Consider the following 69,995-nt stretch of genomic DNA (forward strand, 5'->3'; position numbering starts at 1 on the left):
GAAAAGTTTGCCTGAGCCAGTAACCCTGGGCGGGACTTCCGGTGTCGTCCGCGTGTAGGGTGTTTTGTTTCCTCTCAGGATCGTTTTACTGGGTCGCGTCTCCTGAGTGCGCCTCGCGGTGGAGATGCCCAGCGTTTGAAAGGCGCCAGAGTGGTCGTCGAAGCCACCGCACACACGCGGGTCTGAGGCTCGGCACGCCGCCCGGGGAACCCGAGGCAGGCCCGGGACAGGGGCCGCCGTGCCCGGGCCCCTTCTAGCCCCGCTCCCGTCCGCTGCGGCTGCAGAGCCCTTTGCGGCGTCCGCGCTGAGGCTCCCGGCTGAGGTGAGAGCGCGTCCCCCGGCCTCCCCGCCCCGAGCCCCGAGCCCTGCAGCCCGGGCCCGGCGGGCGGACCGAGAGCGCTCGTGGGTGACACACGCTGCGCCGGGGTTGGGAGAGGGGACGGGCTAAGGGGCTGCCGCATAAACACGCGTTGTGACGGCTGACGACCCGGGGACCTGGGGTCCTCCTGTCAACGGGGAACAGAGAGTGAGGCGGAGTGACACCTGGAGTAGCAGGTGTCCCTCATTGTGAGGACTCCTGGAGCCCGGGAGGAGGGCGGGGTTTGAACAAAAAGAGACGCAATCCCCGTTAGGGTTTTCAAATGTCCCTGAAGGCTGTTCCTTGGAGGCAGCTGCTGAGTTCATTGGGGCACTGGGACGTCGTTCTTCCGTTCTCGGTCACACTGCTGGTAAGAGGCGACACTGAGCACAGAGGGTCGGAAGTTTGACAGTCCCCCTCCCCGCCTCGACTGAGGTCATCTGGCTCCAGGGCCAGGGAAGGGTACAGGGAAGCATGAGCACAAGGAACCCCGCCAGGGACCCCTTCATTCCTCAGAGGCCGACCTCTTCCTGCAGGTTCCCTTGACCGCCCGACTGCTTATGGAACCCACACAGGTAAGTGAAGGGTGTCCCAGACCCTCACAAACCCAGTTCCCCTCCCGTGTTCCCTGGATTGTGCTTTCTTAATGCCATTCCTCAAGCCCTTTTGTTTGGGGACCCTGGAGAAACCCCAAGCCCAGGGTCCTGAGTCCATCTATATGGACTGTATATAGACGTGTTTCTATTACTGACAATTGATGTAAACAGGTGTGGAGAAGTAACCAGGTTGTGCATATGTTTCTATATAAAACTGATTAGAGGGATATTATCACCATCTTTTTTTTTTTTTTTTTAACAACCAGGGCTTTGGGTAGCAGCTGTAGTGATGGAAGCTGCATCAGCTGAGATGAGCGAGTTGGTAGTAGGTGTAATACTTACTGGGGATATCAGGAGCTTTATTTTTTACCATGTTAAGAGTTTGAGATGTTTCAGAGACCACTGAGTGGATTCCTCAAATGGCAGATGGACACACAAATTGAGAAATCTGGGGAAGGATTCAGATTGGATACATCCAAAATGTAGTAGCTACTGTGAAGACAAAGGTGAGTGAGCTGTTGGTTACCTTTAGGAGAGGCAAACTTCAGGTTGTGGTGGTAACTCTATTATCAGGTGTTGATCTTAAGCAAATGGCCATATATTTCTCCAACAAAATGGGTTTTATTTGGAAAATAACAAATAATTGTATTTCAAGATATGCAGGTTATGGAGGAACCATAGGCAAGCCCAGAGAAAAAAGTAGAAGAGTGTTCTATTTATTTTAGCCTCACCTGAGGACATTTTTCCATTTTTTGTGCAGATAGAGAGGGAGAGAGAGAGAGAAACATCGACGTGAAAGGGACACATCGAGTGGCTGCCACCGCACAACCCAACCAGGGCCAAGGACAAACTGCAACCGAGGTATGTGCCCTTAGCGGAAACCCAACCCGGGTCTCTCTGGACCACAGGCCGATGCTCTAACTGCTGAGCCAAACCTACCAGGGCAGAAGAGTGTTCTTTTATAGAGGAAGTGGGGAGTTCAGAGGGCTTTAGTAAACAAAGTGTGCATTGGAGGAAACTGGGAGTTCAATATTTAGTGGTTTTTCACTGGCTGAGTGGTTGCCCAGAAAGCTGATCTTCCTTCTTCTTGCTGGCGTAGTAGAGTACAAAATATCTTCCTATTGGAAGTTTTTTTTTTTTTTTTTGTAATCCTTACTCGAGGATATTTTGCCATTGATTTTTTTTTTTTTTTTGGATAGGGAGGGAGAGAGAGAGAGAAAAAGAAAGAAACATCGATGTGAGAGAGACACATCGATTGGTTGTCTCCTGCAGGACCCCAAATGGGGCCAGGGATCGAACCAAGGTATGTGCCCTTGACCATGAATCGAACCTGCGACTCTCTGGTCCGAGGGCTGATGCTCTAACCACTGAAACAAACTGTACAGAGTCTTTTGGCGGTTCTTATTGAAGGGTGGGGCATGGAGTTCCCCCTACCTGCCTTCTCAACTCTACTTTAAATGACGTTTCTGTTTATTAATTTTCAAAGTAGTAAGAGGAAGGGGTTGGGTGGGCCCAAGGACTGGATCTTTTGCCTGGGTATCCAGGTGATGTTTTTGGGCTTTGTAACCACAGATAAGGGAGATAAGTGAGGCTTACAAGGAAAGAATAGATATGAGATGGATGCAGAAGCATTGTCATTAATTCATGATGCACTCAGGCCAAAACTAGTGCTTATTCACCACTTTATGGACTCACTAAGATTTTGTGAGAACTTTTGTGAAGCCTGGGATGTTTTCATTCAGTCAGGTGGATAGGGTTGGGGCAAATTCAGTCACCTATAAGACTCACTAGACCTGGGGAGAAGGTGATCAGTAGGGCTGGGCTTTGAATGAGGGTTGAATGAACAGAGGAGGGTTGTAATTGCTGAGGGCACAGTAAGTGCTGCAGAAGTAATATAAGAACTTGGGTATCTGAGATCCACATGTGGGGAAGAGGAATAATTCCCCTTTACCTCTTCTGGTTCTTTTGGCTGGCCGAATAGTCAAATCAATAAGAGACTGACAGAAAATCAAATTTAGTTTTATACACACATACATGAGAGTTTTCAGAGACAGAAAGGAAAATGGGTATATAAGACCTCAGCTAGCAATGAGGTAAGGCACCTTGGGGCTTCAAAGGTCATTGCAGGGAGTGTCCATGTTCATTATTAGTAATTTACCTGCCATATACATAGGTCAAAAAGGTTATCTCTGATCATTTTTTTTTTTCTTTATTGATTTTAGAGAGAGAGGAAGGGAGAGGGAGAGAGAGATAGAAACATCAATGAGCAAGAACATTGTTTAGCCACCTCCTTCATACCCCCCACTGGGGATTGGGCCTACAACCTGGGCATGTGCCCTGACCAGGAATCAAACCGGTGACCGGAATCGAACCGGTGACCTCTTAGTGCATGTTTGATGCTCAACCACTGAGCCATACTGGCCAGGCTCATTTTTTTTTCCTTAAGCTTCATCCGAGGATATGTTTTTATTTATTTTAGAGAGAGAGAGAGAGAGAAACATCGATGTGAGAAAAACATTGATATGAGAGGTAAGTTTTGATTGGTTGCCTCATGTACATGCCCCGACGGGGTTGAACCTGCCTACCTAGGTACATGCCCTGACCAGAATCAAACCCACAACCTTTTGGTGTATGGAATGACTCTCCAACCAACTGAGCAACCCAGCCTGGGCTCTGATATTTTATGGGCAAGGGTCCTCACTCAGTTCATCTAGATGGTTAAGGGGTTGGGGTCAGGAGTTTCTCTTGAGCCCACAGAATCTCAGTTTCCTTTAGCTCAAAATAATTTGCATACAACTGAGGCACATCTTGGGGTGGCTTGTCCTGAACCCCATACATATGTGGCTCTGTGTGGCTAAGTCTGACGCAAGACATGTAGGAAGACCGTCTGTCATAGAATGATTTGGGCTGCCATTGTTGATGGGAACCATGGGGAGTCTGATAATATTGGATCCTGTTTGAATTTGTTAAGTATACTCTGGATACTCTTAACAAATCGTGTGGTTAAGTCCTAAAAGTAAGGCCAATAGATGTGCTGCGCCTTTACATCTGGTGAAACCAGGATGTTCTCAAATGGCCCTAGTGCAAGTTTCCCTCCACACTCTGCTCTCACAGATAGTCTTGTAGCCTTACAACCCTTTTAATGAAGCAGAACAGGCTCAGATTCTGCTTACCACTTGGTAATGGATTTTAGTTCCCTACCAACCTACAGAGCTATTTTAGCAAGTCAGTCACATCCTCCTGCAGGAATTGGGACATCATACCCTCTCATTCCTACAAATACAGCCCCTCAGGTGCACACTCTTCTGGAGTGCAACCTTCACATGGTCTTGCTTGTTGGGTGGTATCATCTTCTCCCAGACTACAAGTGTATGAGATGAGTAAAACGTCTGTTGATTGCATCTGTCCAGTGTCAGGGGTTGTAAGTGTGGCCACACAACTAGCATGGGGATCACACCTTGACTAGTGTGAAGATCTAACTGAGATACAAGTGTGTGGGGCATTGATTGTAGCAGCATGTGGATGTGGGACCTGGAGGTGTGAGAGATGTGCATTATGAAGAGCTATGTGTAGATGCACAGGGAGCATGTCTGGTGGTCTAGGGCACTGCATTGACAATGACATGACAATGGCCATACCAGGGGAATTGTTTATGGGTGGGTACACCCTTCTGTGCATCTTCACATAGTTTAGATATCTATTTGTCCATCTGCCTCTTGCTGCTGCTATCCTTACCCAGTTATCAGTAGGCCCATGAGGAGACAGCAGTACTAGTAATCCCATGGCCTGGTTTCTTCTGAGTTGGAGAGCTTAGGAGAAGGATGGGCGTACAGTAGATGTTGAGGTGGGAGGGATCTATTGTGGCTGTACAGTAAAGGGGCTGTTTGTGGTTTCATCTATCACCATCATACCAGGGCATTGTGACCTTTGATGATGTAGCCGTGTACTTCTCCTGGGAGGAATGGAGGCTACTTGATGAGGCTCAGAGACGCCTGTACCACATTGTGATGCTGGAAAACTTGGCACTTATATCCTCTCTGGGTAAGATTCTCAGACCTTTTCTTATCACCTCAGCGACTCTCTGCCATTTCCTTTACCCCAAAGACAGGTCTGTTTTTCTCACACCAGGACCATGGGCACTGCTTTCTTCCCCAGTTCCCTGGGTAGGCGCTATGGTTGGTAGGGCAGAGGTTTGTGCACTGCCCTCTCCTTCCTTGAGCAGCTGCAGCACCTTGCCTACAGTCTCATAGTGAAGGTATTTGGGGCTGAGACTTTGCAGTTACCCTAATATATCTCACTTTGCTTGCCCTCACCCTGGCATGCTAACTTTGTCTGGATCCAAGGCACCTGAGTACCCCAGATTCTACTCCCTTCCTCTAGCTGACATTTCCTCAGGCCTTCGCCTGTGGCACTAAATGCTGTCACTGAAATGGACACCACTCACGTGGAGCATGGGCTGTTCTTGCAAGACTCTCCCCTGAAATTGTTGTTCCAGTATCTAGTTTTCTTTCTCATGAGCTATTCATGTGCTGAGTTGTTCTTGGTTAGTGCTATCTGTCTTTTCCTAATTATTGCATCTTCCAGATCCCATGTACTTAGTCATTTTTGGGGGTATGGTGGAAAGCCCTCAGTGATCCACTGGCTGAATATGAATTCAGGCTCAGCAAGATGGGCTCAGAGGCAGCCTGTCCTATTTATACCAAGGAGGAGTCAAACAGCACCCTAGGGGAGGGCGTGATGTCAGTGCTGTGTTCAAATCAGACCAGACACCTGTTCTCTTGATCTAGTGTTTTGGTGTCAAGCCTGTGGCCACACACTATTTCTGTATTTTTGTTGCCATTCATTTTTTTTGTTAGTTTTTGTTTTTGTTTTGCATTTATCTTCAGATAGAGTGGGAGGGAGAGAAGAGAGAGAGAGAAACATCGATGTGAGAGAGAGACATTAATTGGTTGCCACCTAGATGATCCCAACAGGGACTGGGGACAAACTACAACTGAGGAATGTGCCCTTAGAGGGAACCGAACCCAGGACTCTCTGGTTCACAGGCAGATGCTCTAACCACTGAGCACAGGCCATGGCTCGTTGCCAATTTTGACACTTGTTGACCTGTTAGTACTATATACTTTTCAGTTCTACACCTACATTTAGCCTATGACTAATTCTTACCTCTCCAGACTCTACATTTCATCCATTTTTCTCACTGCTCCATCTGCTGTCTTTAATATTGACTTAAATCATTTGTATTATGAAGTGTGTGCTCATTCTTAAAACAGCCCCTGACCAACAACTGCTCTGTTACAATTCTATTTTGGGGGGCCTGGATACAACCTTTTATTTATTTTGTACTTTGAAAAAAATACATTTTGTTGATTTTTTAGAGAGAGAGAGAAAGGGAGAAGGAGAGAAGTAGAAACACTGATTGGATGCCTCCTGCACGCCTTCTACTGGGGATCAAATCCACAACCCAGGCATGTGCCCTGACTGGGAATTGAACCAGCAACCTCTTGGTTCATGGGTCCTTGCTCAACCACTGAGCCACACCGGCTGGGCTGGATATAACCTTTTATATAGCACTCCTGTCTCCAGCAAACAACATTCTTTTGAAGGTTGTTTGCCTAAGAGTAAGTAGTATCTTTCACCATGTAAGGCCTTCCTCGTCCAGTGATGTGTATAGCCCAGAATTCCAAAACAGCCCCATCATCAACCTGAAACCAACTCCTGCTCCTACTCCTGCTGATAATCCCATGGACTTGTTCCTGGATTTGTCAGACACACATGGACTGCTCCTCCCATTAAAGTCAGCATGCACTTCACCAGCATTTCTTTCTTTTTTTTTTAGAGAGAGAGAGAGAAACATCAATTGGCTGCCTCCTGCATTCCTCCTACTGGGGATCAAGCCCACAACCTGGGCATGTGCCCCAATTTGGACCCCATCTGGGACCTCCCAATTCATGGGATGACGCTCAATCCACTGAGTCACACCAGCCAGGTTCACTGGCATTTCTTGTTTCAGGTTGTTGCCCTGAAGTGGAGTGTCAGGAGGATCCTTTTGGGCAGAGCGTTTCTATACAAAGAGTGTCACAGTTCCAGACTCCAAATGCAGATCTGTCTCCCAAGAAGGCTCACCACTGTGAGAAGTTTGGCTTGATCTTGAGTAACATTTTGCGTCTGGCTGAACACCAGGGACTACATGACAAGCAGAAACTGTACAGGTATGGTGTGGATGTCAGTGCAAACGTTCATCAGAAGCAGCACATTGGAAACAAACCCTTCAGAAGCCATGTGGACAGAGCCTTGTTTGTGAAGAACTGCAAAGTAAATATATTAGGGAAGACACTTACCTTTAGGGAGAATAGGAAAGACTTCTTGGCCAGCTATACATTTCTCCAGCATCAGACTGTTTATACCAAGGAGGAGTCAAACAGCAGAACTAAGTGTGTGGCAGCTTTTAAGAAAGGAAAGGCTCAACTTTTCTCAACAACATTCAACAACTGGGGAGAATGCATGAAATCCTTCAGCCACAAACACACACTTGTTCAACACCAGAGAGTCCTCACTAGAGAAAAATGTTTTCTGTACAGTGGATATGGGAAATCGTTTAGCAAAAATGGCAGTCTCATTACACATCATAGTTTTCACACTGGAGAAAGAGCTTTTCAGTCTGGGGAATGTGGGACATTATCGAACAAGTCCCACAACACGGAACCCTGGAGAGGAAACACCAGAGAAAGGCCTTATGAATGTACGGAGTGTGGGAAATCTTTTACTCGAAACTCTCACCTCATTACACATAGGAGAGTTCACACTGGAGAAAGACCTTATGGATGTGATGAATGTGGCAAATTATTTAGGTACAAGTCCAATCTCACTGTACACCAGAAAATTCACAATAGAGAAAGGCCTTATAGGTGTGGTGAATGTGGAAAATCCTTTCACCAAAAATTCAGCCTCATTTTCCACCAGAGAGTTCACACTGGAGAAAGGCCTGATCACTGCAATGAATGTGGACAATCGTTCAAGCAAAGCTCCAGCAGCAGTTCACATCAGAAAATTTACACTGGACAAAGGCCTATTGAGTGCAACGAATGTGGGAAATCCTTTAGTTGCAAATCAAACCTCATTAAACACCTCAGAGTTCACACTGGAGAAAAGCCTTACCAGTGTGGGGAATGTGGAAAATCCTTTAGCCAAAGTTCAAGTCTTATTCAACACCAGCGAGTTCACACTGGAAAAAGACCTTATGAATGTAGTGAATGTGGGAAAGCCTTTGCTGCAAACTCCAATTTTATTAAACACAGGAGAGTTCACACTAGAGAAAGACCTTATGTATGTAATGAATGTGGAAAACCATTTCGTCAAATCTCTGCCTTCCATTATCATCAGAGAGTTCACAATGGAGAAAGACCTTATGAGTGCAATGAATGTGAGAAATCCTTTGTTGCATACCTCAGCCTCATTAACCATAGGAGAATTCACACTAGAGAAAGGCTTTGTAAGTGAAGCAGATGTGGGAAATTCTTGAACTGAAGCTCTTTGTTCCTTCATCATCAATAATTCACACTGTACCATGCCTAATAAGTACAGTGAATGCGGGAAATCCTATTAATCAAAACTTATTGAACACCGAGGCCATTATTCACATTGGATAATGGCCTTATGAGTGTGGTGAATGTGAGAAAGCCTTCAGGTTAATCTCATTGAAAACTACAAAGTTTACATGAGATAAACAGCTTAGATATGTAGGGAATGTGTTATTCAGTATAACACCATTTTTTAATGTGCCATTTGCCTGTATTAAACCTCGTATATTTGAGCACCCTAGTAAATTCAGGTATGTGGCAATAGCATTGCACTTTTTGAAAAAAAATGTTTTTATTGATTTTTTAAAGAGAAAGGAAGGGAGAGAGAGAGAGAGACATCGATCAGCTACCTACTGTACACCCCCAACTGGGGATCAAGCCCATAACCCAGGCATGTGCCCTGACCGGGAATCGAACCAGGCCCTCTCAGTCCATGTGTTGATGCTCAATCCACTGAGCCACATCAGCCAGGCACATTGCACCTTTTATTTTTTTATTTTTTTATCCTCACCCGAGGACATTTTTTTCCCATTTTTGCTCAGACAGAGTGGGAGGGAAAGAGAGGAAGAGAGAGAGAGAGAGAAACATCGATGTGAAATGGACACATCGAGTGGCTGCCTCCCACACAACCCCAACTGGGTCCAGGGACAAACTGCAACCGAGGTACATGCTTTTAGCGGGAACCGAACCTGGGTCTCTCTGGACCGCAGGCTGACGCTCTGACCGCTGAGCCAAACCGGCCAGGGCCACATTGCACCTTTTAAATGCCCAGGATTATTGCCAGATTTATGTCACTGCCAGTTCTATAGCAAAAGCCCTTTCACCTCTACCACTTGGCTGGTGCCCACATCACTCACCCACCTCAGTACATCCAGGGAAGGAAACCTTGGCATTCTTTCATTCACAGGAGGGATTTTTGTGAAGCCTAAGCACACATTTCTGATAAGTTAGGCTATGGACCAGGCTTACTTTTAGCTCAGAGACTCTGCTAGTGACTTGCAAAGATTAATGACCTTTTCCAGGAGTGCCATTGATCTCATATGGCTATTATGGTGGAACTATTTCATCTTTTATTTATGAACTTAAGGACAGCCTACCTCCTATTGTGCTGACTTATGTGACAATGAATGATGACTTTATTGTTCAAGCTCATTTAACTTGGGGCTATAAACTGTATGTGGTGGTTTGAAAACAAGTGGATTCTTCCAGCACAAAGAAGTGGTTGGGTTCTGTTGGGATCCTGAACTTTGTGTGTCTCAGAAGGGATAGTATGATGGCTCAGAGAATATTACCATCTCTGTAGTTTGGGCCTAGTTTCTGTTGCTGGCCTAGTTTAGTTGCTGTAATTTTTAGCCTACATGCTGTATTTTATGGGTTTAGAAGTCAATCTGTGGAGGGGACAGTTGTTGTGATAACCCTTAGTATTTCTGGAGCAAAATGAACTTGTTCACAGTGGGTGTTGCATCGTGCTCAGCACTGGTGAGAGAAATCTGTTCTCCAGGTCCTCAGAGGAGCCATATACCCCAATGTCCAGCATTCTTAAGGTAGTGTAGTTGTAAAATTATAGAGGGAATTGTATTTATCACAGAAATACTGGATTTATAGGAAGTGGATGAAGGAGAATTGAACACACTGGTTATAATGTTCCTCTTGTGAAGGGGCATCCCCAGTGTGCCAGTCACAGTGGCTATGAAGGATGAGCAGGTAAATAATGTCTCAGGACAACTGAAGTTGTTTTCTGGTTGTCACCAAATTTCCTGGCATTGTCTAATACTGAAGCATTTGAAAATACCAGCTTGCTGCTATGCTTTAGAAGTTGGTTACCAGAAAGCTGTCTTCATCTGTGATTATGGATCCACAGAGTTGGGAGAGCTGTGCTATGGGAAGAGGCAAGTTAGAAGACAAAGGCTATTTTAAAGAGAGAAAGTTCTTACAAGTTTTTGAAGGTAAATGCTCAAAGAACAGGGAGGGGGCCCTGGCCGGTTTGGCTCAGCATTGGAGCGTCAGCCTGCAGACCAGAGAGTCTCGGGGTTGGTTTCTGCTAGGGGCACGTACTATACAAAAAAAAAAAAGAACAACAAAAAGGGAAGGGAAATTTATTTCCCAATTTTCAATGAAGAATTAAATCTCTTATTTTTAAAATTTATATTGAATAAAATACCTTGTATGTGACACACCTGGAAACAAGTAGTGTGAACTATGTTTTGCTACCATACTGACAGCTTGGAAACAAAATGTTCCAGGTACTGGATGTGACACATCTGGGGACCTTATGTACTGTGTATGTGATATTGGTACTCTGGCAGCATGTAGGAAACCTCACAACATGGCCACACAGTGTGGCAGGTGTGGATGGGATGCTATCATCTGTCAAATGTGACAGATTGCAGGCTTTATCGTAGATGACAGGCCTAGTCTAGGCCATTTAGGTGGTGGTTGGTCTAGTTCCCCAGTGGTTTGAGGAATATTCTTAGGGACTAACAATCATTGTCAGTCTTTTTCAAAAAGAGTGTTAAGGGCCCTGGCCGGTTTGGCTCAGCAGTTAAGAGTGTCGGCCTGCAGTCCAGAGAGACCCGGGTTCGGTTCCCGCTAAGGGCATGTACCTCGGTTGCAGTTTGTCCCCGGCCCTCGTTGGGTTGTGCAGGAGGCAGCCTCTCCATGTGTCCCTTTCACCTCTCTCTCTCTCTCTCTCTCTCTCTCTCTCTCTCTCTCTCTTTTCCACTCTCTCCCTACCACTCTATCTGAACAAAGAATGGAAAAATGTACTCAGGTGAGGATAAAAAAAAAAAAGTGTGTTAAGGTATTTCTTTGCCTTTTTTTTGAAATATGTTTTTATTGATGTTTTAGAGCAGAAGTGGGAGAGAAACATTGATTGGCTGCTGCACACCCCCTGCTAAGGATGGAACCCACAACCAAGTGGGTTCCATCCATAATGGGGATATAGAAGAAGCAACCAATAAATGCATACATAAGTAGAATAACAAATTGATGTCTTTCCCTTTCTCTCTCTAAAAATCAATTAAAAAAAAAAAAAAAAGCCATGGGGACAGGAACTGCTGAGGACAGGAACTGACCATCCTCAGTATCTCGCAATGTGCATGATGGTAAGTGCTTTCTCAGTGACAACTAAGTACTGGGGCAATGATTGAAGAGAACACACTGGATAAATGTTAGGAGGAAAACCAACAGCATGTTGAGGATAAGTCTTTGTATGTGGTGGTGAGGGCCAGTGATGTGTTTGGGATGACACCAGTGATCCTATTGTGGGCACCTGGGTGTCAGTGCTGCCATCCATGGGAACAGTCCTCAGGAGGGAAGTGAGTTCTCCTGAAAGACTGTGTGCCCATGGAGGAGGGACTGGGGGCCTCTGGTACAGCAATCATGAGCCCAAAATATGCAGCTTTTGCATATTATTTTGAGCTAAAGGCACCTGAGAAACAGAAGATGCATGTAAGTCTCACTGCGCCCCCTTTTCTAATTAAAAACAGGTCATAAGCCTGGCTGTTGGTGGTCAGTGGTTAATCATCACCCATGCACCAAAAGGTTGCCAGTTCGATTCCCAGTCAAGACACATACCCAGGTTTTGGGCCAAATCCCAGTGTGGGTCATGCAGGAGGTGGCCATTTGATGTTCTGTCTCATTGTTGTTTCTATCCTCCTCCCTCTCTAAAATCAATAAAGAAAAAAGTTTTTTAAAATTCCTACTTTTTTTAAAAAAGCAGGTCATAAAATTTCCCGAGAGAGGTGCCTTCCCTGCACCAGGAAGAGAACATTTTCATCAGAGGAGTCCATGCCAAATGCATCCACATAAACAAACTGATAGTTACCAGATGGGAGAGGGGATGGGTGAAAAAGGTAAAGGGATTAAGAAGTACAGATGACTAGTTACAAAACACACGAGGATGTAAAATACAGGGAAAATAGTCAGTATTGTAATAACTGTATGGTGCCAGGTGGGTAGTAGGAATATCAGGGGGATCACTTTGTATATTATATAAATGTCTAGTCAATATGTTATTTACCTTAAACTAATATAAAGTAATATTGAATGTCAACTATAATTGAAAAAAATTTAACTATTTTGTCACTACTACCTTTCAGGAGACGGTTTCTGGGTTCTGAGATTTACTCATAGTCACCATCACACAACATCTGCTAGGAACAAACCTCACCCATCTCATCGATCTAGTGTTCAGAATTATGAGGAAGGGTGATCAGTTAAACAATATCAGAGACTCAGTAACCCACATCTAGGATGTGCCAAATTCTGATGACAAAATGACTTGGCATATTCAACAAACAATAAGAATAAAAGTGATAAAAACAGAACTTTATTACTTTATTAACATGTACATGTCACATAAATGTGAGCGAGGTCAGCGCCCAGTCACTCAAACAGATGGCTTAGCACTCTCAGAAAAATTTCAATTAATAACAATACATTTTAAAAGAAATAACAAGACAGAGGAATAGTACCTTGAGTTTCTTTTATTTATTTTTTTCAATAACAGTTGACAGTCAATATTATTATTTATCCTCACCCGAGGAATTTTTTTGTTTTTTCTTCAGATAGAGTAGGAGGGAGAGAGAGAAAGAAACATCGACGTGAAAGAGACACCTGGAGTGGTTACCACCTGCACAACCCAACCAGGGTTGAGGACAAACTGCAACCGAGGTACATGCCCTTAGCGGGAACCGAATCTGGGTCTCTCTGGATCGCAGGCTGACGCTCTAACCGTTGAGCCAAACCGGCCAGGGCAATATTATTATTTTTTAACTTTTTTTACCCTCTTGATTTTTTAGAGAGAGAGGAAGTAAGAGAGAGAGAGAGATAGAAACATCAGTGAGAGAGAACACCGATTGGCCACCTCCTGTATGTCCCCCACTGGGAATCGGGCCCACAACCTGGGCATGTGCCCTGACTGGGAATCCAACAGGCGACCTCTTGGAGCATGGCTCCACCACTGAGCCACACTGGCCGGACTACAGTCAATACTGTTTTATATTAGTTTCAGATGTGCGGTATAGTGATTAGACATATAATTTATGAAGTGACCATTCTGATAAGTCTAGTACCCACCCACCAGATACCATACACAGTTAGTACAATATTATTAACTGTATTTCCCATGATGTACTTTACATCCTCATGAGGACCTTGAATTTCTAAGGGCAGCAACTTATGGGAAGGCAAGTATTCAGGGAAACTATTCCTTAGCGGGATAGTTGGTAAAGTTTATTCAGGGCGGAGAACACCTCAGCCTCCCTCCTCCAGCCTCCAGCCTCCAGCCCGCTGGGAACTACATTACCCAGAAGCGTCTGCGCAGAGAAGCCCGTGGGCAGCCAATGAGGGGCCAGATGAGGCGTTTCCGGGCGTCCATATAGCGTCGGGGCAGGACCCCGGCTTGCTAAGCATGGTGGCCCTTCTTGCTGCTCTGACTCTGTGCTGGCTTCTGACTACTGGGTCCAGCTTGAGGTGACAGGACCCTAATTACGCGAGAGCCCCGGTGCCGCCGCACAGACGCGGGTCTGAGGTTCGGTGAGTCCGCCGGGGCCGGACAAGGACCGCCGTGCGCGGGCCCCTCCTCGTCCGCCGCTCCCTCCGCTCTGCCCGCAGAGTCCGATGGCGGCGGCCGCGCTGAGGCGCCCGGCTGAGGTGAGAGAGCCAGTCCCCCGGCCTCCCCGCCCCGATCCCCGCAGGCGCCCGTCACGTCCTGCAGCCCAGGCTCGGCGTGCGGACCGTGAGCGCTCGTGGGTGACACACGGATACGGGGTGGGAGGGATGACAGGCCGAGGGGTCGCCGAGTAAACTCGCGCGGGGGCCACTGACTCGTGAACCAGAGGTCCTGTCAGCGGGGAGCCAGAGAGAGGGAGGCGGAGTGACCCCTGGAATAGGAGACTGAACTTGACCCTCACTGTGAGGTCCCCAGAAGCCAGGGGGAGTTTTGAACGCGGAGAGACACCATCTCCGTTTGTGTTTTAAGTTTCTCAAAGGCAGTTCCAGGGAAGGACAGACCCGAGAGGGTGATGCGGACAGTGAGGTTCGACACCAGCGCGAGGTCACCGATCTTCAGGGCCAGGAAGGGGGACCAGGAGGTGTGAGCCCTTGGAATCTCACCCTGGACCGATTTCTCTGCGGCCTCCCTCTTCCTGGTGGTTACATTCCTGCGGAAGTGCTTATGAAGCCACAGGGGAGTGGAGGGTGGCCCAGACCCACAATGGCCCCGACCTCCACCCACATTTTTCTATGGATTGTTTTTTTCCTTAGAGTCCTTTTTTTTTCTTTATTGACTTTAGAGAGAGGAAGGGAGAGAGAGAGATGGAAACTGTTGTGGTGCGAGAGAACCGAGAGACCACCAGAGCCAAATTAAAGCAAAATAGAGAGCAAAGCCAGCCTGCGACTGATCCCCTTATCGGAGATCAGCTCCCAGTTATTGGAGATCAGCCCCAACTTTCAGCTGATTTTTAATTGTATCCGGGGTTTGTTACAAACTACTGCAGCTGGCATTTCTTATCGGCCTTGGGGAAGAGCAAGCAAGTACAGAAGCAGAGGCAGTTAGCGATAAGCAGGAAGGAACAGAGGTGGGAGGGAGCTGAGGCGGAAGGGAACTGGGTGAACTGGGTCAGCACACATCTATCCTGCTATTCATTCTATTATCTAAGTTCTAAAAACTAAGAAATTCGCTTAGAGGACAAATTCATTTAGAGGAGTACCAGGCCAGCTGGTACTTCCTCAGGTTGCTTCTGAAAGCTTCATAGTTGGCCTTTTGTTTATTTAATCAGGACAAAGTGATAGGATCAGGCCAGTACAGAAACATGGATGAGAGGGAACATGGATTGGTTGCCTCCTGCATGTCCCCCACTGGGAATTTGGTCCACAACCTGGGTACTTGCCCTGACCGGAACCGACAGACGACCTCTTGGTGCGTGGGTGGGCGCTCAAGCATTGACCCACACCAGCCGGTTTTTTTTTTTTTTTCAATCTTCACCCATGGATTTTTTTCATTTATCTTCAGATAGAGTGGAGAGGGGTGGAGGTGGGAGAGAAACATCAGTTGTTTGCCTCCCATACACATCCTGACCATGCATGGAACTCACAACCTAGGTATGTGATCTGACTGGGAATCGAGCCCACCACTTTTTGGTGCTTGGAACAATGTTCCAACCAACTGAGCCACCCAGCCAGGGCAGAGTCTTTTAAAAAATATATATTTTAAATTATAGTTTACATACAAGATGTTATTAGTTTCAGGTGTGTACAACATAGTGATTCAACATTTTTATATCTACCTGGAGTCTTTTTTTTTTAAATCCTCACCGAAGGACATTTTTTTTTTTGCATTCATCTTCAGATAGAGCGGGATGGGGAGAGAGAGAGAAACATCCACGTGAGAGAGACACATGGAGTGGTTGCCACCCACACGACCCCAACCGGAGCTGGGGACAAACTGCAACCAAGGTACGTGCCCTTAGCAGAACCGAACCCGGGATTCTCCGGTCTATGGGCCGACACTCCAACCACTGAGCCAAACTGGCCAGGTCTCTACCTGGAGTCTTAAGTGTCATTCCCCATGACCTGTGGTCCAGAGATCTTGGAGAAACCCCAAACCTGCCTGGAATTGTAAGTTTTTGTCAGGCTTTATATGGGGATATGCCTGTTGTTGGCAACCATTGTGTAAAGTACGGAGGGTTATTTTGGGAACTGATGCCAGGATGTGCAGATGCTCAAAGGTCTAACTCAGCTGGGAGTGATCAGGAAGCCACGGGTCTCCTTTTTTTCATGTGGGAAGAAGCAGCAGGGTGCAGGAGTCCGGGCTGGAATGGCTGCCTGAGAAGTTGGGCGCCTATTCTGGAGGTAATTGGAGGTTTGGGTCAGAGGTGGGTGGTGTCTTCAGACGTCTTACCAGCCTCCGGTTGGCTGTACAGTGGCTGTAGACTGGGGGTGAGGAAGGAGAAAGTCAAGTCAGGCTGCAGGCTACTACTAACTCCAGGTGGGGATTAATGTACCAGAATGGTAGCTTAGGAAAAGTATTTGGACTGTGGATGCATGTTTGAAAAATGGGCAACTAGATTTTCTAATGTAGAGGGAGAGTTGCTGTGAAACACAGGACTCAGGAATGACCCCTGTTTTTAGCACATGTAGGAATGGATGCTCCATCATCCAAGTTTGGGGAGATTACAATAAGAGAGGAATTCACTGAGGATATCAAGATCTTTGCTTTGTCCATGTTAAGAGGTTAAGGTGTTTCTAAGACCACTGAGTGGAAGCATGGATTGGGCAGCTGGACACACAGGTCTGGAAATCTGGAGAGGATGAACCCAGGTGAGTGAGCTGTGTTCATACCTAGGAGGGTTAATCTTCAGGTTATGGTGTTAAAGCTATCGGGGGGACAGGTTGAGGAGCGTGAAGTCTGTGAACTAGGTCTCTTGCTTGAGTACCTGAGTGATGGTTTTGGGCTTCTCAAAGTCAGGCGAGGCAGTTAAGTGGCCATGAAGGGAGGACATGCTGAGGATATTGTAGTCTGGCAGGTGACCTGGGCCTTCCAAGGGGAGAATGGACATGAGATAGACGCAGAGGCGTGGAAGTCATTGAAACAAGATGACTCTTGGGCCAGAACTGGTACTTATTCTCCATGCTCTGTACCCACCAGAATTTGGCTGCAATTTTGATGGGGCCTGGAGTGTTTTGTTTTTCCTGGAGGATCAGATCAGGACACATAGGATCATCTATTAGAGGCACTAGGCATGAAGTGGGCTTTGAATTGGGTAAGATGAGCAGAGGAATTTTTTACTACTGAGGGACAGCAAGTACAGCACATAGTGGAAGAGAGTCATTTTTGTGTGAGTCTGAGATCCACACATGATTCAGTGTGGCTAAGTCCGAGGCAAGGAACCAAGCCAGACAGGGAGGCCTTTGTGGAAGTATTTGGAGCTGCCACCACTTGTGGGAACAATGGGAAGTCTGTGGTAATAGTGGGTTTGTCCAGCATACTCTGTGTTATCTACTAAGTTGTAGTGTAAAGTCTGACATTAAGTTCTGATGTTATGTGCTGCCTTGACATCTGGTGAAACCTGGAGGGCCTCAAATGCCATGAATGCAAGTTTTCTTCTTCATTTTGCTCCTGTGGATAAGTTCTATTAGCTAAGCAGTTCTTTTTATATTCCAGGCCCAGTTCATCCTTATCTCTTTGTGTTAAGTTTCAGTACTCTACCAGCCCTTGGAGTTATTCACACCAACCAGTCGAATCATGCTGGAACCCAAGGGCACCTCACCATCCTGATACTATGTTTCCATCCTACAGCCCCTGGTTGTTTATTCTTTTCCATAGTACAACCCCATGTAGTCTTGTGTGGTGTTTTCCCCTCCCAGGCTGTGAATTTATGTGATTAAACCGCTGTCAATCTCAACTCACCAGTGTTAGGTGTCATATGGTTTTCTCCATAAACCTAAGGAAGGATCTCACTGTCAGCAGTGTGGAAGAGAGAAGGAGGTCATTAAGTTACAATAGCATGTGAGGAGGCCAGGGAAAAGCCTATGGTGTGGGGCAGTGAGATGATGAAGGCCGTGGGCATGTGGCCGTGCTGTCCAGAGATGTGGCAGGTGTGCAGGCTAAAGAATTGTCTGCACTTGGAGCGGGAGTGTGTCTGATGGCTCCAGGGCCCTTGTATTGACATTCACATGACTTTGGTCATCCCAGAGGAATTGCCTGGTGGGAGCTGGTGGAATCCTCTATTCCAGGCCCACAGTCTAGATATCTGTTTGTTCACCTTCCTTATGTTGCTGATGGCTGGCCCTCAAGACCAGTGAGTTCATGAGAAGATAACAGTGTAATTGGCACCAGGACGTGCTTTTTCCACTGAGTTCGGGAGCTTGGGAGGAGAATGGGAATGGGCCAAATATAAAGGGGAAGGGATTATAGGTCCTTAGGAAGGGGCTGTTTTTGGTTTCATCTGTCCCCATTATGATAGGACAGTGTGACCTTTGATGACGTGGCCGTGTACTTCTCCTGGGAGGAATGGGATCTCCTTGATGAGGCTCAGAGACGCTTGTACCAGGATGTGATGCTGGAGAACTTGGCACTTATAACCTCCCCGGGTAAGATCCTCACACCCACCTCTGTGCTCTGAGCTAGTCTCTGTCCTTTCCTTTTCCCCAGAAAGAAGTCTGTCCTTCTCATATAGGACCATGAGCACTGCTTTCTTATACAGTTTCCCTGGTAGGTGTTGTAGTTGGTTTGGCTGAGATGTGTGCACTGCCCTGTTCTTGAACATGCCCAACACCTGCTTCATCTGTCTGCCATGGAAGGTCCCAGGGTCAGTCGTCCTGCAGTCAGTTATGGAACCCACCTTGCATGCCATCGCCTTAGCCAGGCAAATTCATCCAGATCCAATTCAGTTGCACCCAAGGATTAACTTCTTTCTGGCTAACAATTTTTGATGCCTGCTTATGCTGGGAATTGTCATCAGTTACATTGTCACTGCTTATATGGACAATGGGCTGTTCTTATAAGACTCTCCTCAGAAGTTGTCTTTGTAGTATTTAGTTTTCTTTCCTGTGGCTATAGTGCTCAGTCCTTCATGGCTGCTCATCTCTTTTACTTCCCTGAGTACTTGCATCATGTAGATGCTGTGTAGTTGTTCATCTTGGGAATGGGGTGAAGAGCCCTTGCTGATTCTCAGGATGGGTATGAGTCTATCCATAGTAAGATGGACTCAGAGGGAGCCTGGTCCTGACAAGTGGCACCCTGGGGGAGTGCTTGATGTCAGGGTTGTGTTGTGTTGAAACCATACCAGAGTCCTGGCCAGTTTGGCTCAGCGGTTAGAGCATCGGCCTGTGGTTCAGAGAAACCATACCAGAAACCTATATTCTGTTTGAATCCTTTTTGGTTCCAAAGCCAACAGCTACATTTCATTTCAGCATTTCCATCCAACTAACATTCTTCCACATGTCAATTCTCTTCTTACACCAGCCTGTGGGCTAACCCTCACTTCTCTGGACTCCACATCTCATGCTTTGTTCTTGCTGCTCCATCGGCAGTGCTATCCAGCATTGGCCTCTGCATATTATGTCACAATGTGCACACATGTTCTTAGGCAGTCACTGAATGCCAGCTGCTCTGGTGTAGTTGTGCATTCTCTACCCCTGGCATGCCCTTCTGCATAGCACTCAGGTATTGGGTGCAGACAATATCCTGCTGAATGTTTTCAAATAAACGAGTACTAGCCACTGCCTTCACCTTGTAATACTTCCTGCCTCATTTTGTGCTTAAAAAAAAAAATGTTTTTATTGATTTTGGAGAAAGAGATAGGGAGAGGAAGAGAGAGAGAGAAACATCAATGGCAGCGAAACATCTATTGCCTGCCTCCTGCATGCCCCCTGCTGGGGTCGAGCCCACAACCTAGGCATGTTTCCTAACTGGGAATCAAACCACTAACTTCCTGGGATATGGGTCGATGCTCAACCACTGAGCCACACTGGCCTGGCCATTTGTGCTCTTTATAGCCTCGTACTTTCTACTCAGCACAGAGGTAGTACCCAGCAGCAGATAGGTCTTACTAAAATTTGTTTACAGAGAAATGATTTGTAGATCCTGTCTCTCCTCCTTGTGCTGTGTCCTTGGCTGTGTCCTTCACTTCATGAGGCTTCCCACCTTCTGTGATCCTATAGCCCAACACTGCTAAGTAATCCTCAACCTGAACCCAACTCCATGCTTCAGTACACATTCTGTGGGCTGTCCTGATTGTGTAAGACACGCACTTGTGTACAGGGTGCCCCACAGTCAACATGCACTTTACCAGTATTTCTTTTATTTTAGGTTGTTGGTGTGGGCCAGAGGATGAGGCATCTGAGCAGACTGTTTCTATAGAAAGAGTGTCACAGGTCAGGATTCCCAAGGTAAATCTGTCTTCGCAGAGAGTCAACCCATGTGAGAGGTGTATCCCAGTACTGAAAGATATTTCACACTCGGTTGAGCACCAGGGAACGCATCATGGACAGAAGCTGTGCAGGCTTGGACCATGTGGGAAACAATTATATTTCAGTGCAAACCTCCCTCAGCACCAGATACAGAACATTGGAGAGAAACCCATTACAGCCAATGTGAACAAAGCCTCCACTGGGAATGACTGCAAACTTCATGTGTTTGGGAAGCCCTTTAACTGCTGGAATGTTGGGAAGGACGTCCTGGCCACTGCAGGATTTCTCCAGGTGCAAAGCACTAACACTGAAGAAAATTCTAACACTGGAACCAGTTGTCTGGCAGCCTTTCCCAGGCAAAAAACTCGTCACAACCCTCAAGAACGCACAAAAACTTTGAGGTACAAACACACAGTTGTTCATCAGCAAAGAGTCCTCAACAGAGAAAGATGTTACATATGTAATGAATGTGGGAAATCCTTTAGCCAAAGCTACAGCCTCATTAGACATCAGAGAATTCACATGGAAGAAAGGCCCTATGAGTGCAGGGAATGTGGGAAATCCTTTAGCAAAAGCTGTACCCTCAGTAACCATCTGAGAGTTCACACTGGAGAAAGGCCTTTTTTATGTTGGGAATGTGGGAAAACCTTTACTCATAGCTCTAACCTCATGAAACACCAGAGAGTTCACACTGCAGAAAGGCCTTATGAATGCAAGGAATGTGGGAAATTCTTTATCTACCGGTCCATTCTCTTAGAACACCAAAGAGTTCATACTGGAGAAAGGCCTTATGAGTGCAGTGAATGTGGGAAATCATTTAGCCAAAGATCCCACCTCAATAACCATGGGAGAATTCACACTGGAGAAAGGCCATATGAATGCTGTGATTGTGGGAAATCCTTTAGCCATAGCTCTAGCCTCATTAAACATCAGATAGTTCACAGGGGAGAAAGGCCTTATGAGTGTGGGGAATGTGGGAAATCCTTTTACCAAAATTCTAGCCTCATTCAACACCAGAGAGTTCACACTGGAGTCAGGCCTTATGAATGTGGTGAATGTGGAAAATTATTTAGTAACAAGTCCAACCTCAATAAACATTGGAGAGTTCACACTGGAGAAAGGCCTTATGAGTGCTGTGAATGTGGGAAATCTTTTAGCCAAAGCTCTAGTCTCATTCAACACCAGAAAGTGCACACTAGATAATGGCTTTATGAGTGATATTAAAAACTAAATGTTTATTCCCCTCTCCTCAATATGTTGAAACCCTGTGCCCTAATATGATAGTATTAAGGGGTGAGGCCTTTGGGAGGTAATTAGGACAAAAGTTGGTCATGAGGGTAGAGCCCGCATGAATGGCATTAGTGTCCTTATAAGAGTCAGGAAAGCTTGGTTCCTCACTGGACAGTGGACCTGGCCATATGAGGACCATGACGTCAGACGTCCAGCCTTCAGAAGTGTGAGAAATACAGTTCTGTTGTTTATAAGCCTCCTGGTTTAACATAGTATTTTATAACAGCCCAAGCTAAGAGAAATGTGCAGAATATGGGTAATATTTAACCCAGGGGTGGGGAACATCCAGCCTTGAATATAAGACCCTCAAAATCAATACCAGCTAACAACACATGCCTCACCAAAGAGAAGCAGTTCCAGCCATCTCACAGGGGTGAGTTAGTTAAATGTTTGACCAAATATAGCAGGCTAATTATTTTAGTTGTTAATTTTGTATGACCTGCAAATGATATTATACATTTCCAAATGGCCCTTGGCAGAAAAAAAAAGTTCCCCAACTCAGCTTCAACCAAAGATGCAGTCTCATAAATATCAGAAAATTCACACTGGAGCAAGGCCTTTGAGTGCAGTGAATGTCAGAATTCCTTTAGCCAGTCGTCTGTCTTCATTCCCCACTTTAGAGTTCACACTGCCTAAAAGCTTTAAAGTAGCAGAGAATGTGGTATTTCTTTGCTTCGTACAATTACACTGGAGGAGAACCTTTGTGAGTCAGCTGTTTACCTGAATTGAAATTTGTATGTCTGAATGTCCATAGTGGGGTGATTTCCCATATGTTCCAGCTGCTTGGAAAATGTTTCGAAGCTGCATTGTGCTTTCCAACCTCCCCGGATTCCTGGCTAGATTTAAGTCATTGCTAGTTTCTGTTACAAATAATTTCACGTCTGCCACCTGGCAGGTCCTGACGGTGTACATCAGTCACCACCCTACATGCTTAGGGAAGCTGACCTCTGTGTTCTGTCATTGTTTATGGAAGTGATGGATAAGCGGAACCCATAGGAATACTCATTCCCTTCTAATTTAGGGCATGGATGCGACCCAGTGTTGACTGAAGAGTACCTGATCTGAGTTCTGGGTGGTAACTTGCAAATAAAGACTACATCTGTTAGGAACATTGTTGGTTTCACATGAGGCTTGTGATAAATCTTTGCAGCTTTGAAGTCTCTGATCAGGAATTGTTTACCACATTTTTCTTTGGTTTATGCAATAATAAAGACCTTTTAGTTTTATTACCTTTAAACTTGGGTGTTCTATTCACTCTAAAGGGTGGTTTCAAAGGAGAATTGTGCCCTGCCAGCATGAAGGGGTGAACAGATTTCATTGGATCCCAAGCTTCCTGTTTTAGAAAAGACAATATAATTGCAAATGAATAAAGGCTCTCCACTTTTTTTTTGTTCAGATAGTGGGAGGGAGGGAGCGCGAGAGAGAAACATCAACGTGAAAGGGACACATCGAATGGTCGCTACCCACACGACCCAACCAGGGCCAGGGACAAACTGCAACTGAGGTATGTGCCCTTAGCGGGAACCGAACCCGGGTCTCTCTGGGCCGCAGGCTGATGCTCTAACCGCTAAGCCAAACCGGCCAGGGCTCCACTTCTCTGTCTTAACTTGCATAATGTCCCAATGCCTTTGTTGTAGGCTGAGTTGTGTACTCCAAAATTCCTATGTTGAAATCCTAACCCCCAGCACCTAAAAATACGACTATATTTGGATATAACTTTTTATTTTTCTTATTTTATTATACTCACCCGAGGACATTTTTTCATTTTTTTGTTCAGATAGAGTGGGAGGGAGAGAGAAAGAGCGAAACATCGACATGTAAGGGACACATTGAGTGGTTGCCACCCGCACAACCCAACCAGGGCCGGGGACAAACTCTAACCGAGGTACATGCCCTTAGCGGGAACCGAACCCCGGTCTCTGCACCGCAGGTTGATGCTCTAACTGCTGAGCCAAACTGGCCAGGGTGGATATAACTTTTTTAAAAATACTAAGTTAAAATGATATCATTAGGGTAGACACTTGTGAAATATGAAAGGTTTCCTTAACAGAAGAGATGAGGACACATACACACAGAAGACCACCATCTGCAAGCCAAAGAGAGACGACTTATGCCCTGGCCCATTTGGCTCAGCGGTTGAGCCTTGGCCTGCGGGCCAGAGAGTCCCAGTTTCGGTTCCTGCTAGGGGCACGTACCACGAAAAAAAAGAGAGACGACTTAGGAAACCAACCCTGCTGACTCTCAGATTTCTAGAGTACATATACAATGTAAAATAAATTTCTGTTGTCTAAGCCACCCAGTTGGTAGTACTTGGTTATGGCAGTTCTTGCTGACTAATATAACCTACAAGGAGACATATCTGGACTTTGTGGTCTCAATGCCAAGATTTTTTGTGGTCTCAGAGGTCATCCTGAAAAAGGAGCAATTGTGACACCTCCAGTGCTTCTGGAAATACCATGGATGTTTTGCTTGTTCACAGTTTATATAATGCCAGGTAATGTAAGTGGAGTCTCTTCCCCAAATCCTTCAACAAAGCTATGTGCCCTGATGTACAGAATTCACTTGTAACACTACTGGGGCATGGGAACCATAAAGGGTAATCCCAAAGACTGGATAAATAGGAAGTAGAGGAGACTCAGCCATGTAGATGGGATGTGTTTGCTTCAAAAAAATGCTTCACATATATTCCAGGAACTGTGCAGGACTAGTGTGCACAGGAATTCTCCAACCTTCACACCAGTGTATCTTGTTCTTGTGTAACAGATCATTGTAAGATGAAACAACCTAAAGATTTTTTGGAGTCCCATTCCCTTCCTGGGCTGTCCATCTCATCAAGGCCATTGCTGTGCAGGCAGGAAAGCAGGGATAAAGAGAAGGAAGATTTCATAGTCCAAGGATGTGACTTTTTGTGACCCAGCCTAGCCAGTGTTCCTGTTGACACAAGTGGAAATAGCCTTCATTGCTCTTGGTCTGCCACTGAAGCCAGACTGACCTTGCTAGAACAGAAGTGCTTGAATCAATACGGAGTTATCATAGCTTAGTTTTGAACAGTTTTTATTTTATTTTTTGCATTTATCTTCAGATAGAGCAGGAGAGAGAGGGTGGAAGAGACAGAGAGAAACATAGATGTGAGAGACATTGAGTGGCTGCCACCCACACGATCCCAACCGGGGCCAGGGACAAACTGCATCCAAGGTATGTGCCCTTAGTGAGAACCAAACCCAGAACTCTCCAGTCCACAGGCCCACGCTCTAACAGCTGAGCCAAACCAGCCAGGGCAATTTTGAACAGTTTTTAAATGATTATTAAGGTACAATTGACAGTAAATATTTTAAATTTACAATTTGATAAGTTTTCCCCCACATATAAACCTTTGAACACGTTATAGACATCATAATGAATGTGTCTATCGCTTGTATATTTGCCTCCTGTCCTTTTATAATCTCTTTTCATGCCCTTCCTGGTCCTCCCAGTAATCACTGATTTACTTTCTTTACAGTAAATTAGTTTGCATTTTCTAGAATTTTATGATTGTAGTCATAAAGTGTTTACTCATTTTTATCCCAAGATCTGTATGCACCATCTGGTTTTGAAATTTATCAGTGGTGCTTATATGAGCAGTTCATTCTTTTTATTACCAAGTACTATTTTGTTCTCTGGATATGTTCCACTGTTTTTATCCATCTGTTTTGGAGCATTTGGGTTATGTCTAGTTTTGGGTTATTGCAAAAAATGCTGCTTTGAACATTTTCACTACACTTCTTTTTGCGGAGAGATGTTTTCTCTCACTTCTGGTACAACTCAAAATGCAATGCCTAACACTCAGGGTAGGTAAGTGTTAAAATTTTAAAGAAATTGGCAATCTCTGATCTAAAATGATCATTCCTGTTTACATTCCCACTAGCAGTATATGAGTCCCTGTTCCTCCACATACCTGCTAGTACTTCATATGGTCAGTCTTTATTATTTTATCTTTTAATCCTCACCTGAGGATATGTATATTGATTTTAGAGAGAGAAATATCGATTCATTATCTCCTATAAGCGCCTTTACCTGGGATCAAGCTCTCCACCTAGGTAGGGAATTGAACCCGCAATCATTTGGTATATGGGACAACTCTCCAACTGAGTCATCCGGCCTGGGGATGTCTTTATTTTTATTTTGTATGGTCAGTCTTTAATGTTAGCGCTTTTAGTAAATGTGTAGTACTATCTCAGTGTGGTTTTAATCACATTCCCTAAGATTTGTGACTTTGAGCATTTTCTCATGTTTTTGTTTATGACCCCCCCCTTTTTTTTTTCTATTTTTTAAATTCCTCACCCGAGGATATTTTTCTATTTATCATTAGATAGAGTGGGAAGGAGGAAGAGTGAGAGAGAAAAAGAGAAACATCGGTGTGATAGAGACACATAGACCAGTTGTCTCCCACACAAGCCGACCAGGGCCAAGGACAAACCGCAACCAAGGTATGTGCCCTTGACCAGAATCAAACCCATGACTCAATGGTCTGTGGGCCAACGCTCTAACCGCTTAGCCAAACTGGCCAGGGCTATTTATGACCTTTAAATGACTCAATGGTAAGAAATTGAAACCTAAATACAGCCAATCATAACCAACCAACTAGACTCTCCCAAATGAGGCAACTCCTTAAGCTAGAGCCAATCAAATAATTTTTTTGCTTTGCTTCCCCCCCTGCTGTATAAAATCCTTTCTAAAAGGTCTGAGCCGGCTGGAAATCACATCCACAATGCAAGGCCAATGTAGAGCCAAATGGCTTTATTGCATGTGCCTGGGTGCAGGCAGGCTGACTCCTTAAAAGAGCCCAGCATTGAAATCTCTTTGTTCTCTGGTTTTTATAGTCCCAAACTATAGAAACTAAAAAAAAAACTACATTAAAAACAACAACAACAACACATTCTCTTGGCACTGCGTAATTGATGTCAGGGCCGATACAAGTTTTCTCAAAGGTAAGGAGACTGCTCCAGCAGAGGTCTGGGCCATCATTAATCTCCTTTTTTTATGGTCCCTTCAAGTTTCCCAAGGCCAACTTTAACCACTTATCTTTATGGTTCTTCTGGATGTCAGTCCCAGGTGTTTTAGAAAACTGCTCGGGTGTTTACATGCAGGAATAACTGGTCAGAGTGGAGTTTAATTTTGATAAAGCATTATTAACCCTTTCACTTTGTCCTAGTTCAGTTTGGTGCCACCTGATTGGAATTGATGTTTGCTCAAATAGACTCTTCAAAGAAAAAATTTTAAGTATGTTTCCATTGATTTTTGAGAGAGAGAGGAAGGGAGAGAGAGATATAAACATCAATGTGAGAGAGAAACACGATCAACTGCCTCCTGCACACCCCCTACTGGGGATTGAAGATGAAGCCCTTAACCTGGCATATGCCCTGACCAGGAATCCAACCAGACCTCTCAGTCCATGGGACAACTCTCAATCTACTAAACCTCACAGGCTGGACAACTCCTCAACATTTTAATGTACCTCAGTTTTATTTTAAACAGAGCAAATGCGCCCTGGCTGGTTTGGCTCAGGGGTTAGAGTGTTGGCCCACAGTCCAGAGAGACCCGGGTTCAGTTCCCGCTAAGGGCACGTACCTCGGTTGCAGTTTGTCCACAGCCCTGGTTGAGTCGTGTGGGTGGCAACCAGTCGATGTGTCTCTTTCACATCGATGTTTCTCTCTCTCTCTCTCTCTTCCTCTCTCTCCCTCCCACTCTATCTGAACAAAAAGAAAAAAAAATAAACACAGCAAATGCGCCCCTCTTCCCACTGCCAAAATACCCACAGAGCTCATCCTTGTGAATGGCATTCTTAGGAAGGAGGCCTTCCTCACTGTTCATCCTCTCTCCTCAGCAAAATCACCCTTTGTCCTTTTTTCTATTGCACCTGGCATATTCTAACATACTATGTAATTTAGCATTTCTTCCATGATATTTCCTGTGTTTTCCTTTAATACATAGAAGCCACGTGAAAGTGGGGTTCTTTGTTTCTTGGTGCCTAAATTTCTCCTTTATTTCAGGGTTCAGATGTACCCTTTGTACACATGCTCTGTCCCCTACCCATAATACCATCAGTTACATTGCTCCTTTATTGAGATAGATGTCGGATTACTTTTTTAAAAAAATTATTTTTATTGTTTTTGTTACAGATGTTTCTCTTTTTTTCCCCATTGACACCCTCCTCCCCACCCCACCCCCCATGCCTTCCCCAGCTTTGTTGTCTATGTCCATTGGTAGATGTCAGGTTTCTAAGAGGAATTGAGAATATCTGAGGATAGATAAGGTGTAAGAAATATATGGGTAAAAGTGTTCATCAATGGTTGGGACACAATTAGTAACTATACAGGTGAGAGAGGTTTTGGGGGAAACAAAGGTTATTACTTCAGTATCACCCAGTCTCTCTTCCCAAACCCTGTCATAAAACTGTTTGGAGTTTTCTATAGTTCATAACCAGTGATCCTGAAACACAAAACATGCTAACACTTCAGGCTACAAGCATTTTAAGAGCAATAACATTTCTTTTCAGACTACATATGGACTTTTTTTTTTTTTAACTGATTTTTAGAGAGAAAGGAAGGGAGAGAGAGAGAGAAACATCCATGAGAGAGAACATAGACTGGATGCCTCCTGCATGCCCCTCACTGGGGATCCAGCCCACAACCTGGACATGTGCCCTGAATGGGAATCAAACCTGCGACCTCTTGATGCATGGGTGGATGCTCAACTACTGAGCCACACAGGCTGGGCTGTATGGACTTTTTTTTTCTTTTTTTTCTTTATTGATTTTTGAGAGAGAGCAAGAGAGAGGTGTATGGGCTTTTTTCTTTATTGATTTTTGAGAGAGAGGAAGAGAGAGGTGTATGGACTTTTTTTGTTTTTGTTTTTTTTCTTTATTGATTTTTGAGAGAAGAAGAGAGAGGGAGAGAGAGATAGAAACATTGATGAGAGAGAACATCAACTGGCTGCCTCCTGCATGCCCCCCATTTAGAATCAGGCCCACAACCTGGGCATGTGCCCTGAATGGGAATCCAACTGGTGACCTCTTGGTGCATGGGGGACGATCAACCAGTGAGCCATGTATGGACTTTTTTTTTTTTGGTAGGTGCCCCTAGTGGGAACCAAACCGGGACTCTCTGGTCCACAGACCCACACTCCAACCACTGAGCCAAAGCGGCCAGGGCTGTATGCACTTTTTTTTTTCTTCTTTAATCCTGAGGACATTTTTCCATTTTTTGTTCAGATAGTGGGAGGGAGAGAGAGGAAGAGAGAGAGAGGAACATCGATGTGAAAGGGACACATCAAGCGGCTGCCACCAACATAACCAACGAGGGCTGGGGACAAACTGCAACCGAGGTACGCGCCCTTAGCGGGAACCGAACCCGGGTCTCTCTGGACCGCAGGCCGAAGCTCTAACCGCTGAGCCAAACTGGCCAGGGCTGTATGCACTTCTTTATGTCACACTGGCTCTCTGGAGTAATATGACATTTACTTCGATAATAGGATTTGGGAGCAACTCAAAGAATAGTTTTATTTATTTATTTTTTTATCCTCACCTGAGGATATTTTTCCATCGAGGACATTTTTCCATTTTTTGTTCAGGTAGAGTGGAAGGGAGAGAGAGGAACAGAGAGAGAGAGAGAGAAACATCGATGTGAAAGGAACACATCGAGTGGCTGCCACCCGCTGCCACCCGCACAACCGACCAGGGCCGGGGACAAACTGCAACCGAGGTACGCGCCCTTAGAGGGAACCGAACCCGGGTCTCTCAGGACCGCAGGCCGACACTCTAACCGCTGAGCCAAACCGGCCAGGGCTCAAAGAATAGCTTTATACTTGGAGGGCGGGTTAACTTGGGAGTATGAAATCAATCCCCATTCTCCTCGTTTAACAGGGAGCAGTCCCCTCCCCCTGGTGAAGACGTCAATTCCTGCTTCCTCTGGGGGCCACTTGGCAAAAGCTCTGGTCCGCAGAGAGGTCACCCTTCCCGGCGGACCCTGGAGTTCGCGAAGTTGCATTACCCAGAAAACAGCGCGATGAGATGAGCCAATGACAGATCAGAATGAGGCACTTCCGTCAGGCCGCGACGGGGCGGGACTTCCGGTGTCCTAGTAGAGAGCATTTGGTGTTTTCCCAGGAGCCGCTGGCTGTTTGGAGGCTCCATCGCGCTCCATCGCGGTCGTGATGCGGGAGCCGAGAAAACACAAGGTCGTTGTCTCCGCCGCTCAGACGCGGGTGTGAGGCCCAGGTGTCCTGCTCAAGGGCCGACACAGGGACCGCCTGTCCGGAGCCCTCCTTGCCCGCCGCTCCCGCCCGATGGCGGCGGCCGCGCTGAGGCGCCCGGCGGAGGTGAGAGCGCGGCCCCCGGCCTCCCGGCCTCCCCGCCTCCCCGCCTCCCCGCCCCGAGCCCTGCAGCGAGCGCCCGGCACATCCTGCAGCCCAGGCGGCTTCCGCACGGAGAGTCCCTCGTGGTTGACACGTGGTGTGACGTGGGTGTGTGAGGGGGACGGTTGAGGCGTCGTTAGCTCAGACATTCAGGGGCTGCCGACCCGACAGCAGGGTTTTTTGTTTTGTTTTTATTTTTGGTTGATCCTCACCCAAGGTTCTATTTTCCATTGATTTCTAGAGTGGAAGGGAGGGAGTAGGTGGTGGAGAGAGAGAAAGAAACATCAATGTTTCCTCTCACATCCACTGGTTGCCTCCCTCAGTGACAGGGCGAGGACCGAACCTGCAACCCAGGTGCGGACTTTGGGTGGGTGTTCCCATGCTCTAACCCCTGAGCCACACAGGCCAGGGCCCCACAGCCCGTCTTTCCTTTCTTTTTTTTATCCTCACCGGAGGACATTTTTCCATTTTTTGTACAGATAGAGTGGGAGGGAAGAGGAAGAGAGAGAGAGAGAAACATTGATGTGAAAGGGACACATCGAGTGGCTGCCACCGCATGACCAACCAGGGCCGGGGACAAACTGCAACCAAAGTATGTGCCCTTAGCGGGAACCGAACCCAGGTCTCTCTGCACCGCAGGCCGACGCTCTAACCGCTGAGCCAAACCAGCCAGGGCTTTCCTTACTTTCTTTAGGAACAAGGTGGAGCGTGGTCTGGCCCTGTGGCTCCGGGATTGAGCGTCCTCTCATGGTCTTAGAGGTCCCAGTTCAATTCCCAGTCAGGGCACATGCCCAGGTTGCAGGCCTCACCCCTAGTTGGGAGGCATGCAGGAGGCAGCTCATTGATGTATCTCTCAACACTCAATGTTTCTGTCTCTCTCTCCCTTCCTTTCTCTCTCTAAAAAAAAAAAAAAAAAAAAATAAATAAAAACATTTAAAAATAAATGGAGTGGGGCCCAAATTCAAGCATGAGAAGTGGGCCGTCTCTTATCAAGTGGTTTGAATCAGAGGACGGCCCTGTTACTGCTTCATCCACTGCTGCTGTTCATGGACCACAAAAGTGGCCGTGGAGGTGGGGAAGGTGATTAAATGTGTACTTTTTTTTAATCCTCACCAGAGGATATGTTTACATACAAGTTTCTATTGATTTTTAGAGAGAGAAAGAAAAAAAACATTGGTTGCTTCCCGAATGCACCCAAACTAGCGATTGAACCCACAACCTGGGCATTTGCCCCAACTGGGTATCAGGTGACCTTTCAGTGCAGGGTACTTTTTGCAACCAACTGAGCCACACCTGCCAGGGCTGGGTGGTGAATATCGAAGCAAGGATTAGAGGCAAGTGGGAAGGACATCTTTGTGTCCTTTCATGCTATGACCTTTGGACCAACCTCACTGTCCTTAGTTAGCAAATTAAAGTCTTGTAGGTAATGATGATCTTTGTCCTTTTCAAAGTACTTTTGTTAGTAATGGCCAGGATGACAATAGAGATAAATATCAAACTGGTGATAGTATGGACCACCAGAAGGTATGGCCTCTGGCCCTACTGATTTCTTTGTTCCTTTGTCTTGTCAATCATTACTTGAGTTACACAATAAAAATAGGTCCAGTAACAGGAGTCTTTTGCACAGAATAGTTGGTTCTACTTTGACCCAATCTTCATATAAATTACCTTGTACCAGTGTCTGTTATGTTCTGTGGAGTTGCCTGTTGGTCTTAAGATAACTATTCCTTGTGGTGGACATTATACCTTTGCTCCACCATTAGACACTCTGGCTTTGGGATCCATCATAGAACTTGGGTTGTCCTGGGTTCTTTTGAAAGTTGTTAAGCACTTTCTGGAGACCAGTCGGACTCATCCATGGGCCAAGTGCATGGGTGAGTCTAGAGCAGCGGTCCTCAACCTGTGGGTCGCGACCCCTTCGGGGATCGAATGACCCTTTCACAGGGGTCACCTAAGACAATCGGAGAACACACATTTCCGATGGCGATTCATAACTAGCAAAATTACACTTAGGAAGTAGCAACAAACATAATTTTATGGTTGGGGTTCACCACAACATGAGGAACTGTATTAAAGGGTAGCAGCATTAGGAAGGTTGAGAACCACTGGTTTAGAGAGATGCCTATGGCATGAAGCCAGGACCATGGCAGAGCTGAGAGAGTAAACCTGGGTTCTGAAGAGGTGAGAGAAGTACAGTCTACAAAATGATGTGCACATACATACATAGGAAATGTGAGCTGAAGTCCCCAGGACTCTGAGACCTTCAGGTGAAACATGAGCCCATGTTTGACTGTCACGGAGGCACAATGTGAGAGACACCAGAGGAATTGCTTGGCAAGAAGTATAGAATCCTATAGGCCAGACCCAGTGCTTAGATGGCATTTGTCGACCTTTTGCTGAGAGTTGAACACAGTGATTAATGAAATGGTGAGGAGAGAATAGGCATTGGTGGTATGAGGGCCTGGTTTCTCCTTTGTGGTGGTGGGAGGACAGCTATGGTGGAGGGTGAGTGGGGAGTAGATGTTTGCGGAGTGGACAGTGGGTTCTCAGAGAGAGAATGGTAGTTTGATCTTTCCCTGTTATTATAGGACAGTGTGACCTTTCGTGATGTTGCTGTGCACTTCTCATGGGAGGAGTGGCGCCTCATCAGTGAGGCTCAGAGACAACTGTACCTGCATGTGATGCTGGAGAACTTTGCACTTATATCCTCTCTGGGTAAGACCCTCACTCTCCACAGTGACCTGGACTAGTCTTTGCATTTCCCCATGTCCCCGTTTCCCCAAAGGGTGCTCTCTCCTCACATGATGACTGTGAGCACTGCTTGCTTCCCCATTTTTCTGGGTAATTACGGCTGGATTGTTTGCACTAAATTTCGTACAGCCCCGCACCTGCTAACTGAGGCCTTATAGGGAAGGATTCAAGGTCCATAGTTTTGCAACAAGGCTAATGGATTCCATCTTGTGCACTGTCTACTGTGGCCCAATCCATGCAGTTTCTAGTGTCTAGGTTTTTTTTTTTTTGAATTAATCAATTATTTATTTTTTGGTACGTGCTCCTAGCGGGAACCAAACCCGGGACTCTCTGGTCCTCAGGCCGATGCTCCAACTGCCTAGCCAAACCGGCCAGGGCTAGTGTCTAGGTTTTGATCCCTTTCCCTAGCTGACATTTCTTTGTGCCTGCCTATGGCAGCATGCAGTTTTGGTCATGGTCATTACTTAACTGAATGATGGGCTACTTTTCAAGAGTATCCTCTAAATTATTTTTTTGTAGTGTTTAGATTTCTACTACTCCCTGCCCCCCCCCCAATTTATTGAAGTACAGTTGACAAAATTATATATACTTTCAGTGTATTGTATGATTGTTAGATATATGTATACATTATGAAATTCCACGATAAAGTTAATTACTGCACTTAACATCTGGCATAATGACTTTTTTTTTTCTTTTTAGAGTGGAAGAGAGACATGTGGATTGGTTGCCTCCTACAGGAGATCCAACCTGCAACCTGCCCTTGACCTGGAATTAAACCCTCAACCCTTCTTTGTGGGCCCATGCTCTAACCTCTGAGCCACACTGGCCATGGCTGTTGCCTATTCTTTTGATGTTAATGTTCAAAAACATCATTGCCAAGAACAAGTTAAAGGAACATATTCTCTGTGTTCTTTTAAGAGTTTTATGGTTTCAGGTCTTTAATCTGTTTGGAGTTTATATTCATGAGTGCTAAAAGATGGGAGTTCAGTTTTTGTTTTTTGCACGTTGGTTTAGGTTTCCCAACACTGTTAATGTGAAGACTATACATTACCTATGATGTGTTCTTGTCAAAAATCAGATGACTTCATATACATGGGTTTACTTCTGTGTTTTTTTTCTTTTCCATTGGTCTCTCTGTCCTTATACCAGTACTGTGCTGTTTTGATTAGTATAGCTTTGTAATCGTTTGAAATCAGGAGTGTGATTCCTCCAGCTTTAATCTTCTTTCTCAAGATTGCTTTTGCTATTCAAGCCACTTTGTGATTCCATATGGGTTTTAGGTATGTTTTACTATTTCTGTGAAAAAAAGCATTGAAATTTTAATGGAATCGCCTACAAACGGCACAATACTTTGGGTATTATACCCATTTTAACAATATTAATTCCCTTGTTCCCTGAGTACGGGATATCTTTCCATTCATTTTGGTCGTCAGTTGACTTCATCAGTGTTTGAAAGTTTTCATAGTATATGCCCTGGCCGGTTTGGCTCAGCGGTTAGAGCGTCGGCCTGCGGTCTGGAGAGACCCGGGTTCGGTTCCCGCTAAGGGCACATATATCGGTTGCAGTTTGTCCCCGGCCCTGGTTGGTTGTGCGGGTGGCGACCACTCGATGTGTCCCTTTCACGTCGATGTTTCTCTCTCTCTGTTCCTCTCTCTCCCTTCTACTCTACCTGAACAAAGAATGGAAAAATGTCCTCGGGTGAGGATGATAAAAAAAAAAAAAAAAAAAGAAAGTTTTCATAGTATAAATCTTTCAGCTTCTTGGTTAATTTCTTTTTTTATTCTCACCCGAGGGTATTTTTCCATTTATCTTTTTTTTAAAACTTATCTTTATTGTGTAATGTATTACAGATATTCCTTTTTTCCCCTATTGACCCCCTCCTCCCCACTCCCGCCCCCTTCCTGCCTTTCCCTCCACTGTTGTCTGTGCATATATACATATGCATATATACAGATAAGTTCTTTGGTTTATTTCTTCCCACCCCCCTTCCCTTTGAAGTTTGTCAGTCTAACAATCAATTTGTACTTCTTAATCCTTTCACTTTTTTCACCCTTTCCCCTAACCCCCCTCCTATCTGGCAACCAACAGAATGCCCTCTGTATTTTTGAGCATGTTTCTGTTCTGCTTGTTCATTTTGTTTCTGGATTCAATTGTCGATAGATATGTATTCATTGCCATTTTGTTTGTTTATATTTTTTATCTTTTTCTTCAAGAAGACCCTTCAACATTTCATATGATAATGGTTTGGTGTTCCTGGCTGGTTTGGCTCAGCGGTTAGAGCATCGGCCTGTGGTCCAGAGAGACCCGGGTTCGGTTCCCGCTAAGGGCGCGTACCTTGGTTGCAGTTTGTCCCCGGCCCTGGTTGGTTGTGCGAGTGGCAGCCACCTGATGTGTCCCTTTTATGTCGATGTTTCTCTCTCTCTCTCTCTCTCTTCCTCCCACTCTACCTGAACAAAAAATGGAAGGATGTCCTCAGGTGAGGAAAAAAAAAAAATGGTTTGGTGGTGATGAACTCCTTTAGCTTTTTCTTGTCTGGGAGACTTTATATGGCCATCAATTGTAAATGACAGCTTTGCAGGATAGAATGATTTTGTTCTCTCTCTTCTTCTGGCACCCCCAAGATGCAAATGTTGCTTGAAGTTGTCCCAGAGGCTCCTTACACTAATCTCATTATTTTGGATTCTTTTTTCTTTTTGTTGTTCTGATTGGGTATTTTTTGCTTCCTTATATTCCAAATTGGTAATTTGCTTCTTGGCTTTACCTACTCTACTATTAAATCTATAAATTATTCTTTATTTCAGTTAGTGCCTCCTCATTTCTGACTGTGCATCCTTCATTTCTGACTGGTCCTTTTTTATGCTCTTGAGGCCCTCAGCTAAGTTCATTTAAGTTCTCACTGAGTTCATTGAGCATCCTTATAAGCAGTGTTTTGAATTCTGCATCTATTAGGTTGGTTATCTTCATTTCGCTTAGTTCTTTTCCTGGAGTTCTGTTCTGTTATTTCATTTGGGACCTGTTTCTTTGTCTCCTCATTTTGGCTGCCTCCCTGTGTTTGTTTCTATGTATTAGGTAGAGTTCCTATGTCTCCTGTGCTTCCTTGGGTAGCCTGTTATAGTAGGTGTTCTATAGGGTCCAGTTGCACAGCCTCTTTGATCTCCCAGCTGGGACCTTGAGGTGCACCTCTCATGTGAACCTGCACCCTTCTATTGTAAGTGAGTCTTGATTGCTGTTGGCAACGAGAGGGTTTTACTCAGGCTGATCATCTGCAGAACTGGCTGTGCCCACTATCCACCGACCTCTGACCACCTTGGATGATCACCTGTGCAGGGACCCACCACACAGAGCAAGACTTATTTCAGCAGGGCTCTGGTACCCACTGAGTCTTCCTTGAGTGTGTCACTTGTGGAGGTGGTTGGGTGGTGGTGCTTCACAGTGTTCTGAAGCTGTCCACTGGGTGTGCTGGCTCGGGGGCCAGGTCAGCCACTGCCTGTGTTCTTCCTGGGGCCACCAGGGATAAGCTACAAAGTGATCTGAAGATGGCTACTGAGATTGAAGGTGCCCAGGAAAAGCCAAATTGTGACCCAAGTCTGGCTACTTCTAGTGCTGGGCCTGGGGCCACTAAATGAGCGGTATGGGGCTCGCTGAGACCAGATGCTGCTTGTTTGAAAGAATTTAGGAAAACCTGAAGCAGGATTTACGACAGGCCAATCCTATGATAAAGCAACTGGCAACAACTTGGGTGGGCCTGAAAGTTGGGTGGGGCGGGGCCTCAGGGAATCACCAGGGCGGGGCAACCAGTGTGAGCCAGGTTGCTGGAGTCCCAGATATGGTGGCTGTCTGCCACCAAAGGAACAAAGGCCTCTGAAAGCACGTCTGTCCCGGAGAAAGCCCCCCTCTAGAACACCGCTCCAGTGCCAAACAGCTCAGTTCTTCCCTGTGTCTGGCCCCCCTCGAGCTGCCTCCCCTCCAGTCTTAGAGGGAGTGAGTCCGATAAGTCTGTGCGTGAGCCCTTTAGGAGGAGCTGCCTGGGGCTGCAGCTGCCTCAGCCTCAATTCCCGCTGGTTTTTCCAAAGTTTCTTTATGGATATCCTGGGTGATTTGCCCATTGTTAAGAAGGGAATATTGACATCTATTGTTGTGTTACTGTCTATTTCTGCCTTGTACAAACTGCCATTCTTCCTTGCATCACACCGTATTTTTGTGTCCTCACTTGTTGAGGTTTCCACTGTTCTTCAATCTTGTGGGTCCAGTAGTACACAGCAGTCACTTCAACTAGATCTAAATTCCCGTCTTGAAAAGCGTTTTACAGACTCATTTCTAGATGTAACAGATGGACATTTGTGATGGGACTGCTCCTCCCTATAATGTCGGCATGTACGTCACCAGCATTTCTTTGCGTTCAGGTTGCTGCTGTGGAACAGAGGATGTGAAAGCACCCACTGAACAGAGCATTTCTGTAAGTGTGTCACCTACAGGGAGTTCTAAGGGAGCTTCATCTTTGCAGAAGACCCACCCCTGTGAGAGTTGTCGGCCAATCTTGAGAGACATTTTCCTCTTGGTTGAGCAGCAGGGAACACAACACAGCCAGAAACTGCTGAGGTGTGGGGCATGTGCAAAGCCATTTTATTTCAGTGTAAAGTGTGACCAACAACAGGAGCAGCCCATGAGAGAGAAACCCTTCAGAAGTACTGTGCACACAGCCTCACGTGTGAAGAGCTGCGGAAACCACCAGTCAGGGAACCCCTTTACCTGTGGGGAGGTTGAGAAGGACTTCCTGGCTAGCCTGGGACATAAGCAGCAACAGGCCACTCAAATTAGGGAGGAGTCAAACAAAATCACCCAGTTTACAACTTCACAAAGCAGGAAATGTGATTATACTTGGGAAGAATGCAAGAAAGCTTTCAGCTCCATATTCACACTTGTTCAGGACCAGCGTGTTCACACTGAAAGACAGTGTTTTATGTGCCTTGAATGTGGGGAAGCATTCAAGTATACATCTTTATTCGTTGCCCACCTGAATGTCCACACTCAAGAAAGGCTTCATGTGTGTTGTGAATGTGGAAAATCCTTTAGGAGAAGCTCAACTCTCAGTGAATATCAGGGAATTCCAACTTGGGAAAAACAGCCCAGGTGCAGCAAATGTGGGAAATTTTTAAGCCACAGATCAGCTTTAATTTATTCCCAGAGAGGGCTCGATGGAAACAAGTTTGTGTGCCATAAATGTGTGAAATCTTTGAGTCATAGTTCAGTGTGCATTCAACCTGGACAAAGGCCTTACAGGTGTAGTGACTGTATAAAATCTTTTACCTCCAACTCTGCCCTTAGTTATCATCAGAGATCTCACAAAGGTGAAAAGCCTTATGAATGCAGTGAATGTGGGAAATCTTTTACCAGGATTTACAACTTTCATTGTCATCAGAGATCTCACAGAGAAAAACCTTATGAATGCAGTGAATGTGGGAAATCTTTTACCAGGATTTACAACTTTCATAGTCATCAAAGATCTCACAGAGAAAAGCCTTATGAATGCAGTGAATGTGGGAAATCTTTTACCAGGATTTACAGCTTTCATTGTCATCAGAGAGTTCACACTGGAGAAAGGCCTTATGAGTGTTATGAATGTGGGAAATTCTTTAAGCAATCATCTCACCTCTCAAGACACCAGAGAATTCATAATAGAAAGCATCCTTAGAATGTAGCAAATATGGGAAATCTTTTTGTTTTAGTTCTGGTGATCGTTACCACTAGAGAATTCACAGGAGAAAGGTCTAACGAGTGCAGCAAATGTGAGAAACCTAGGGAAAATATGCGTTCAATACATTGGAGAGTTCATAGTAGAAAAAGCCACAGATATGCAGGAAATGTGCAATGTCATTGTTTTGTGTAAGGACACTGGTGATAACTGGGATCATTTTGTCTGAATTCTCATACATGTACACATGCACAGTGGAGAGAATCCCCAGAAGCTTCAGTTTGGGGGAAGGCGGGGCTATGTTGCATTTTCTAACCTGCTCAGGGTTCTTGCCAGATTTATTCACTGCCATTTTCTGTGGTCAAAGTCATTGGACTTCTACCACCTGCCTGTTCCATATCAGTCATTATCCCAGTGTGCTCAGGGAACTCTGTTTTCCCCTGTACTGGAGCAAATTTGGAGTAACCCAAACTCTTGGTAGGGGATGGGTCAGTGTTTTTTCATCCTTGACTACCTTGGACATGGACTTGGGCTGATGTTGGCCCAGAGAATATCATATGAGTTTGGCTGGCCTCTTTCCCCAAGCAATACCATTTTCAGGGTCATGTTTCACATGATCCTTGTTATAAGATTTTCTAGCTTCCAGGTCAGAAACTCTAACTGCCTGTTACATATTGCTTTGCTTTGTATAAAAATGAAGGGCTCTTCCTATTTAATTATGGGTGTTTTGTTACTGTGTGGCCTAGTTTGTAAACTGATAATGGGTTCTACAAGCATGTCCCTTCACAAGCACAGTATTTTGGCAAAAAAAGCTAGCCAGTTTGGCTCAGCAGTTAGCGTGTCGGACTGTGGACCAATGAGTCACAGGTTGATTCTGGTCAAGGGCACATACCTGGGTTGTGGTTCCTCCCCGGCCCGGGTCGGGGTCGTGTGGGAGGCAACCAATTGATGTGTCCCTCTCACATCGATGTTTCTCTCCCTTCTCTATCTAAAGATAAATGGAAAAATATCTTTGGGTGAGAATTAAAAAAAACAAACTGGCCACTTTGACCACATTTGTATTGCTGCCCTTTCTAAATGTTCATCTGTAACGTCTGTGACAGTGACCAGCAGGATCTGTTTGCACACTAATTTTAAAACCTTAAGGTATATTTATTTGTCTTGTGGGTCTTAAATCATGGTCAGAGAAAGTAAAAGGTTTTGTGGATTCCTGTAGCCTCTTAGTGATGTTCACCTCAAAGGCATTACTTCACAGGGTAGATAGAAAGAAGAAAGGGGGATTTGTAATCTGGAGATGGAATTCTGACCCAGGCAACATCCTGTTGATTTATATTCTTTGTCCTGTTGATTGGCTGACACTGAAGGAAAACTGATTTTCCCAGAGGACATGAAGACAGAGATGGTGGAATCAATATAGGTTTACCAAATCTGTTTTCCAAAAATAAGTAGGACGTGCAAAATTTTTTTTATCTTGAGCCAATTTTTAAAATTTTATTAAGGGCCCTGGCCGGTTTGGCTCAGCGGTTAGAGCATTGGCCTGCGGTCCAGAGAGACCCGGGTTCGGTTCCCGCTAAGGGCACGTACCTTGGTTGCAGTTTGTCCCTGGCCCTGGTTGGTCATGCAGGTGGCAGCCACTCGATATGTACCTTCCACGTCGATGTTTCTCTCTCTCTGTCTTCCTCTCTCTCCTTCCCACTCTATCTGAACAAAAAAATGGGAAAGTATCCTCGGGTGAGGATAAAAAAAAATTTTTTTTATCTTGAGCCAATTTTTAAATTTTTATTAAGGTATAACTTACATATATATATATATATATATATTTTAAACTTTTGAGCCCAGCCAGTGTGTCTCAGTGGTTGAGCGTCAACCTATGGAAGAAGAGGGCTTCAATTTGATTCCCAGTCAGGGCACATGCCCAGGTTGTGGGCCCAATCCCCAGTGGGGGGCATGCAGAAGTCAGCCAGTCAATGTTCTCTCATCAATATTTTTATCTCTCCCTCTCCTCTCTCAAATCAATAAAGAAAAAGAAAATAATTTTTTAAAAACCTGTTGATAGCCCTGGCCGGTTTGGCTCAGCGGTTAGAGCGTCGGCCTGCGGTCCAGAGAGACCTGGGTTCGGTTCCCGCTAAGGGCACGTACCTCGGTTGCAGTTTGTCCCCGGCCCTGGTCGGTCGTGCGGGTGGCAGCCACTCGATGTGTCCCTTTCACGTCGATGTTTCTCTCTCTCTCTCTGTTCCTCTCTCTGCCTCCCACTCTACCTGAACAAAAAAAAAAAAAAAAAAATGGAAAAATGTCCTCGGGTGAGGATAAAAAACAAAACAAAAAAAAAAAAAACCTGTTGATAAATTTATCATAGATGTGAACTTCCAAAACTGTCACCGTAGTCCTGATGACTGTAACTGTCACATTATGTCTACCTAATTTTCTATTATAATCTTGCCCTTACCACCTCTCCAGGTGAACATTAATTTACTTTCCCTTACTACACCTTGCTTTGCATTTTCTTGAAAAATTTTTTTTAATCTTTTTTTTTCTTTTTTTTTTTTTAATCCTCACCCGACGACATTCTTTACTCAGATACAGTGGGAGGGAGAGAGGGAAGGAAACATCCACGTGAAAGGGACACATCAAGTGGTCGCCACCCACACAACCCAACCAGGGCCGGGACAGACTGCAACCGAGCTTCGTGCCCTTTGCGGAAACCGAGCCCTGGTCTCTCCAGACCGCGGGCTGATGCTCTAACTGCTGAACCAAACAGCCCAGGACATTTTCTTGAATTTTTTGGAATTCTGATTTCCTTGATGTTTCACAATTGCCTAATTGAGATTCATCATTGGTATTATAAAGTAGCTCAATTATCCCCCTGAATAATATTATTTTACATATATATATATATACACACACATATTTTTTTTTGCCTTTATTGATTTTTAGAGAGAGAGGAGGGAGAAGGAGAAAGAGATAGAAACATCCATGAGCGAGAACATCTGTTGACTGCCTCCTGCACGCCCCCCACTGGGGATTGGGCCCACAACCTGGGCATGTGCCCTGACCGGGAATCAAACCAGTGACCTCTTAGCGCATGGTTCGACACTCAACCACTGAGCCACATCAGCCGGGATATATATATATATATATATATATATTTTTTAATCCTCACCTGAGGATATTTTTCTATTTATCTTCAGATAGAATAGGAGAGAGAGAAAGGGTGAGAGGGACACCAACTGGTTGCCTCTGGCATGATCCTGACCAGGGCTGGGGATGAACTGCAACCAAGGTACGTACCCTTGTTCGGACTTGAACCCGCAATTCATTGGTCCGTGGGCCGACACTCTACCACTGAACCAAACTGGCCAGGGCAATATTTTTATTTTTTTATATATACCATTTTTTAGTTTATCCATTAATCTTTTATGGGTGTTTAGGTTACTTCTAAGTTTTGAATACTAACAATAAAGGTATTACAAACATTTGTCTCAGTTCCTTTTATGGTTGTATATTTGTTTTATTTTTTTTTGGCAAAAACTTAAGAGAGTCACAAGGTAGATGAATGTTTAAGTCTTGAAGAAACTACCAAACTCTGGTTTAAAATGAATGTTCCATTTTGCATTCCCACCTGTAGTGTATGAGACTTCCAGTTCATCCATATCCCCGCCATCACTTGATACATTGCCTTTTTTAAATATTTTTTTATCTTCCCCTGAGGACATTTTTCATTTATCTTCAGATAGAGCGGAAGGGAGAGAGAGAGAAAGATAGAGATACATCAACTGGTTGCCACCCACAGGACTCCAACAGGGGACAAACTGCAACCGAGGTACGTGCCCTTAGTGGGAACCGAACCTGGGACTCTCCAGTCTGCGGGCTGACACTCTAACCGCTGAGCTGAACCGGCCAGGACTGGATATAATTCTAACTACTTTGGATAAATACCAAGGAGCTCAATGCTAGATCTTACAAGACTGGTTAATTTTGTAAGTTGTCGAACTATACTCCAAATTGGCTGTAACATTATGCATTCCCATCAACAATGAGAGTTTCTGTTGCTCTATATTTTCAGCAGGATTTGGTCTTACTAGAGTTCTGGATTTTGACCATATCTAATAGATATGTGGTGATACCTAGTTTTATTTCGAAATTTTTAGTAACAAATGATGTTGAGCATCTTTTTTTTTTCTTTATTGATTTTAGAGAGAGAGGAAGGGAGAAGGAGAGAGAGATAGAAACAGCAATGAGAGAGAACATCGACTGGTCGCCTCCTGCATGCCCCACTAGGGATTTGGCCCACAACCCGGGCATGTGCCTTGACCGTGAATTGAACCAGCAATCTCGGTGCATGGGTGGGTGCTCAACCACTGAACCACACCGGCCGGGCTAGCCTGCACATTTCTAAGTCTGATATTCCCTAAACTCTAATCCCAAATACTCATTTATTACTTGGTTTGTTGTTGTTTTTTTATCCTCACCCGAGGTCATTTTTTCGTTTTTTGTTCAGATAGAGTGGGAGGGAGAGAGAGACAGAAACATCGACATGAAAGGGACACATCGAATGGTTGCCACCCGCATGACCCAATCAGGGCTGGGGACAAACTGCAACCAAGGTACATGCCCTTAGCGGGAACCGAATCCGGGTCTCTCTGGACCGCAGGCCGACGCTCTAACCTCTTAGCAAACCGGCCAGGGCCTCATTTATTGTTATTTGATAACTTACTCTTAATGGAAACATTATTATGTATTTTAAGTAAGTGATGCTATGATAAGTTCGTATTTGAACTGTCTGGGCACATAAATTTTACATATTTTAAAATGTTGTTAACCTAAATGTGGCTATTAAAACTGTGTGTGTGTGTGTGTGTGTGTGTGTGCAATAAACATATTTAAAGATGCTTAATCCTGGCCGGTGTGGGCTAGTAACCATAAATATATACTAACAAATAAAATATTTCTAGGAGGAAACAATAATTGATAACAACTATATTATAGAGAATGGGGAGTGGAATATGAAAATGAAGAAATAGCATTTATTGCATGTATAGCACATAAATCTACCCCAAATTTTCTAAATAAAAAGAATAGGTTTGCCCTGGCCGGTTTGGCTCAGCGGTTAGAGCATCGGCCCATGGACCAGAGAGTCCCTGGTTCGGTTCCTGCTAAGGGCAAGTACCTGGGTTGCAGTTTGTCCTTGGCCCCCTTTGGAGTCTTGTGGGTGGCAGCCATTCGATGTGTCTCTCATTGATGTTTCTCTCTTCCTCCCTCTCCCCCTCCTGCTCTATCTGAAGATAAATGCGGGAAAAAAAAGAATAGGTTTTGTATTACATACTGAAAAAATTAAAAGCACATCCTCTTCCCGCCTGCCCTCTCTTCCTCACCATTTTTCAGCATTCCTCATGGTACTGTGTGGCCCATGCTCCTGTCAGTGTGAACACAGTCTTTAGGCTGTTAGAGCTCTGGGAACTACATTACCCAGAAAACCATGCGCAAGAAGCCGAGGTGATGAGCCAATGGTGTGTCGGGATGAGGTATTTTCGCGCTTGCGCATCCCGTCGAGGCGGGACTTCCGATCTCTCCACGGTGGCGGTCATTTTGGCTTGACACGCGTCCTTTGAACCCGTTAGAGATTTGGGAGCAGTGGGCCCGGAGCGAGCTGCCGGAACCTAGCAGGCGCGAGAGTCGTCGTCCCCGCCGCACAGACGGGGATCTGAAGCTCGCGCTTCGCCCGGGTGACCCGCGCCAGGGCCGGGCCGGGCCGCCGCCTCAATCCTCCTCGCTCCGCCCACTGAGTCCGATGGCGGCGGCCGCGCTGAGGCGCCCGGCTGAGGTGAGAGCGCGTCCCGGGCCTCCCGCCTCCCCGCCCCGAGCCCTGCAGCCCTGCAGCCCGGGTGCGGGCTCCCGTCACGCCCTGCAGCCCCGGCCCGGCGTGCGGACCGAGAGCGTTCGTGGGTGACACGCGGTGGGACGGGAGTGGTCGCCTTGTGAAGACGTGCAGGGGCGGCTGCGCCAGAAGGATCCGGGAACCTGGGGTCCTCCTTAACGCCTACGGGGGACAGAGTGAGGAATAGTGGCATCTGGACTGGCGTGGGGTTGTGCCTCCATTCTGAGAGTCCTGGCAGCCAGGAGAGGTTGTGAACAGGAGGGGGACAGGCCGTGTTAGGACTTCATGTTTTACAAAAGCTGCTCAGAGAGAGAACAAGACTAGAATGAGAATCTTGAGGCACAGAGAGTTGGGTCTTTGCCCAAGGTCACAGAGCTGGGAAAGGGCAGCATTGAGGATAGACAGTTGGCCAGAGATCACCAGACTCCAGGACTGGGCGTGGATGTAGAGCAGACCTGCTCCCCTGGAGCTGAACGGTGCTTTTCTGCTTATTCCCACAGGTTCTCATGGTTGAAAAACCACTTAGAAGACCTACACAAGGAAGGACAGGGTCCTGACACTATCCATATAGTGTCTGAGATTGTGAAGCCCTGAATCTTGCACCTATTTTCCAAGCTGTTGGGTCTGAGGTCTTTATAGATCCCCGCAAGCCTGTCTGAGATTGTGATGTCTGCAGACTCTTCCCTTGGTATATTCCCAGCTCTTCGATGTGGGACCCTCGGGATACCCCCAACCCCTGTGTCCTGAGTGCAGGGTACAGATAACATGAAAGTGTTCCCATTTCAAGAAACCAGTTTAAACAGGTGTGGAAGGTTAACCTTCGGCCAGATACCAGCATGTGCAAATGCTTGGAGGTGCCACTGAACTGGGAATAGGTAGTGCAGGTCTTTATTTTCTTTTTTAAATAATTTTTAAAAAAATCCTCACCTGTGTGGATCCTCACCTGGCCTCCTTGGCTCAGCAGTTGGAGTGTCAGCCCCCAGACCGAAGGGTCTCAGGTTCAATGCCAGTCAAGGGCCCATACCTGGGTTGCAGGTTCAACCCCTGGTGCCATTCGGAAGGCAACCAATCGATGTGTCTCTCTCACAGTTATGTTTCTCTCCCTCTCTCTCCTTCCCTCTCCCCTTTACCTCCCCCCTCCTCCTTCCATTCTCTCCAAAACAATTTAATGGAAAAATATCCTCGGGTGAGGATTAGCCAAAAAATAAAAATAAAAAATCCTCCCCTCTGGGTATGTTTATTGACTTGAGAGAGAAAGGGAAACATAGACATCAGAGAGAAATATCAAACTGATATTTCTTTTATGTGCCCTGACTGGGAATGAACCTTCAACCTTTTGGTATACGGAACAATACTCTAACCAACTGAGCCACCCTGCAAAGGTAGGTCTCCATTCTTTTGTTAAAAATGAAGAGAAGGGGGTCAGTAATCACCCCTGTAATGTAGCTGCCTAAGAAGTTGAGCATCTGTTATGGAGGTAAATGGACCTGTGGACAAGAAGAAGGAGTTGGTCTCTCCTGGATGTAACAGGCTTCATCTGGCTGCACATGGACAACAGATTGTAGGATTGGGGGGGAGGCAGCTGCTCTAATCCAGATGAAAATTTGTGGACAAGAGTGGTGACTGTGGAGGTGGTAGAAGAAATTGGATTCTGGATCTATTTTTATTTTTTTTATTTTTTATTTTATTTTTTTTTTTATCATCCTCACCCGAGGACATTTTTCCATTTTTTGTTCAGGTAGAGTGGGAGGGAGAGAGAGGAACAGAGAGAGAGAGAAACATCGATGTGAAAGGGACACATCGAGTGGCTGCCACCTGCACGACCAACCAGGGCCGGGACAAACTGCAACCGAGGTACATGCCCTTAGCGGGAACCGAACCCGGGTCTCTCCGGACCGCAGGCGGACGCTCTAACCGCTGAGCCAAACCGGCCAGGGCTGGATCTATTTTTAAAGAAGGGCCATGCAGCCCTGGCCGTTTTGGCTGTTTTTAGAGCTTCGGCCAGCAGACCAAAGGATCACAGGTTCGATTCCCAGTCAAGGGCATGTACCTGGGTTGCATGTTCGATCCTCAGCCCTGGTGTGGGTCATGTGGTAGACAACCAATCAGTGTCTTTCTCACATCGATCCCCCACCCCCCTCCATTCTATTTAAAATAATAAATCAATGGAAAAATATCCACAGGTGAGAATTAACAATAAAGGGGGGGCATGGATTTTTGGATGTTGTAGGTGAGGGAGAAAAAGGAGGAGTTGAGAACAACCTCAGGAGCTTTGGTCTTAGCTGCTGAAGTGATGGATGCTCTATCAACTGGGCTGCAGAAGACGGTGGTAGATAAATTTTTCTTTGGGGAATATCAGAAGTTTTGTTTAGACCCTGTGAAGAGTCTGTGAAGTTTCAGAGACCAATGAGTAGAGGTATGAAGTGGGCAACTGGACACACAGGTCTAGAAATCTGGGCAAGTTTACATGGTAGAGATGTGCAAAAGTGGTGGCTTTTCTGTGGACCACCGTGGAGCTGTGGATCACATGTAAGGAGGGCAATGCAGTTCATGATGGTAATGCTAATTAGCAGATCCAAAAGAAGAGGGTGCATGCTGAGGAGAGAAAAGATTGTGGGAATGGTGTGGGAGGGAGGTTGATCTGGCAGGGGGCCAAAACTTCGGTGGGATGGGTGAACATTAGATAACCGTGGAGGCAGAAGGAAAATTGAGAGATGACACTATAGAACAGGGCTCCTGAATATGTATGGATTCACCAGAATTTTGTGGTGCGTTTTGGTGGGATCTGGGGAGTTTCCGTCTTGTCAGCGAATAAGATCTGGAACAAATGTGGTCGTTGTGTCACTGTTCCTGTAAAAGTGACCAGTGGCACTGGGCTTTTAAGGAAGATTGGAGAACGGAGGATTGTGGCTACTGCGGTGATATCAAGTGCAGTGCAGAATTGGAAAGGGGTTGTTATTATCTGAAATTAATGTGATTCTGGGTGGCTAATAGTGAAGTAAAGTGAGAGGTAGGCAGGGAGGTCTTCAGAGCCTCATTTGGGGCTTTTCCTGGCTAGGAGACCCCTCAGAGGACTGGGGTTGTGTGGGATCCTTCTTGAATAGGTCAAGCACTCTGGGTGCCATGTGCCAAGTACATGAGTGAGTCAAGAGAGATAGATGCCTGTGGTATGGATCAGGAGCGTGGCAGAGCTTTTGGACTGGATCTGCAGTCTGATGATGTGAGAGAGGTTTGACCTACTAAACGATGTGTACATCAAGAAGTATGAGCTGAGTGCCCCATGTTTGGTTGTCTCTTGGAGGCACAGTGTGGGAAACCCCAGATAAATTGCTTGTCATGGGTGATCCATGCCAGGTTCAGGACTTAGATGGCATTTATCTGCCCACCCCTCCTGGCTGTAGTTGCTGAGGGCAAGAACAGTGATTAATGGAACAGTGAGCAGATAGCATCACTGGTACCAGGGCCTGGTATCTCCTCTGGGGTGGGGAGCCCTGGTGGACGATGAGCAATGGGAAAATGTGTGAGGAGCTGGGTAACAGATTTTCAGAGAGACACTATTCATGGTTTTATTTAATTCTGACAGGTTGATGTGACCTTTGAGGATGTTGCTGTGTACTTCTCTCAGGAGGAATGGAGGCTCCTTGATGAGGCTCAGAGATGCCTGTACCACGATGTGATGCTGGAGAACTTTGCACTAGTATCGTCTCTGGGTAAGACCCTCACTCTCCCCATTGACATGGACTAGTCTTTGCATTTATTTCCCCATGTCCCCTTTTTCCCAAAGGGGGCGTTGTCCTCACATACACTGTGGACACTGCTTGCTTCTCCAGTTTTCTGGGTAGCTGCTGCTCTTGGTAAGGCACGTTTGTTTGCACTCCCTCATCTGTCCCTACAGTCCCAGTACATGCTGTACTGAACCCTAATAGGAGCTTAATGATTCTACCTTGTTTTCCTTCTCATTGGCTGGGTCATGTATCCAGATAGATGGCTCTTCTATGGCCCAGTTTCCTACCCCCCCTTTTTTGACATTTCCTTGTGCTTGTCTATGCCAGCAATCACAGGCATTGTTGTCATTGCTTACCGGTACCGTGGACTGTTTTTTTCAAAATCTGTTTCTATTTATTTTTAGAGAAAGGAAGGGAGAGATAGAAACATTGATGAGAGAGAAACATTGATCAGCTGCCTCCTGCACACCCCCCACTGGGGATCGAGCCCACAACCCTGGCACATGTATTGACCAGGAATTGAACTAGTGACCTCTTGGTGCATGGGATGATGCTCAGTCCACTGACCCACACCAGCCGGGTTATTTTATTTTTTTAAGACTCTACATATAAGTGATATTGTACAGTATTTGTTTTTCTCAGTCTTGCTTATTTCACTGCATTGTGCCCTACAGGTTAATTGATGTTGTCATAAATGCATGATTTCCTTTTTTTTTAATCCTCACCCGAAAATATTTTTTCATTTATCTTTAGATAAAGTGGGAAGGAGAGAGAAACATACATGTGAGAGAGATGAATGTGCCCCTTGGCTGAAATCTAACTCAAGACTCTTTGGTCTAGGGGCCAAAGCTCTAAGCGCTGAACAAGACCAGCCATGGTTGATTTCCTTTTTATTTTATTTTATTATAATTTTTTTTCTTTTTGTGGTACGTGCCCCTAGCAGGAACCAAACCCAGGACTCTCTGGCTTGCAGGCTAACGCTCAACTGCTGAGCCAAACTGGCCAGGGCTGATTTCCTTTTTAATTGGTGAATAATACACCACTGTATATGTATAAGAGACTCTCTTTATCCATTCATCTGTAGACAGATACTTTAGGTAATTTCATACCATGACTATTATGAATAATGTTGAAATAAACATGGGAGTGCAAATATCTCTTTGAGATACTGATTTTTGTTTCTTTTGGATATAGTATACACAGAAGTGGGATTGTTGGGACTATATGGTAATTCTATTTTTAATGTTTTAAGGAACTTTTGTATTGTTGTCCTAGTGGCTACAATGAGTTACATTCCTACAAACAGGGTACAGAGCATTTCTTTTCTTCATATTCTGGTCAACACTTGTTATTTCTTGTCTTTTTGCGTCCTAACAAGTATGAGGTGATATCTCATTGTGGTTTGAATTTGCATTTCTGTGGTATCTCTTGGCCATTTGTATGTCTTTGGATAAATGTTTATATAGTACATCCTTTGCCCATTTTTAAATGAGTTTTTTGTTATCGGGTTGTGTGAACTCTTTATATATTCTGTATATTAACCCCTTATCAGATATATATTTTGCAAATGTTTTCTCCTGTTTTTTTAGGTAGGCTTTTTATTTTGTTGATTGTGCCTCTTGTTTTGCAGAAGCTTTTTCGTTTGATGTAGCCCACTTGTTTATTTTTGCTGTTGCTTTCATATCCAAAAAATTATTGTCAACACCAATGTCAAGGAGCTTTTTATCTGCTTTTTCTTCAAAAAGCTTAAGAATTTCAGATCTTAAATATTTTTTACATTCAAGTTACTTGGAATTTTTGTAAATTATGTAAGATAGGGGTTCGGTTTCTTTCTCTTTTTTTTGTACGTGAATGACCAGTTTTCTCATTTATTTAAAAAAAAAATTATTGATTGATTTCAAAGTACAGATCTTTCACCTTTTAGGTTAAATGTATTTGTGAGTATTTTTTGTTTTTAATCCTCACTTAAGGATATCCAGTTTCCCTTGATTTTTAGATAGAGTGAAGGTAGGTAGAGAGAGAGAGAGAAACATTGACGAGACAGAGACACAGATTAGTTGTCTCATGCACAACACCAACCTGGGCCAGGGTTCAAACCTGCAACCCCAGTATGTGCTCTTGACCAGGAATTGAACCACAGACTTCGGTTCCTGGGTCAATGCTCAAACCACTGAGAAAAACCTGCCAGGGACACTGATGTTATTTTAAATGGGATAGTTTTTAAAAATTTTTTCTGCAGATAGTTTATTATTACTGTATATAAACACAACTGAGTTGGGCATTTTGTTTGTTTTCTTAAATTTTTTTCTTTATAGACGTTAGAAAGGAAGAGAGAGGGAGAGATAGAAATATTGATGAGAGAGAACATCTGTTGGCTACCTCCTGCATGTCCCCCATTGAGAATCAGGCCTACAACCTGGGCACATGCCTTGACCTGGAATTGAAAAGGTGAGCTCTTGGTGCGTGGGTTTATGCTCATCCACTGAGCCACACCAGCCAGCTCATTTCTGATTTTGAGTCTTCTCTTTTAGTTTATCTAAAAGCTTGTCAGCTTGCCCTGGCCGGTTTGGCTCAGCGTTTAGAGCTTTGGCCTGTGGTCCGGAGAGACCTGGGTTCAATTCCCGCTAAGGGCATGTACCTTGGTTGCAATTTGTCCCGGGCCCTGGTTGGGTCGTGTGGGTGGCAACCACTCGATGTGTTCCTTTCACAGTTTCTCTTTCTCTCCCCCTCCCACTCTATCTGAACAAAATATCGAAAAATGTGCTTGGGTGAGGATAAAAAGTAAATAAAAGCTTGTTAGTTTGTTTCATTGATCTTTTCTCGTTTTTTTCTGTTTCTTTCATTTATTTCTGCTTTGATTATTGTTATTTGCCTTCTGTTGCTAACTTTGACCTTAGTTTATATTTTTTTCATACCTTAAATTATAAAGGGAGGTTGTTTGATATCTTTCTTTTATCTGAAGGTACGCATTTATCACTATAAACTTCCTTCTTACTGCTGCTTTTGTCGCATTCCATACAGTGTGTTATGTTTCTATTTTCATTTGTCTGAATACACTTTTTTTATTTGTTGTTTATCCTCACCCGACGATAATTTTCCATTGGTTTTTAGAAAGAGTGGAAAGGAGGAACAGAGAGAGAGTAAAACATTCATGTGAGAAAGACACATCTATTGGTTGCCTCCCATGTGACCCAAACTAATGCCAGGGATCAAACCTGCAACCCAAGTACGTGCCCCTGACCAGGAATTGAATCTTCGACTCTTTGGTCTATAGGCCATCGCTCTAAGTGCTGAGCCAAACTGGCTGGGCCTGAATATATATTTTTGATGTCTTTGGCTCAATGATTGTTCAGAAGTTTGTTCTTTAAATTTTAGATATTTGTGATTTTCCTGCTTTCTTTAATGATTTCCAGTTTCAGGACATTTTGGTTGGAAACAATACTTGCTATGATTTCAGTCTTCTTAAGTTCATTAAGACTTGTTTTGTGACCTAACATGTGATTTGTTATACCATATGTTTCTTGTGCACTTGAGAAGAATGTGTTTTCTGTTGCATCTTCCTTATGTGTCTTTTTAAAAAATATATATTTATCTGTTGATTTTAGAGGGTCGGGGGAGGGAGAGAGAAACATTGATGTTTCACCTATTTATGCATAAATTCATCAATTGATTCATATATGTGCCCTGACTGGAGATCGAACTTGCAACCTTCATGTATCAGGACCACGCTCTAACCAACTGAGCTACCTGGCCAGGGACAAGTCCATCTGCTCTAAATTGAAATTCAGGTTCACTATTCTCTTACTGATATTTTTGTCTGGTGATCTATCTGTTGTTGAAAGCGGGGTATTGAAGTCCCCTACCATTATTCCGTTACTGTCTGTTTCTGTCTTCAGATCAGGTAATACTTCTTTAATATAGTTAGATGCTCTAATATTGGGTACATATGTACTTATAACTCTTATATCGTCTTGGTGACTTGGCTGTTTTATCATTATATGAGGAGATTCTTTGTCTCTTGCGATGTTTCCTGATTTAAAGTCTTATTTTATCTGATGTAAGCATAGTTACCCCTACTCCTTTTTGTTTTTCAATAAAGTCATTGTGTACTTCACAAATATTTCTTTGTACTCAGGTTGCTGTTGTGGAACAAAGGATGTGGAGGCACCACTTAAACAGAGCGTTTCTGTGGGAGTGTCACAGGCCAGGACTCCAAAGAAATCTCCATCTTCCCAGAAGACCCACCCCTGTGAAATGTGTGGTCCAGTCTTAAGAGATATCTTTCACTTGACTGAGCACCAAGAAACACTACACAGAATGAAACTGTTGAGGTGTGGGGCATGTGCAAAACAAATTTCTTTCACTGCAAACTGTCCTCAGTACCAGGAAAAGCACATAGGAGAGAAAGTCTTCATAAGTGATGGGGACAAAGCCTCATTTGCAAAGAGCTGCAATTCCCGTGAGGAGGTTGGGAAGGACTGCCTGACTACCTCAGGAAGTCTCCAGCAGCAGGACACTCACACAAAGGAGAAGCCAAACAAAATCTCCAAATGTAGGGTGACATTTCAGCACACAAAAAGTAATAATACTTGGGAAGAACGCAAGAAAGCCTTTAGTCCCAAACACACACATGTTCAGGACTCAGGTGTGCACACTAAGAGACAGTGTTTTGTGTGCCATGAGTGTGGGAAAACATTCAGATACAAATCCTCGTTTGTTATTCACCAGAGAGTCCACACTGATGACAGAATTCATGTATGTGATGACTGTGGAAAATCCTTTAGGGGAAGCTCAGCCTTCAATCAACACCGAAGAATTCATTCTGGGGCAAGGCAGCACAAGTGTGGCAAGTGTGGCAAGTCCTTTAACCAAAAATTTGTCCTCATTTACCCTCAGAGAAGTCACACTGGAGAAAGTTGTTACGTGTGTTGTGAATGTGCACCATCTTTTAGGCATAGCTCTGTTCTTACTCAACAACAGACAGTTTATCCTGGAGAAGTGAGTTTTGAGTGCAATGAATGTGGGAAATTCTTTAAACGAAAATCTGACCTCATTGAACATGGGAGAGTTCACACAGGAGAAAGGCCTTATGAGTGTAGCGAATGTGGAAAATCTTTTACTTCTAGCTCTGCCCTTCGTTATCATCAGAGAGTTCACACTGGAGAAAAGCCTTATAAGTGTAGTGAGTGTGGGAAGTCTTTTACCTCTAGCTCTGGCCTCCGTTATCATCAGAGAGTTCATACAGGAGAAAGGCCATATGAGTGTAGTGATTGTGGGAAATCATTTACTCAAATAAATCACCTCATTATACATAGAAGAGTTCACACAGGAGAAAGGCCTTATGAGTGCAGTGAATGTGGGAAATCCTTTAGCCACAAATCTTACCTCTCCCAACACCAGAGAGTTCATACTGGAGAAAGGCCTTTTGAATGTAGTGAATGTGGGAAGTCTTTTACCTCTGGCTCCGCCCTCTGTTATCATCAGAGAGTTCATTCTGGAGAAAAGCCCTATGAATGCAGTGAATGTGGGAAATCTTTTACCAATGGACCAATACTCATTCGACACCGTAGAGTTCACACAGGAGAAAGGCCTTATGAGTGCAGTGAATGTGGGAAATCCTTTACCCAAAGAAATCACCTCAATATACATCAGAGAGTTCATACAGGAGAGAGGCCTTATGAATGTCGTGAATGTGGAAAATGTTTTACCTCTGGCTCTGCCCTTCGTTATCATCAAAAAGTTCACATTGGAGAAAGGCCTTATGAGTGTAGTGAATGTGAGAAGTCTTTTACCTCTAGCTCTGCCCTCCGTTGTCATCAGAGAGTTCACACAGGGGAAAGGCCTTTTGACTGCAATGAATGTGGGAAATCTTTTAGGGACAGTTCCCAGTTGAATCAACACCAGAGGGTTCACACTGGAGAAAAACCTTATGAATGTACTGATTGTGGGAGAACCTTTAGCCAGAATTCATATCTCTCCAAACACAGGAGAATTCACACCGGAGAAAGGCCTTATGAGTGTACTGAATGTAGGAAATCGTTTACTTCTGTTTCTGCCCTGGGTTATCATCAGAGAGTTCACACAGGAGAAAGGCCTTACAAGTGCAATGAATGTGAGAAAACTTTTACAAATAGCTCAATACTCATTAGACACCGAAGAGTTCACACAGGAGAAAGGCCTCACGAGTGCAGTGAATGTGGGAAATCTTTTACCCAAAGAATTCACCTCATTATTCACCGGAGAGTTCACACAGGAGAAAGGCCTTATGAATGCAGTGAATGTGGGAAGTCTTTTACTTCTCGTTCCACTCTCCATTATCATCAGAGGGTTCATACGGGAGAAAGGCCTTATGAGTGCAGTGAATGTGGCAAATCTTTTAGCCGAAAATCTAACCTCTCTCAGCACATGAGAGTTCACACTGGTGGAAGGCCTTAGATGTATAGGAAATGTACAGATTTTTTTGTTGTTGATGTTTTATTCGGTGTTAATAGCACTGGAGGAAACTGAGGCCCCATTTGTCTGAATTTAATCTTATGCATCCAAACATCAACAATAGGGAGATTCTCCATAAGTTTTAGTTATATGGGAAGCATGTGTGCCTATGTTGCATTTTCTAATTTACACATATCTCTTGCCAGACCTATGTCACTGGAGATTTCTTTGGTCGAAGCTATTTCACCTCTACCATCTAGCAGGTCTCCACAGTTTGCATCAGTCACCATCCTGATGTGCTCAGGACAGCTTACTCTGTTGTCTGATTTGTGGGAGGAAATTGGGAATAGCCTGATCTCTTAAGAGATTTGCATTCCCTTCACTCTGACTAGTTGGAGCACAAATCTGATTCAATGTTGACCCCAGAGAACATCATCTGAGTTCAACTGGCAGCTTGAGAAGCACTGTTCTTTTTTTCAGAAAGACCTGGTTCCCTAGATAACCTGTAGTGAATATTTCCAAGTCACGAATCCAAGAACTGCCAGGTCCATGTCCCTTTGGTTTGTGAAATAATGAATGTCTTATTCTTTAGGTCCTCTTAATCTTGGGTGTACTGTTTGCTATGTGGGGTAGTTTATACGCAAATTTGGGCTCTACAGACAGGTGATCAATTTGTATAGGGGTCTCAAAATTTCTGTCTCACAGAGGATGGTGTGTTGGCAGAAATGAGCTCACTGGTTTGCCAAATTTATATTACTTGCATCCTTCTAGGAAAAGCTGCAGGGCTTTCTGGTCATGTTAAGCCTGAATGCTATGAGTTTTAGGAGACATAGAGAATTCACCCTGAGAAGGAATAGGTGTTCCAACCTCAAGTGTTTCTGGGAGCAGTATGAATTTATTGTTTAGTAGGTATGCCAGTACTTTGGAAGGGAATCACTTTCAAAGTTCTTATAGAGAGCCATGTGCCCTTTTGTCTATAACCATTATTACATGGTTGATGGTCACTGGTAGTAGTACCGTAGAGGTTAGGGGAAACCATTATTGCTACAGAATCACTGGCCTAATAGGGATTGGAGAAGACTGCAGCCAGCTGGATGGAATGTGCCTCTTTTAAGTGTGTATGCAAAAATGTTTCTGTGAAAATGACTGCAGAACGAGTGTGAGGATCTCCGGGCATGTTTATCTTCTGTGGCTGAAGTCACTTTCATTGAAAATAATAAAAATATTTTCTGAATTTCAATACGTTCTCATGTTCACTTCAAGATAATTCATGCCCAGGCAGGAAATCAAAGATAAAGGAAAAGGGAATTTATAATCCAGGAATGTGGTGTTTGTGATGCAACTATATCTTGAGACTTTTTTAAGTTTTATTTTTTTTGGTACATGCCCCTAGCGGGAACCAAACCCAGGACACCCTGGTCCGCAGGCCATCGCTCCAACCACTGAGCCAAACCGGCCAGGGCGAGACTTTTTTAAGTTTTAGTATGGTATAATACACATGTAGTAAATGACATGTTTCATATATAGTATCTGATGAATTTTGACATGTACTAAACTGAACCCATCACCATAGCCATAAGAACTAACCATATCAGTCACTGTGTATTTACTTTATGTTCTTTTATACTCTCACTCTCCATGTACTTCACAGCTCTGCAAGTAACTGTTAATTTACTTTTTTTTTTAATAGACAACTTTGCATTTCATAGAATATATATGATGGCAATAAAAGTTTTTCTGCTTTTATTTCTGTTGCTTAAATACTTGGAGATTTATTTAATGATGTATCATCCTTTTGCTGAGATATATTCTTATCTTTGAATATATATCACCATTAGTTTATCCATTCATTTGTTCATGTACATTGAGTTATTTCTAATTTTTTACCTTGAAAATAAAGCTCAGACCTGGCTGGGTTTCTCAGTTGGTAACAGTGCCATACCAATACACAGTTTCTGGTTCAATCCCCAATCAGGGCACATTGGCTAGTAAACCAATGAGTGCATAAATAAGTGGAACAACAAAGTGATATTTCTGTATCTTTCTCTCTAAAATCAATAAATATTTTTAAAATAAAGCTGGTACAAGCATTTGTATGTAATTTTTTATATACACGTGTGTTTCATTTACTTTTGTCAATAGCTCAGTTCCTGGTCTGGATCATAGGATAGATAAATTTTAATTTAAAGATATTAGCAAATTGTGATCTAAATTGATCGTAACTTTTGCATTCTTCCAGTGGTATTTGAGGGATTCAGTTCCCCCACATCCTAGAGAATATTTGGTTTGGTCAGTTCTTTATTTCAACCCTTTTTTTTTTTTTTTAAATCCTCACCCGAGGATATTTTTCCATTTTTTGTACAGATAGAGTGGGAGGGAGAGAGAGAGAGAAACATCGATGTGAAGGGACACATCGAGTGGCTGCCACCCACACAACCAACCAGGGCCGCCGGGGACAAACTGCAACTGAAGCACGTGCCCTTAGCAGGAACCGAACCCGGGTCTCTCCGGACCGCAGGCCGACGCTCTAACCGCTGAGCCAAACTGGCCAGGGCTATTTCAACCCTTTTTATAACTTTGTTGTGCACTTCACTGTTTGATTGCATTTCCCTAAGGATTTATGGAGACCCCCTTTTTTTTCAGATGTGTATTTGCTATCTCTATGTTTAGTGAAATTTCTGTTCAAGCGTTCAACCTAACCTGATAGCCAGTTTCGTTATTTTCTTTTTCAAAAGGCCGTGAAACAACAAATAGGCATGTTGAAATTTCACTCATTTTGTGTGTTTTTTATAGGGTAATTGGTTTTTATATTGGAATACTGTGTTATAATTTTTAAATTTGTTATGCTATGCGCAACTTAATGGACACTTAATTTTAACCTGCCCTATAGACTTTTGGAAGTCTAGACATTTAATAATACAATAAGCCCTTGCTTTGTATTATTCTTCCATATTTCTGGTCTGCTATTGGAGGGTTTGGGGTTGGGACAGGTCTCTAAGGGGGACCAGATGGCATGAGGATAGGCAGGGTTTTTTGAGTTCCAAAGCCCAGTAAAGAGGGAAATGGGAGGTCTGTGATCAGAGTCCCCATGCCCTGGTTCAGAAAGCCTGGTTTTGAATCCCAGATTCCCAAATATTGAGAGATGAAGGGAAATGGGGCTCCCTTTACTCTGGGCCTCAGTTTTCTGTGTAAAATGGGTATGTCTGTACCTCAGCTTTTGGAGGAGGTCAAGAGCTAAGTTGCCTATTTGCTGTGTGGGCGCAAAGGCAGCCTACCTACCCATGGATCTCTCTCACAAGGACGTTTCAATCTCTCCCTTTCTAAAAAAAATCAATAAAAACAAAATAAAAATAAGAGACCATTTTTGGGTTTATTTTGGTGTACACAGTGTTTTGGGCACATACACACTTAAAACAGTCTGCATTATTAATACACTTCATTACTTTTGTAAGTTCAGACATTTGGTAATATAATAAAGCCCTGCATTTTAGTGTTTACCCATTTTCGTGGTTTATTATATGAGGTTGGTGGTTTGGAGCAAGACACAAAGGTGCATCACCTGGTGTGAAGATGAATGGGAATTTGTTGAGACCCAAAGCTCCCCAAGAAGCCAAACAGAAGAGATCAGTGATCAGACTCTAGATAGTATGTGCCCTGCAACCTAGTTTCAAATCCTAAATCTCTGACAGTTGTCATGACAACAGGCAAAAGATCCACTCTGTGGGCCTCACAGTCCACCTGTGGAAAAGGGGGGTAAAGAGCTGCCCTATTCTGGGCTGTAGTTTGCATTCCATTGGCATTGGCTGTGGCACCAGTCATCATGTGTGGGTGCTATCCACAGGCAAGAGGCCACTGGGACTTTCTGCCGTGGGTACTTGTGAAAAATAAATGGAGGTCCTAGTCTGTATGGTTCATTTGGGTGAGTGTTTTCCCATACACTGAAAGGTTTTCTCTTTGATTCCCCATCAGGGCACCTGCCCAGGTTTCAGGCTCCATCCCTGGTAGGGGGAGCGGAGTGCAGGATGCAGCCTATTAATGTTTTGCTCTCATTCATGTTTCTCTCTTTCCCTCACTCTCTCTCTCTCAAAATGAATAAAAAATTTATAAAAATAAATGGGGCTTCCCAGAACCCCCAGTTTGCTGCAGTCCACACAGACCCCACCATGTGGAGGTTACTTCAGGGCATTGAGGTCTCAGTGTGGATTCCTTACCAGGGAACCTCTGGGTTACTCTAGATCTCCAAAACTGACTTTCTTGATAATATAAAAATAATGAAGGTGCTAACCATGGTTTCTGTGAGGGTCAACAGAAGTACCAAAACACTGAATACTTACCGGTGCTACTATTCCAGGGTTAATTCTTACAACACCCTGAGTATTTTTCAGGAAATCAACTATTACAAAGATAAAGTGGGTTTTCTAAGTCATAAAACAGACAAATGTTACATTCAAGAGACTAGATTCAAACCAGGGAGTCTGGCTCAAGAGTTGGGGACAATCTCTGCAGGATGTGTCTAGTTCTAAACCCTGTACAGGTGGCCAGGGAGACCAGGGAGGCTCAGCTGCTGCTGCTGCTATTTCCATTGTTGGGATTATCATCATGGTTTCCCCCCCTAATTTTTTTGATGTGTCAGACAGAGCACTCACAGTTTGCCCCACAGGCTTCATGGGAACACCATCTGTTTCATCTCCTGTGGTGGCTCCATTAGAAGCCTCTTTGAGACTTAAATGCACTTTGTCTGCCTCAACTTTTTTTTCCCTTTATTGATTTTAGAGAGAGAGGAAGTGAGAGGGAGAGAGAGATAGAAACATCGATGAGAGAGAACATAAATTGGCTGCTTCCTGCATGACCCATACTGGGGATCGAGCTCACAACCTGGGCATGTGTCCTGACCAGGAATCAAACCAGCAACTTCTTGGTGTATGGGTCGACACTCAACCACTGAGCTACACTGGCCAGACTGTCTGCCTCAACTTTGAGCTTAGAAGAGAACTTGGCACTAAAAAAACCAGGCAATTCAGGCCTGGTTATTCACCTCACCCACCTTTTCAGTGGCAGTCTTGGATCCCATCCACCATGGTGAAGGGGATGCCTCAGTTTGATTCTTTAAATGTTGTTACATGGCTCTGACATTCATTCTGCAGGAGTGGAAACATATGGACATGTACACTGACACCTCATATTCAGAAGTGATGCTGAAGAGGTGTAGGATCTTTACCTCATCTCATTGGTTGAGTGCTCACCTCTATTCCATGCAGGGGATCTGCTGCTCATGTGATTCTTTCCTTTCTGTTTATACTGGATGAGACCATGTGGGTCATGTTCTGGACCCACATCCTCCATTCCAGTCTTCCTGTGTCTGTACCAGAAGTCTTTGTGTAAAAATGTATTCACCCCCATTCCCAGCACATTCTGGCTGTATTTCAGATCCCTACTCCAGATTCTCCAAGATGAGAGCTGATTAGGCAAATGTGGTTGAGGAAATGTCCCCGTGGCCCACTTGGTAGAGTTGTGGATGATGAGCTTTTCTAAGAGAAGGGGTTGTTTCAGGAGCATCCCTGATGAGACATTTGCCATCAGTGATCACTGGGAATCTTCCTAAACAACACAATCCATTAAAAGGCACCAGGTGGCATATATGGACACTCGGAAAACTAACTCATTTCCCCCTTGTTGTTCCCACCTCACTGCTGTTGGTAGAATGTCTTAGATTAGCGACAAATCTCAAAAGCCCTTTTAACTGTTACTCATTTTTATTTTATTTTACTTTATTTTAGAGAGAAAGGAAGAGAGAGAGAGAAAAAAAAAAACCCATCAGTTTGTTGTTCCACTTCTTTGTGCATTCATTGGTTGATTCTTATATGTACCTTGACCTGGGATCTAACCCACAACCTTTGACATATATCGGATGGCACTTTAACCAACAGAGCTCTCCGCCAGGGCCTGATTTTCCATTTCAACAGAAGGAATAGCCCTAAGGAGGCCTTGTGAGCTGTCTGGACTTTAGAACATTATTTTGATGTCATTATACCTCCCCCTCCTCCTCCCCCTCCCCCTCCATTATTTTATTTTATTTATTTTTTGTGGTACATGCCCCTAGCGGGGACTGAACCTGGGACTCTCTGGTTCGCAGGCCAATGATCAACTGCTGAGCCAAACTGGCCAGGGCTTTTATTATTATAATTTTGGTTAATCCTCATCTGAGGATATTTTTTAAATTGATTTTTTTTTTAGAGAGAGTGGAGGGAAAACGGTGGGGGAAGGGAGAGAGAGAGAGAGAGAGAGAGAGAGAGAGAGAGAGAGAGAGAAACATCAGTGTGAGAGAGACACATGGATTGGTTGTCTCCCGAACAAGCCATAACTGGGTGCCTGAGATCTGAACCTACAACCTAGGTATGTGCCCTTGACCAGGAATCAAAACCGTGACCTTTTGGATCCAGGGTTGACACTTTAACCACTGAGCCAAACCAGCCAGGGTGTAAACATAAATTTTATATGCACTGCAGAACCAACAAATTAGTGTCACTCACTTTATTGGCATATTTATTTGTGTTTTTTTTTCTGGAACCCTACCCCATCTTCTGGGCTGAATTCCTGTAATTGCATGTCTTTGATGTCCTCCATTGTTTGCAATAAATGTCTAGTTTGAGCCAGAGGCATCAAATCAAATCTGTCTTGACTCTTAACCACACGGCTGCACAGGCAGAGGTGAGACTTCTGATCTTTCTTCTTTCATTTTACCCCCTATTGGTTTGGAATGTATATACTTTGTTTTTGTTGACTCTTTAGAGAGAGAGAGAGAGAAAGAGACATTCAAGAGAGAAGGAAGCAGCATCCTTCGGCTGGCTGCCTCCTGCACGCCCCCTACTGGAGATCAAACCTATGTCCTGACCCGAATGGAATCAGCGACCTCGGTGCACGGGATGACTTTCAACCAGCGAGCCACACTGGCTGGGCAGGAACAGATGCTCTTAAGTATTGGTGTCTGTGTCGGGGCATTAACTTTGCACAGTATGTCCAAATGAGGCAGGATAGATAGCGTTCCTATACCGCTTGGAAGAGCGACACGCCGGATGGCCTGAATCAACAAGGAACAGGAGGCCTGGAGGTCAGACAGTGCAGATCCTGAAGCAAGATGTGCAAAACCAGCAGCTAAAAAAAAAAAAAAAAAAAAAAAGAAGGGAAAAAAGCCGCGCTGGCGTACTAGAGACAACTTTGTCCAAAAAAGTGTATCTACCGGGGAGCATTACACTGCACGTTGTGATATCGGGGTCTGTGTCCTAAAATCTACTCCTGGAGTCGGCAGGAAAACGCAGGAGCCCGGCGTCGGCGTGTGGGAACCATGTTACCCGGTGGCCGGGAGCCGAAGTTACCCGGTGGCCGGGAGCCGAAGAGCCGCGCACTGAGCCAATGGAAGCTCAGAAACGGCATTTCCGGTTGGGCCGGGAGCCGAAGAGCCGCGCACTGAGCCAATGGAAGCTCAGAAACCGCATTTCCGGTTGGGCGCGGGGCGGGACTTCTGCTGCGCGCATTTCCGCTTCTTTCAGTTTCCCGTCACCCGGTGAGGAGCTCCCGCTGGCGGAGTCTGTGGAGAGGCTGAGAGGCTGGAGGTCGCCGCAGCAGGTGTGACGCTGAGAGACGTCGCAGGGGGACCCGCTCCGGCTCGGGACAGGGACCCCGGTGCCAGGGACCCTCCCCGCCCGCAGAGTCCGATGGCGGCGGCCCAGGTGAGAGCGCGTCCCCGGGCCTCGCCGCCTCCCCGCCCCGAGCCCTGCAGCCCGGCCCGACCGAGAGGCGCCCGGGGTGACACGGATGACGGGGGTGCGAGAGGGGGGCCGACAGAGGGCCCGCCTGCCGCTTCGTCACAGGACCCCTTCCTCCCGGGGGCCGGTCTGGGCGCTGGCGCCTGTCCGGCGACCCCCAGGACCTTGACGGACCCAGGAAGGGTGTCGAGGAAAATCCGAGTGAGAAGAACGCGCGTCTTACTCGGGCGGAGGGAGCAGGGGGCCGGGAGCCTGGAGGCTGCGATGAATGGGGCCCAGTCCGTTCTTGGGGTTTCGGGTGTTGCCGAGGCTGGCGCATCGTCTCCCGGCTTTGTGGCGCCACATGCTGAGCTGGCGCTCTGCTTGGTGGGGGTCCTGTTGCTTTTCGGTGACCACCGCAGGGGTTTCCTGCCTTTAACCGCTGCCCTTTGTTCGTGCCCGGAGGTGGGGCTGCTGGTGCGAGGACGAGGGCTCCTGCCTCCTCGTTCCACTTGTAGGGATTTTTCCTACTTGTCTGCCCTGCCTCAGGGGTACTAGGTTGCTGTGCGATATTGGAGCACTCTGGGTGCCACATGCCAAGTGCTTGGGTGATTCCAGAGAGATCCCCGTGGTGCGAAGCAGGAAGGTGGCAGGGCTGAGGGCGAGAAGCGGGGTCTGAAGATGTGGAGGAGGGTGGATACTACACAGTGATGTGTGCCCAGCTAGAGGGAGTGTGAGCTGATGGCCCTGGTGTGTTGGCTTAAGGGTGAGCACAAGCTCATGTTGTTATGGAAAAGAGGACTTGGCGCTTGGCAGGTCGGCCTAGGGCCTGCCGGTATTCTGTGGGTTCTTGGTGCAGGAAACGTTTGGCAACATGAGTCCAGGTGAATTTTAGAGGATGTTTATTAAAGCTGGGGAGAGTGAAACAAGGGAGGGCTGGGGAAATGAGCCCAGGCTGGTCTGCTTTGGCTCATTAAGAAGTCAGAAAAGGGGGTTTTGGGGCCCGGTTGTGTTGGTTTGCCTGGGATGAACTGCCACTGCCCATTGCTGTCTGGTTGCAAGCCTCTTGGGGTCCCTTAGAGCCTAGGAGACTCATGCCTGTAGGGGAAGAAAAGGCAGGGGGCTTGGGCTTGCTTTTTATTTTTTATTTTATTTATTAATTTTGTGTGCGTGTGGTACGTGCCCCTAGCAGGAACCGAACCCGGGACTCTCTGGTCCGCAGGCCGACGCTCAAGTGCTGAGCCAAACTGGCCGGGGCTCGGGCTTGCATTTGGAAAGAAGAGCGTGTGCTGGGTCTTTTGTCTGGAGGCGTTTATTCCTCTCTTGCAGGTGGGAATCAAAGGGGAGGTCTCAGTGGAGGCATTCAGCAGAATATTCATGTTTTCCAGGTGTATGCCTTCAGGGTTGTGGTCCTCAGTGATTGGTCAGGGTTCCGGCAGGGGAATTTTAGTCATTGCAGCTGGTCCTGGATAGGTTTGCTGCTTTTCTGGGTCTGGAGCTGAAATACAACTGAGGCCTAGATTTCATTTCTAGGGAGGTGACCTTCTGTATTTGCTGTAAATGGCTGTCAGTTTGTTCAACTGTCTTTCTCATTTTCCCTATTTCTCTTGTCCTGGCTTACTGGCCTGTCTCAAGGTGACTATGAGGGAATATTTTGTAAAGCTGGGGACAGTGAAACAAGGTCGGGCTTATCATGGAAGAAGCAACAGGGGAGTCTAGGCTGGGCTGCCTTTGCTCTCTGGTACGTCATAGAAAAGGGGTCCTTGGGAACAAGTTTAGGGGTTAGCCTGGAATGAGTGCCGCTGCCCGTTGCTCCCCTGGTTGCAAGCCTCCTGGGGTCCCTCAGAGTTTAGTAGGTGCAGGCCTATCGGGGAAGAAGAGGGAGAAGGGAATGGTGTGGGCTGCTCCCCAGAGGAAGAGTGAGCACTGGGTCCTTTGTCTTGAGGCTTTTTTTTTTTTTAAACTTAAAAAAAAAAAAAGTTTTTTATAGATTTTTGGAGAGGAAGGGAGAAAGAGATAGAAACATCCATTAAACAGAAGCATCCATTGGCTGCCTTCTGTATGAGCCCTACCAGGATCAAGCCTGCAACCCAGGCATGTGCCCTGACCCAGTATCGAACCTTTTGGTGCATAGGACAAGGCTCAGTCCACTGAGCAACACCTGCCGAGCTCTCTTGAGGCTTTTTTTTTTTTTTTCTTTCAGGCAGGAATCTTAGAGGAGGTCTTAGTGGAGGGTTTCAGAAGAATATTCATCAGTTTTCTAGGTGTGTGCCTTCAGGGTCTATACTGATTGTTTAGTGTCAGGTCAGGGGGTCATTAGTCATTGCAGCTGACTAGTATCACCCACCTGGTTTTGCTCCTTTTCTGGGTCTGGAGCAGAAATACAACTGAGGCCTAGATGTTATTTCTAGGGAGGTGACTGTCTGTATCTGCTGTAAATTGTTCTGACAGTTGGTTCAGCTGTCTGTCTCAGTTTCCCTAGGCCACTTGTCCTGGCTTACTGGCGTGTTTCAATGTTTGGCTGTGTCTTGGAGGACTGATCTCAGAGACTTCCTGGAATTGTTTTACAGGAAGGATGGGGCCCTGCAGCCATGGCCCCAAGCTATGAGCTATTTGTCTCCTGCACATCTTGTCCATACTGGTGTTGCTGAGGGAGATCACAGTGGTTCATGTGACTGTGAAGACAGAACCCACAGCACTGGCACCAGGCCCTGGTATCCTCTCAGAAGTGGGGAACCCAGAAGGAGGTTGAGTGTGTATAAGAAGTTGTATAAGAAGTTAGGTTGGGGGTTCTCAGAAAGACTCATTTCTTTCAGTTTCAATTGTCTTAATTCTGACAGGTTGGTGTGACCTTTGAAGACATTGTCCTGTACTTCTCCAGGGAGGAATGGCACCTCCTTGATGAGGCTCAGAGATGCCTGTACTTCGAAGTGATGCTGGAGAACTTTTCACTTAAATCCTCACTGGGTAAGACTCACTCTCCCCATTGACCTGGACTAAGCTTTGCATTTCCCATGTTCCCCTTTCCCTAGGGGTTGCTCTGTCCTCAACATGTACACTGTGGGCACTGCTTGCTTCTCTGATTTTCTGAGTAGTTGCTGTACTTGGCAGGGCTGGGTTGTTCGCACTGCCCTGATCTCGCACTGCAGCCCTGGTACCTGCTGTATTGAACCCTCATAGGGAAGGGTTTGAGGTCAGTAGACTTTCAGGGAGCCAAACACATTTTTTATATTCCTGTTGATCATTTGTACATGTTTTTTGTTAATTTGTCTCTACATCCTTAGCCTCTTTTTAAACCATGGTTTTTTGTGTCAAATTTCTTATCAGATACAGGTACAAGTCTTTTTGCACTTGGCTTTACTGTGCTATGTAGGTACTCTGCTTTAAAAACATTTTAGTGTTTTGACGACTTTACTTTCAGCACATCTGCTGTGGCCATTTTCCAGCAGGCTCGGGTACTGGTTACCAGTGTTAACAGTAAAGTATTTTTAATTAAGTTTGCAAAGTTTTTTCAAACAATGCAAACCCATGGACAGATAAAGTCAAGGAAACAAATACCAAAAACACCATTAGAGCCAGACAGACCCAAGATAAAAAGTAGAACAATAAAACCAGAAATGCACCCGAGCCTGGCCGGTGTGGCTCCGTGGTTGAGTGTCAACCCACGCACCAAGATGTCTCCGGTTCGGTTCCCGGTCAGGGCACATGCCTGTGTTGTGAGCCAAATCCCTAGTGGGGAGCATGCAGGAGGCGGTGAATCAATGTTTCTATCTCTCTCCCTCTCCCTTCCTCTCTCTCACTAATATCAGTAAAGAAAAGAAAAGAAAAGGAGAGAGAGAGAGAGAGAGAGAGAGAGAGAAGGAAGGAAGGATGTCTGTCTGTCTGTCTTCAGGACAAAGACTCAACAATGGCCGCTCACTCTAGAGCACGCCCATTCCCCTTCCTGAGCATGAACCTTTTTTTTTCTCTTAATCCTCACCCAAGGACATTTTTGCATTTATCTTAAGATAGAGTGGGAGGGAGAGAGGGAGGAAGAGAGAGAGAAACATCACTGGCTGCCACCCACAGGAGCCCAAGGAGCCGGGGACAAACTGCAACCGAGGTGCGTGCCCTTAGCGGGAACTGAACCCGGGACTCTCCGGTTCACAGGCTGACACTCTAACCACTGAGTCAAACTGGCCAGGACAGCATGAACTTTTTTTTTTTTTTTTTTTAATCCTCACCCGAGGACATTTTTTCATTTTTTGTTCAGGTAGAGTGGGAGGGAGAGAGAGAGAAACATCGATGCGAAAGGAACACATCGAGTGGCTGCCACCCGCACAACCAGCCAGGGCCGGGGACAAACTGCAACCGAGGTACGCGCCCTTAGCGGGAACCGAACCCGGGTCTCTCAGGACCGCAGGCCGACGCTCTAACCGCTGAACCAAACCGGCCAGGGCCAGCATGAACTTTTTATTTTCCATAAAGTCTGATTCCCTCTAGACTTGCAAGTAGGGGCATAGTGAGAAGCAGTAGCTATTCCCAGGCACATTGCTAGATCTTTTTTTTCTCCACGGCCCCCTTTTCTGTGACTCCCAGTGAGCTGACAGCAGCCCCGCCTTGGCTCACTGCTTTCCTATAACCTTTCTAGGGAGCCAAAGCAGAGCACCACCTAGCCTGTCTCCTTTTGCTTCTTCTACCCTAAGTTCTATTTTTGTTTCTATATCCCTGATTTTAACAAATGCTCTCTCAGGTCACTTGGACTCATTTGTAAAATCTTTTCTAAATGAAGTCAAGAACCCACAGAACCCTGGCTGGCCTGAGGCAGGCACACTCCAAGCCTCTCCCTGTTTGGTAACAACTTGATGTACCTAGAGAATGTTTCAGGTGCACTTGACAAGAATGCCTCTTGTGCTGCATTTGAATGCAATGTTCTATATATATTTAGGAGTAGTGTTTACTCTAAAGTGTAGTCATCCTTTAATAATTCCTTATTCATTATGGACGGGATATCTAGCCTTTGTTGAAAGGGGAATATTGAAGATCTCTACTAATATTTTTTTTCCCTACCTTCGGATCTCATATTATTTGCTTAATGTACTTAAGCAAATAAATACTATTGTTGGGTGCATAATACTTAAAATTGTATCTTCTTGGTTTTTGTCTTATTCATGGGGTAGGTTGTGGCAAAGGGGACTTTTTTGGAATTCATGCTGACAAATTTTATAGAGACCTCTCATGTGTAAACTATGGAAAGTTCACAGTGGAGGGGCCCCTGTGGTTCCTAAGAACAATGTTTCCCAGGCCACTAGAGTCAGTGTGAGGGCAAGCTCTATAGATGAAGGAGGCATCTTCAACTTGTGTTCTGACCCATGCCATTTCCACATAGGTTTGCTCACCCAGCCAACATTTTTGGGTGGCCTTTTTTGCTTCCTGCATTGTTAGTTGTCTTAATGGCATTCTTATTCCTCTTCCTTTGCCCTGTTTTAGTTTGGGGATAAGTATTTACTTGTTTTCAGAAGATGGATGAATTCTCAAATCTCCGATTCTCCCATCCTGATGACGTCACTTACATACATCTTTTTCCTGGGGCCTGTTTTGTTCTATAATAGTGCGGCCATCCATCTCTTCAGATTTTTTCTTAGGATCTGTATTATTTGTATCCCATGTAATGGCTCAATTGGGAGTGGAGGGGAAGAGTTTTTTGTGTATCACAAGAGCGACATGACTTTACCAGTGGCAGGTTGGCCTGAGCGGAGGTCTTACCTTGGTCAGTACATTTGGTGAAGGCTTTGTTAAGGTCATAAATAGGAACTCCTGTTGTTTAGCTTTGTTACCATTGCAGTTTCCACACCACTACCTACTTTACTTTGCTTATTCTTGACACATTGCCAATTACTCAGTTCTAATCTTTATCATATTTAGTCAGATTTTGAGACCATGGTTAATCTCCACCTCTCAAAACTCTGCACTTCAGTGATTTCCCTCACACGTCTCTCTCTACTGCTTTTCAACCTTGATTCATACCTGTAGAGCTTTGGATGTGCACATATCTTTGTTATTTTTTTTTTGTTTTTTTTTTAATCCTCATCCGAGGACATTTTTCCATTTTTTGTACAGACAGAGTGGGAGGGAGAGAGAGGAAGAGAGAGAGAGGGAAACATCGATGTGAAGGGACACATCGAGTGGCTGCCACCCGCACGACCAACCAGGGCCGGGGACAAACTGCAACCGAGGTACATGCCCTTAGCGGGAACCGAACCCGGGCCTCTCCGGACCGCAGGTGGACGCTCTAACCGCTGAGCCAAACCGGCCAGGGCGGATGTGCACATATCTTTATATTGACCTTGAACATCATCTGCTCTGTTTCAGTTGATATTTATGGGTTTAGGCACATTCACATTCTTCTACACAGCCTCACATAATCAGCAGGAAACATCCTACTGGAAGCCATTTTCAGAAAAACAACTAGTAGATCCTTCCACACTTTGTGTTCCATCCTATGATCATGTTCCTACCTTGGTGAGGTCCCCACCATTTACTGACCTTTGAGGCCAAGTAATGTTAAAAGCTATTTTCTCAGAGTCTAACTCATGTGTGGAAAATCACTGCAACCCTGGCCGGTTTGGCTCAGCGGTTAGAGCAATCGGCCTGCGGACCAGGGAGTCCCGGGTTTGGTTCCCGCTAAGAGCATGTACCTCGGTTGCAGTTTGTCCCCGTCCCTGTTGGGGTCGAGTGGGTGGCAGCCAGTCCATGTGTCTCTCTCACATCGATGTTTCTCTCTTCCTCCCTTTCTCCCTCCCGCTCTATCTGAAGATGAATGCAAAAATGTCCTCCAGTGAGGATAAAAAAAAAAGAATCACTGCATAGAATCATGCCTAGCTGTGACAGATGCACATTTGTGGTGAGATTACCTTTTGCTATAAGGTCAATGTGTAATTCACTAGCGTTTCCTTTTGTTCAGGTTGCTGCTGTGGAGCACAGGGTGTGGAGGCACCCACTGAACAGAACACTTCTGTAAGAGTGTCACAGTCAAAGAATCCCAAGGCACCCTCGTCTTCCCAGAAGAGCCACCCTTGTGAGAGTTGTGGGCCGGTCTTGAGGGACATATTTCAGTTGTTTGAGCAACCGGGAACACAGCCCAGTCCAAAACTGTTGAGGTGTGGGGCATGTGCAAAACTATTTTATTTCAGTGCAGAGCGTCATGACCACCAGGAGCAGCACAAGAGAGGAAAATGTCTCATAAGAGGAGTGAACAGGGCCTCACTTGTGAAGGGCTGCAATTTCAGCGTGTCCCAGAAGGTTTTTACTGGTGGAGACTTTGGGCGTAAACACCTTACTAGCTCAAGACATCTTCAACAACAGGCTACTCACACCAGGGTCAAGCCAAATGAAATCTTCACGTCTGGGGTGACACTTCAAAAGAGAAATAATTACTATACCAGGAATGCATGTAAAAATACCATTGGCTGCAACCCTGCATGTGTTCCAGACCAAACTGTCCACACTGGAAGGCAGTGTTTTGTCTGCCGTGAATGTGAAAAATGTTTTAGAGGAATCTCTGGCCTTCGTTATCATCAAAAAGTTCACATAGGGAAGAAGTCATATAAGTGCAGTGAATGTGAGAAATGCTTTATAGATCATGCCAGCCTTGTTCAACATCGCAGA

General features: G+C 45.2%; 5 protein-coding genes across 9 annotated transcripts in view; all 5 read left to right on the plus strand.

Moving 5' to 3' along the window:
- Positions 1-1,225: 1,225 nt before the first annotated feature.
- LOC118638227 (zinc finger protein 418-like) lies at positions 1,226-8,542 on the plus strand. 2 transcript variants are annotated; one of them, XM_036273884.1, is made up of 3 exons: positions 1,226-1,460; positions 4,869-4,995; positions 6,968-8,542. In XM_036273884.1, exons 2-3 carry the CDS (start codon positions 4,962-4,964, stop codon positions 8,452-8,454), a joined length of 1,521 nt encoding a protein of 506 aa, XP_036129777.1. In that variant the 5' UTR covers positions 1,226-1,460; positions 4,869-4,961; the 3' UTR covers positions 8,455-8,542. The 2 variants fall into 2 exon arrangements, with proteins under 2 accessions (XP_036129777.1, XP_036129778.1); XM_036273885.1 differs by lacking the exon at positions 1,226-1,460 and adding an exon at positions 1,781-1,815.
- A 5,389-nt stretch (positions 8,543-13,931) lies between these two features.
- On the plus strand, positions 13,932-22,057 carry LOC118638228 (zinc finger protein 211-like). 3 transcript variants are annotated; one of them, XM_036273888.1, is made up of 4 exons: positions 16,116-16,388; positions 16,668-16,856; positions 18,503-18,629; positions 20,350-22,057. In XM_036273888.1, the coding sequence occupies exons 3-4, from the start codon at positions 18,596-18,598 to the stop codon at positions 21,651-21,653; spliced, it is 1,338 nt and encodes a 445-aa protein (XP_036129781.1). In that variant the 5' UTR covers positions 16,116-16,388; positions 16,668-16,856; positions 18,503-18,595; the 3' UTR covers positions 21,654-22,057. The 3 variants fall into 3 exon arrangements, with proteins under 3 accessions (XP_036129779.1, XP_036129781.1, XP_036129780.1); XM_036273886.1 differs by lacking the exons at positions 16,116-16,388; positions 16,668-16,856 and adding an exon at positions 13,932-14,189; XM_036273887.1 differs by having other exon boundaries at positions 16,116-16,856.
- Positions 22,058-30,062: 8,005 nt separating this feature from the next.
- On the plus strand, positions 30,063-38,574 carry LOC118638775 (zinc finger protein 211-like). Its single transcript, XM_036274899.1, has 3 exons — positions 30,063-30,095; positions 32,720-32,846; positions 37,286-38,574. The coding sequence occupies exons 1-3, from the start codon at positions 30,063-30,065 to the stop codon at positions 38,572-38,574; spliced, it is 1,449 nt and encodes a 482-aa protein (XP_036130792.1).
- A 5,738-nt stretch (positions 38,575-44,312) lies between these two features.
- Positions 44,313-56,383, plus strand: LOC118638215 (zinc finger protein 345-like). Of its 2 annotated transcripts, none has more exons than XM_036273862.1 (3): positions 44,313-44,395; positions 48,033-48,159; positions 52,310-56,383. In XM_036273862.1, the coding sequence occupies exons 1-3, from the start codon at positions 44,363-44,365 to the stop codon at positions 54,607-54,609; spliced, it is 2,460 nt and encodes an 819-aa protein (XP_036129755.1). In that variant the 5' UTR covers positions 44,313-44,362; the 3' UTR covers positions 54,610-56,383. The 2 variants fall into 2 exon arrangements, with proteins under 2 accessions (XP_036129755.1, XP_036129756.1); XM_036273863.1 differs by lacking the exon at positions 44,313-44,395 and adding an exon at positions 44,985-45,137.
- A 5,935-nt stretch (positions 56,384-62,318) lies between these two features.
- The window catches only part of LOC118638776 (zinc finger protein 660-like), a 25,614-nt gene continuing 17,937 nt past the window's right edge, over positions 62,319-69,995 (plus strand). The window contains exons 1-3 of the mRNA XM_036274900.1: positions 62,319-62,333; positions 65,189-65,217; positions 65,291-65,315. Of these exons, the coding sequence (XP_036130793.1) occupies positions 62,319-62,333; positions 65,189-65,217; positions 65,291-65,315 (69 nt within the window). The remainder of the gene's footprint in view (positions 62,334-65,188; positions 65,218-65,290; positions 65,316-69,995) is intronic.

The sequence above is a fragment of the Molossus molossus genome, unplaced genomic scaffold (assembly GCF_014108415.1).
Source record: "Molossus molossus isolate mMolMol1 unplaced genomic scaffold, mMolMol1.p scaffold_m16_p_21, whole genome shotgun sequence".
Taxonomy (NCBI): Eukaryota; Metazoa; Chordata; class Mammalia; order Chiroptera; family Molossidae; genus Molossus; species Molossus molossus.

Coding starts and splice junctions, on each gene's coding strand:
- LOC118638775 (XM_036274899.1), top strand. CDS start 30,063: ATGGCGGCGGCCGCGCTGAGGCGCCCGGCGGAG. Junction 30,096..32,719: donor CGCTGAGGCGCCCGGCGGAG/GTGAGAGCGCGG, acceptor CTGTTATTATAG/GACAGTGTGACCTTTCGTGA. Junction 32,847..37,285: donor TGCACTTATATCCTCTCTGG/GTAAGACCCTCA, acceptor CTTTGCGTTCAG/GTTGCTGCTGTGGAACAGAG.
- LOC118638215 (XM_036273862.1), top strand. CDS start 44,363: ATGGCGGCGGCCGCGCTGAGGCGCCCGGCTGAG. Junction 44,396..48,032: donor CGCTGAGGCGCCCGGCTGAG/GTGAGAGCGCGT, acceptor TAATTCTGACAG/GTTGATGTGACCTTTGAGGA. Junction 48,160..52,309: donor TGCACTAGTATCGTCTCTGG/GTAAGACCCTCA, acceptor CTTTGTACTCAG/GTTGCTGTTGTGGAACAAAG.
- LOC118638227 (XM_036273884.1), top strand. CDS start 4,962: ATGCTGGAAAACTTGGCACTTATATCCTCTCTGG. Junction 4,996..6,967: donor GGCACTTATATCCTCTCTGG/GTAAGATTCTCA, acceptor TTCTTGTTTCAG/GTTGTTGCCCTGAAGTGGAG.
- LOC118638228 (XM_036273886.1), top strand. CDS start 14,157: ATGGCGGCGGCCGCGCTGAGGCGCCCGGCTGAG. Junction 14,190..18,502: donor CGCTGAGGCGCCCGGCTGAG/GTGAGAGAGCCA, acceptor CCATTATGATAG/GACAGTGTGACCTTTGATGA. Junction 18,630..20,349: donor GGCACTTATAACCTCCCCGG/GTAAGATCCTCA, acceptor CTTTTATTTTAG/GTTGTTGGTGTGGGCCAGAG.